This window comes from Helianthus annuus, chromosome 11 (genome assembly GCF_002127325.2).
Source record: "Helianthus annuus cultivar XRQ/B chromosome 11, HanXRQr2.0-SUNRISE, whole genome shotgun sequence".
Taxonomy (NCBI): domain Eukaryota; kingdom Viridiplantae; phylum Streptophyta; class Magnoliopsida; order Asterales; family Asteraceae; genus Helianthus; species Helianthus annuus.
Genome location: NC_035443.2, coordinates 71,939,526 through 72,011,614, shown reverse-complemented (window position 1 = coordinate 72,011,614; position 72,089 = coordinate 71,939,526). Strand labels below are relative to the sequence as shown.

Here is a 72,089-nt window from a genome sequence, read left to right as displayed (position 1 = left end):
TGGAGCGAAACTACCATGCCTATATATAGTGGTTCATTTGAGCGAAACCACATAGATTCTCTTGTATTCCATGCCGAAGTGCTGCCGGTGTGAAGAACTGCGTGTAATCGATTGTTAAATCAATACAATTAGCAGTTTTAGTGAATATTCAGCTGTTTCTACCTCCGTTTCTTGTTATTCCGCACCTGAAACGTAGTTGAACGCCTCTGAACGACTCAATCGGGTCAGAACACGATCCTACAAGTGGTATCAGAGCTCAGGAGGAGGAGTTCTGCAGAGATTAGCTGGATTTTATCATCATTTCTTGCTTCTACACCTTCTATCTTAAATTCAGAAAGTTTTAACGGTCAAAATTGGATTAAAATTTCACAGACTGTGCGTAATTGGACATAAACCAATCCTGGAAAGTTTCGGACCAAAATACAGATTAAAAATAGGTCAAATTACATACGGACTAGGTTTCGCTTATACGGACTTTGTGTAGTTTCGCTTATTTGAACACTTAGTTTCGCTCGTGTGTCACATAATTGATAGGTTCCGCTCCAAATTGTCTGATAGTTTCGCTCCAAAGGTCATATAGCAGTTTCGCTCTTATAAACATCAATAGTTTCGCTTTTTGGTAGATCAAGGTTTTGCTTATTCGGACAAACCCTATTTTCGCTTATTTGAACATTATAGTTTCGATCCAGAGGACATCAAGGGTTTCGCTCATTGTGCACTATCACTTGATTTCGCTTATTTGTCACTGATCTTAGAAAACGTGCTAAATCATCATGGATACCGAGTTCTATAATGCGTTTGCTACATCGTCTGGTCCATCTGCTGTTATTCAAGTTATGAGCATAGAAAACGAGACGGGAACCACCCAAAAACCCCCTAAATTGATGAATATCGAAGAATAATATGGGTGGAAAGATAGATTCGAGAACTGGGTTCAGGCAAACCATCTTAGATCATGGGAATGCATTCTGAAGAAATACGTCTTGCCTCGAACAGATTTACAGGTTTTAAAGGAGTTATCTGAGTTCACGGATCAAGAACGGGTTATGTACAAAGCTGAGAAAATGATGATCAGTCTGCTTCAGCAAGCCATCAAAGAGGACATATTCATTCTGCTACAGCAAGACAAAACTGCAAAGTCAATCTGGGATGCACTTAAAGTCAAATTTGAGGGTAGTGAGAATATGATTAAAAGCAAGAAGGCGTTGCTTAAAAAGGAGTTTGATTTGTTCAGCAGCTTACCGGGAGAAGACACAAAGAAGCTGATTGAACGTTATTGCCACCTTGTACGATCAATGTCGATGTTGAGTATTACTAAAGATCGTGAAGAGTGGGTAGACAAACTTGCTGATGCGTTACCGCAGAAAGAATGGGGAACATACTTGATGATTCTGAAAAACACAGGTGTGTACGATGGATTGACTATATCTCAGTTTATCGAAAAAATCGAGAGTCAGGATTTGGAACAGCAAAAGATCGCAAGGATGAATAGTCCGAGTGGTCAACAGGACGTGAAGATGTACTATAAAGGCAGTATTCCGGTTCCAGAATCTGAGAGAAGTCCTAAAATCCAAACTGCATTCAGTGCTGGAGATTCATCATAAAAGGCAGATCAGAGTTCAACCAAAAGAAGTGGATTTTCATCATTTCCAAGTGTCAATCCTAAAGAGTCAAATACAAGCTTTCAGTCTCAAAGCATTAAGACAGGAAATGGTTATGTGATTCAGTGCAATATCGCTCTAAATCTTCCAGAAGGTCAAAATTTCTCAGAAGACACTGCAAAAGACCACATGGCTCTACTTGGTTCGGTATTATTATCTTATGAGGGTCTAGTTGCTGGTAGGATCGGAAATCCTATGCTTACTAAGGAGGATTACAATCAAATAGACGCCGAAGAAATGGAATTAATGGATATCAAATGGTGTCTTGCTAGTGTTCTTAGACGTGCTGAAAAGTTCAAAACGATTACCGGGAGAAATGACTTTCTTGATGCTCATGTATCTACTTTGATAAATCTAAAGTTACGTGTTTTCGTTGCAGGGAGAAAGGCCATTTCAAACGGGAATGCAAGAATAGGGAAGCTAGTGGAGCTCAGAATCCGTTCGGAAAAGATGATTACTACCGGAAAGTCATTTATCAATAAGTTGGTCAATCACAAGACTCACAGACGGCTCATGGTAGGAAGATTGAGGATTCGAAGAGAGCATGTTTGGTGGATTTCAATTGGAGCAATTACATATCTCCTGATAGCAAAGCATGTTTAGTTGATCAAGATGATGAACAACTACCTGAAGGCTTCAGCTGGGATATGTTTATTGATGAAAAGGGTGATTTCAAAGCTTTCATTGCTAAAATCGTTAGAGAACCAGACATGTTTGCCACATGGATGAAATCTATTGGTGAGACAGTGAAAAGTGTGGAGGAACAGTCTGTTACATCTGACGAAAGTTCAGAAAGTGCTGATGAAAGTTCTCAGAGTGCTGATGAGAGTGTTCAGAATGATGTTACTTCAGAAAAAGAAGTTGTATTTGATCAAACACCGTCTGATTTTGGTGTATCAGATGCTGATTCTGAAAAATCTGTACATTTTGATCAATCACCAGTTGATAGCAGTAGTGATGATGAGGAAGAGAAACATATCAATATTGCTAAAACTCATCTTTCTCCTAAAAGTTTTCATTTCTATTTTGCAGATCGCATGGAAAAACTGAAGGAGAAACGAGCTGCTAAAGAATAACAACAAATGAAATCTGAAGATGTTGTTGAGAACGAGAGTGTTGAAAGTGTTGCTGAGAAAAATGTTGAGAATGAGCAGGTGAAAGAAGAAGAAAAAGTGATAGAAGTGGTGAAAACAATCGAAGTTGAGAAGATTGTTGAAGTCATCAAGCCTTGCACGAAGTGTTTGGAAGTTTGCAAGGGATGTGCAGCGAAAGACGAAATAATTGCTGAGTATGAAAAGAAAAAGGAGCAGTTACTGTTCAACCTAAACTATGTGAAAGAATCTTATGATGTCTTGAATAAAACAGTAACCGGTCTCCAAAAGACTAACTCAGAAAGGGAACAAGCACTAACGATGATGAATGCAGTCATGATGACAAAGCAGAAAGCTATCAACTTTTACATCGAAGAAAGTGCGAAATGGAAGCAAGAGTTGGAGACATAAAAGATTGAGAATGAGAGAATTAGACGTTTACTACAAAGTTATTCTAGTTCTGATTATCTCATTGATCGTATTTACCCAACTATTGCAGGAATGGAAGCTTTTCAAGACGAGAAGCCAAAGAAGAAGAAAGACTGTGGTAAGAAACCGACTGTTAGCTATAACAAGTGTCCGCCCCTGATTTGGGAAGGGTATTCTTGTGACAACTCGAACTTTAGACCTACTTTGTGTAACGATACGTGTTTATGAGAACTTTATTAATTAAATGATTATGTGATTATGCTATATGTGATGTGCATTATACATGTTTGAATGAACCCGAACCACACACCATAACCCGATCGCACAACACACACAACAATCGCACAAGCCTAAGTTGGGCCACATTGCTCGCACACGGTTCAAGGGCAGCCCAAGCAAGGGCCGGCCCATTCCTCTTATGCGTACAAACACCCTTAGGGACTTGTTTTTCTCATTTTTGTTACAAAATACCTTACACACACAAGAAACCCTAGTTCTTTCTCTCTCGCTCTCACGAACTCACGGCAGCCGGTTCTAGCACCTCGAAGACTTCTCGTTGTTGATCGGTTCACCCACCTTCAATCGGTTAGTGTTTGCTTATGCTTTCTTGATGAATGATGTTATGATATGCTTAGGTTAAACCGTTTAGAATTGCACATGCGATGATAGGCTAGGAACTGTGTGTGATGTTCTTGTGAATGATATGTGTTTAGGCTTGAGTAAAGGTAATCGGCTATACATGTATTTTATTCGAAATCCGAATGGTTTGGTTATTATACTCATGAAATCAGCTTGCATATGAATAAGGATTTGGTTGTGTTAATCGGAATTCATACTAGGATTAGTTCAGGATGCTAGAATTAATTCGACTAAATGTTGTGATGCTTGTTCATGTTATGAATAAATGATGATTAGGGTTTGTGGAATTACATGTTACAAAGCCGTTTGATCGATGATTGCTTGAAAAAGAAACTGTTGATTGATAGGATAAGTTTGGAAACCTTGTAACTGATTGACTATAGTAACAATATTGCTTGAATTATGGAAATAAGATAACTGTTTGGCATAATTTCGGATCACACAAGTCCAGTCGCACAACATGGTTACAATCACGCAAGTTTGCCCAGTCGCACAAGATGTCTACACGCACAAGCAGGTCAGTCGCACAAGAGGCCCTGATCGCACAAGGGCTATCCAGTCGCACAAGGACCAAGGATTTTGTAACTGGGCCATAGTCTTGGGCTGGGTAATGAAGCTGGACCGCACAAGTGTTATGATTTTTAACTATTGGGCCGGGTATTATAGTTGGGCTGGGCTAATCAAATCGTACAAGATTTTACCGGATCACACATGTCACTTAAATGTTTCTTGTTGGGCCGAGCAGGCTATTGGACTGTTTTTGTTATTGGGCCGGATGCAAGGCCGATCGCACAACCCATTGTGGATCGCACAAGTCGTGCGGATCGCACAATAGGTTGGGCCGCTATTTGTTGGGCTTTATCTTTGGACTATACAAATTAGACGTGGTGGGTACTTGAATGCTACTGTCAATGTGATAACATGAATTATGTGTTGCCATGATCTATACGTGCTTGCAATGTGTTAGCTTATGTGGTACATGCGTGCAATACTTGAAAACAAAACCTGACTTGTATGGTAACCCTGTTAGGACGTGGTTGACCACTTTAGTTCAAGAACCTCTTTTGTGTATCTGCCGAGCAAACCAAGGTGAGTTCACACAGCCAAGGCATGGGATTCCCGGGTTGGGAATTGGGTTGGAATGTTTGATATGGAATGATTACTCGTACTTACGCAATCACTAGACTATAGACCATCGTCCTCAGGATAGTCAGGACACTTACGTAAAACCTACGTAAATTAGTATCTACCATTGTCTCCCGGGTCGGGAGGACACTTACGTAAATCCTGCGTAACCTAACACCCACTACTGTCTTCCGGGTCGGAAGGACACTTACGTAAATCCTACGTAAACCCCACGCGTACCACTGTCCTCGGGGAAGGGCACTCACGTAAATCCTGCGTGACCTTGTACGTATTCCTGTTCTCGGATTAAGAAGAACACATGGTTGCAAATAGTCTAGTAACTACCATAATGGGAAGCCCCCATTATTAAGGATAAATGTGGGAATCCCCCACCAGTAGTATATACTTGCATGGGAAGCCCCCACTAGATGAACTTACGCATTACTGTTATGAACTTACTTTCTGTGAACTCGCTCAACTAGTTGTTGATTATCTGCTGCATGCCTTGCAGGACCTTAGGTACATTATGGAGCTTGCACAAGGAGGAGCAGGTCGTTGTGGGCAAATGGATCGTGATTACTTATGTCATTTCATACATTAATACTTATGATTGGGTTTTTACATTAATGCTTCCGCTATACTTAACTATGTTGGTTTTGATAAACACCTTTCGTATTGATGGATAACTTTTACTATATATTTACATGTTCAATATGATTGGTGGCTTGATCCTGGTCAGTCACGCTCCCAAGTGGTGGTACTCCGCGTGTGGGATTTTGGGGGTGTGACAGATTGGTATCAGAGCCATTGGTTATAGAGAACTCGGTTTTAATATGGGAAAACGTTTTTATTAAAACCAGACTATAACCAGAACAGTGCTCTCAACGATCCACAACGACGCTTCGCTCCACGTGCAAGACTCGACATCCTAGGTAATATGGTTTATGTTTATTACCTGTTTGCTAGAATCACATAGAACTTTGCTCGTATTACGCTTAGATACACATGACACTATTGCCTGAGAATACCTACGTGCTTACGCTTTTCTGTCATCGCCCTACTCGCGAACCATTCTCACTTACGCTACTTTTACTATGAAGATCATGTCTGGACGAATTAACATGACTCAAGCCCAGCTAGAGGCTCTCGTTCAAGCTCAAGTTGCTGCGGCACTTGCAGCTGCTCAAGCAGGTAGTATATCCTGTAGTCATAACTTACGCTAGGATCTTTAGATCCTACACTCCTAAACTAGCCCTTGTATTTAAACTTTGCCCTATTCGTACACAATAGGTCAACCAGCGCAGCAGCAAGTTTGCACCTTTAAGAACTTCATGGATTGTCGTCCAAGTACTTTCAGCGGCACAGAGGGGGCAGTGGGACTCCTCCACTGGTTTGAGAAGCTAGAGTCAGTGTTTGAAATGTGCGAATGCCCTGAGGCTCGCAGGGTGAAATACGCCACTGGCACGCTAGAAGGAATAGCACTAACTTGGTGGAACGCCCAAGTTCAGATCTTAGGGTTGGCAGCTGCTAACGCCACCCCATGGAACGATTTCAAGGAACTTATCAAACGTGAGTACTGCACAAGGGATGATATTCACAAGTTGGAGAATGAGTTTTATCACTTGAAGATGACGGGGTCAGAGATAGAAGCTTACACGAAGCGGTCGAATGAACTGGCCATCTTGTGCCCAACTATGGTAGACCCTCCGATCAAGCGCATCGAGTTGTACCTCAAGGGTCTAGCCTCAGAAATTCAGAGCCATGTTACATCGGCTAACCTCGACAATATCCAAGACATCCAGCGTCTTGCTCATCGCCTTACGGATCAGGCGGTGGAACAAAACAAGTTGCCCAAACGCATCAGTGCTACCACTTCAGCCGCTACTCCCACTACACCCAGTGACAACAAAAGAAAGTGGGATGGGGATTCTAGCAAAGGTTCAGCAACAGTTCAATCTCAAGCACAGCAGCAGAAGACTGACCATTACCAGAGTCCTAGTCAGCAATCATCTGGTGGTCATAGACAGAGAAGGTATCAAGGGTTTCACCCCAAGTGTCACAACTGCAACAGACATCACAGCGGCCAGTGCAACAAGGGTCGTTGTCAAAGATGTCTCAAGATGGGTCACGAGGCCAAAGACTGTAGAAGCCCACGGCCTGCAAATCAGAACCAGCAACCGCAACAACCAGCCCCACAGAACTCACAGCAGCAGCAGCCACAGCGTGGAAACCGGGGATGTTTCCAGTGTGGGGCTGAAGGACATTTCAAACGCGAGTGTCCTCAACTGAACCAGAACCAGAATCGCAACAACAATAACCAGGGCAACGGGAACAACAACAACGGGGGAAACAACAACAACAATGGCAACGAGGCAAGGGGCCGAGCTTTCGTGTTAGGACGAGGAGATGCAGTGAACGATCCCAACGTAGTTATGGGTAAGTTTCTCCTCGATGATATTTATGTTACTGTTTTATTTGATTCGGGTGCGGATACAAGTTATATTTCTGTGAAAGCCAGTAAATTGTTAAAACGTACATCAACACCCCTAAACACCAAACACGTCGTAGAACTAGCTAATGGTAAGAGTTTAGAAGCCACGCAGATAGTCAGGGGTTGTAGTATTGTCTTAGCCGGCCAGGCCTTCTCCATCGACCTTATTCCCATAGTCTTGGGAAGTTTTGATATCGTCATAGGGATGGATTGGTTATCCCAACATCAGGCAGAGATCATATGCAGTGAGAAGGTCATTCGTATTCCCCGTTCTAGTCAAGAACCTCTCGAAGTTCAAGGTGACAGGAGTGGTGCAGTGGTAGGCATCATCTCTTTCTTGAAGGCTCAGAAGTGCCTGCGGAAGGGTCACACCGCAATCTTGGCACTCGTTTCGGATGCATCAGTGAAGGAAAAGAAACTGGAGGATATTCCAGTTGTACGCGACTATCCTCAGGTGTTTCCTGAAGACTTACCTGGCTTACCGCCTCACCGTCAGGTCGAATTTCAAATCGAGCTCGCTCCAGGAGCAGCACCCATAGCTCGCGCACCATATCGTCTAGCTCCATCGGAATTGGAGGAACTGTCGAAGCAGCTACAAGAGCTCTTGGAAAAGGGCTTCATTCGTCCAAGCTCTTCGCCATGGGGAGCTCTAGTATTATTTGTGAAAAAGAAGGACGGTACGTTCAGAATGTGCATCGACTACCGTGAACTCAACATGGTGACGGTGAAGAACTGTTATCCTCTTCCACGCATAGACGACTTATTCGACCAGTTGCAAGGGTCGTGTTATTACTCCAAGATAGAATTGAGGTCTGGCTATCATCAGCTGAGAGTCCGGGATGAGGACGTCTCCAAAACCGCATTCAGAACTCGCTACGGCCACTACGAGTTTCTTGTCATGCCGTTCGGGTTAACGAACGCGCCTGCCGTATTTATGGACCTTATGAACAGGGTGTGCAAACCCTATCTTGACAAGTTTGTCATTGTCTTCATCGACGACATTCTGATCTACTCCAAGAGTCAGGAGGAACACGAGCAGCATCTACGCCTTATTATGGAACTTCTTCGAAAGGAACAGCTGTACGCTAAGTTTTCGAAATGTGACTTCTGGCTTCGTGAAGTCCACTTTCTAGGCCACGTAGTGAACAAGGATGGGATCCATGTCGATCCATCCAAGGTAGACTCGATCAGAAACTGGCCTGCGCCACGTACCCAACGGAAATACGCCAATTTTTGGGTTTGGCGGGTTACTACAGACGGTTTATTAAAGACTTTTCAAAGATTGCTCAGCCGCTTACACTACTGACACAGAAGGGTGTCACCTACCGTTGGGGAGACCCCCAGGAAACTGCTTTTCAGCACCTAAAGGATAGACTTTGCAGTGCACCTATCCTCTCTTTGCCAGAGGGCACAGACGATTTCGTAGTATATTGTGACGCATCCATCCAGGGTCTTGGATGTGTGTTGATGCAGCGCGACAAGGTTATTGCTTACGCTTCGCGCCAACTTAAGATTCACGAACGGAACTACACGACGCACGATTTAGAACTGGGAGCTGTTGTTTTCGCGCTTAAGATATGGCGACACTACCTGTACGGTACCAGGTGCACGATTTACACCGATCACAGGAGTCTCGAGCATATCCTTAAGCAGAAGGATTTGAACATGCGTCAACGAAGATGGGTTGAACTACTTAACGACTACGAATGCGCCGTCAAGTACCATCCAGGCAAGGCCAATGTGGTGGCTGACGCCCTCAGTCGGAAAGACACTTTACCTCAGCGCGTGCGAGCGCTACAGCTTACGATTCAGTCTAGCCTTCCTGCACAGATACGAGATGCTCAGGTAGAAGCATTGAAACCAGAAAACGTCAGGGCTGAAGCCCTACGCGGCTCACGACAGCGGTTAGAACAGAAGGCAGATGGCGCCTACTATGTAACGGGGCGTATTTGGGTCCCACTTTACGGCGGTCTACGCGAACTTGTAATGGATGAAGCTCACAAGTCTCGCTACTCAGTACATCCAGGGTCGGACAAGATGTACCACGACATTAGAACTACTTATTGGTGGCCTAGCATGAAGGCCCACATCGCTACTTATGTCGGCAAGTGCTTGACCTGTGCGAGAGTCAAGGTTGAATACCAGAAACCAGCAGGCCTACTTCAGCAACCCAAGATACCGCAATGGAAATGGGAAGAAATTTCCATGGATTTCGTTACGGGCTTACCCAGATCCCAGCGTGGGAATGATACCATATGGGTGATCATGGATCGACTCACCAAGTCTGCATACTTTCTGGCTATAAAGGAAACGGATAAGTTCTCCACTCTCGCAGACGTCTATCTTAAAGAAGTTGTTTCGAGGCACGGGGTGCCCACATCCATCATTTCGGATCGCGATGCACGATTCACGTCAGAACTATGGCAAGCGATGCACAAATCTTTCGGCTCACGGTTAGACATGAGCACAGCATATCACCCTCAGACGGATGGGCAGTCTGAGCGAACGATTCAAACTCTTGAAGACATGCTTCGGGCATGCGTTATCGATTTCGGCAACGGCTGGGAAAAGCACCTCCCTTTGGTGGAGTTCTCATACAATAACAGTTATCACACCAGTATACAAGCCGCACCATTCGAGGCATTGTACGGACGTAAATGCCGGTCACCTCTCGGTTGGGCAGAGGTGGGGGATAGTCAGATTACGGGTCCAGAGATTGTAGTGGACGCCACAGAAAAGATTGCACAGATAAGACAACGCATGGCGGCAGCATGCGACCGTCAGAAAGCCTACACGGACAAGCGTAGAAAGCCTTTGGAATTTCAGGTCGGGGACCGGGTTTTACTCAAAGTTTCACCCTGGAAGGGTGTGGTACGTTTTGGCAAACGGGGCAAACTGAATCCGCGGTACGTCGGACCATTCGAAATCATAGAAAAGATTGGTAAAGTAGCGTACAAGCTAAACCTACCAGCTGAACTCGGGGCAGTTCACAATGTTTTTCACGTGTCGAATCTGAAGATGTGCCTGTCAGATGAGACCCTTATCGTTCCTTTTAAGGAACTTACTATCGATGAGCGGTTGCAGTTCGTCGAGGAACCAGTAGAAATCACGGACCGGGATGTGAAGGTCCTCAAAAACAAGAGAATCCCTCTTGTTCGAGTATGTTGGAACTCCAAACGTGGACCAGAGTACACCTGGGAACGTGAAGACAGGATGACAGAAAAGTACCCACAGTTATTCGGAACCAATGCAACCACTACTGAGGCTGAAGCTACTACTGCGGAATTTCGGGATGAAATTCCAGATCAACGGGGGGAGGATGTGACACCCCAGGAAAACCAGTGAACAATACAACTTACCTAGCTTCCTCAGTGAGTGCGTACCAAATTTCGGGACGAAATTTCTTTTTAGTTGGGGATAATGTGACAACTCGAACTTTAGACCTACTTTGTGTAACGATACGTGTTTATGAGAACTTTATTAATTAAATGATTATGTGATTATGCTATAGGTGATGTGCATTATACATGTTTGAATGAACCCGAACCACACACCATAACCCGATCACACAACACACACAACAATCGCACAAGCCCAAGTTGGGCCACATTGCTCGCACACGGTTCAAGGGCAGCCCAAGCAAGGGCCGGCCCATTCCTCTTATGCGTACAAACACCCTTAGGGACTTGTTTTTCTCATTTTTGTTACAAAATACCTTACACACACAAGAAACCCTAGTTCTTTCTCTCTCGCTCTCACGAACTCACGGCAGCCGGTTCTAGCACCTCGAAGACTTCTCGTTGTTGATCGGTTCACCCACCTTCAATCGGTTAGTGTTTGCTTATGCTTTCTTGATGAATGATGTTATGATATGCTTAGGTTAAACCATTTAGAATTGCACATGCGATGATAGGCTAAGAACTGTGTGTGATGTTCTTGTGAATGATATGTGTTTAGGCTTGAGTAAAGGTAATCGGCTATACATGTATTTTATTCGAAATCCGAATGGTTTGGTAATTATACTCATGAAATCAGCTTGCATATGAATATGGATTTGGTTGTGTTAATCGGAATTCATACTAGGATTAGTTCAGGATGCTAGAATTAATTCGACTAAATGTTGTGATGCTTGTTCATGTTATGAATAAATGATGATTAGGGTTTGTGGAATTACATGTTACAAAGCCGTTTGATCGATGATTGCTTGAAAAAGAAACTGTTGATTGATAGGATAAGTTTGGAAACCTTGTAACTGATTGACTATAGTAACAATATTGCTTGAATTATGGAAATAAGATAACTGTTTGGCATAATTTCGGATCACACAAGTCCAGTCGCACAACATGGTTATAATCACGCAAGTTTGCCCAGTCGCACAAGATGTCTACACGCACAAGCAGGTCAGTCGCACAAGAGGCCCTGATCGCACAAGGGCTATCCAGTCGCACAAGGACCAAGGATTTTGTAACTGGGCCATAGTCTTGGGCTGGGTAATGAAGCTGGACCGCACAAGTGTTATGATTTTTAACTATTGGGCCGGGTATTATAGTTGGGCTGGGCTAATCAAATCGTACAAGATTTTACCGGATCGCACATGTCACTTAAATGTTTCTTGTTGGGCCGAGCAGGCTATTGAACTGTTTTTGTTATTGGGCCGGATGCAAGGCCGATCGCACAACCCATTGTGGATCGCACAGGTCGTGCGGATCGCACAATAGGTTGGGCCGCTATTTGTTGGGCTTTATCTTTGGACTATACAAATTAGACGTGGTGGGTACTTGAATGCTACTGTCAATGTGATAACATGAATTATGTGTTGCCATGATCTATACGTGCTTGCAATGTGTTAGCTTATGTGGTACATGCGTGCAATACTTGAAAACAAAACCTGACTTGTATGGTAACCCTGTTAGGACGTGGTTGACCACTTTAGTTCAAGAACCTCTTTTGTGTATCTGCCGAGCAAACCAAGGTGAGTTCACACAGCCAAGGCATGGGATTCCCGGGTTGGGAATTGGGTTGGAATGTTTGATATGGAATGATTACTCGTACTTACGCAATCACTAGACTATAGACCATCGTCCTCAGGATAGTCAGGACACTTACGTAAAACCTACGTAAATTAGTATCTACCATTGTCTCCCGGGTCGGGAGGACACTTACGTAAATCCTGCGTAACCTAACACCCACTACTGTCTTCCGGGTCGGAAGGACACTTACGTAAATCCTACGTAAACCCCACGCGTACCACTGTCCTCGGGGAAGGGCACTCACGTAAATCCTGCGTGACCTTGTACGTATTCCTGTTCTCGGATTAAGAAGAACACATGGTTGCAAATAGTCTAGTAAGTACCATAATGGGAAGCCCCCATTATTAAGGATAAATGTGGGAATCCCCCACCAGTAGTATATACTTGCATGGGAAGCCCCCACTAGATGAACTTACGCATTACTGTTATGAACTTACTTTCTGTGAACTCGCTCAACTAGTTGTTGATTATCTGCTGCATGCCTTGCAGGACCTTAGGTACATTATGGAGCTTGCACAAGGAGGAGCAGGTCGTTGTGGGCAAATGGATCGTGATTACTTATGTCATTTCATACATTAATACTTATGATTGGGTTTTTACATTAATGCTTCCGCTATACTTAACTATGTTGGTTTTGATAAACACCTTTCGTATTGATGGATAACTTTTACTATATATTTACATGTTCAATATGATTGGTGGCTTGATCCTGGTCAGTCACGCTCCCAAGTGGTGGTACTCCGTGTGTGGGATTTTGGGGGTGTGACAATTCTCCTAGAAAACCAAACGAGGAGCAACTTGAAAAAGCAGTCAATATAAAGCTAAAAACTGACACAACTGATGAACTACCAGAAAACATTGACATCATGTTTACCTCGTATGACACTGATCATGAGTCTGAGTTAATAAAAAAGGTGGTTGATCAGGTGTTGGATACTGATGAAGATGAGTCAAAGTCAGAGTCTGGAGGGTCAAATTCGTCAGTCAACAGTCAAAAGTCGTCGGTTAAACGGTCTTACAGTAAAGAGTTTTTATTATCAAAAGCAAATTTGGATGATGAAACATTTGAAGTCGCATACTCTTTAAATGATTCGGACAAATTATATTATGACAAAGAATTTCCAATAAGAAGTGTCAGATTTGAATTGATCAAAAAGGTTTTCAAAATAATAGAAATTAATATTTATGAAATAAAAGATTTAAATCTTACTGGAAAACCTAAAAAGTACACTTCAAGAGTTCAACAACGTCTAAACAAGAAAAAAAATTACAATTCTGGTTCTGGTTTCCAAAAGAAATCTAACCAAAATCGTAGCTACAAAAAGAAAGGCGTTGGTTTTATTTCACCAGAAAATCATAAAAATGTGAAAAATTCTAAAACAAAAACAGAATTTGTGTCAGGTGGAAGTTCAGAAGAGGAACAGAAGAAACCATTCTGGAGACAGTCAAATCAGGAGTTTCTTGCTGAGAAAAGGAAGAATGGATCTGAAGTGTCACATCCAAAGGAAACTCGTACCTGTTATAGATGCAATGAAGTTGGTCACATTGCATGGAACTGTCAGAAAAATGCTAAAACAAAACAGGGAGTTTCTAACAAGCTGAAAGAAAAAGTTGTTGATGATGAACCACCGATCGAAAAACTTAAAGTTTTTGAAAACTCAACTTATGAGGTCGGTGAGTGTTCTACAAAGAATTTTTTCAAACAGAAAGCTGAGAACAACCAAGTGTGGGTTGTTAAAAAGGTAAGTGAGAAAGTTGGCGATTAATCTGGTTTCACAAAGCCAGAGGAGCCACAAGGTGAGGTAAAAATTTCAGTGAATGATGACGAGTTTCCATCACTGAAGTTTGAAGAAGTTAAAATGTGACACCACACCTAGATAAGGATGCACCATACACAATTGATACCAACTTACCAGTAAACACTTACGTTATTGATACAAACGGTAATGTACAAAAGTTGGAAAATTAAAGGTACAGAGTTTGGTCAAACTACTATTAGCTGATCACGCAAAATTTCCACCAGGTAAGAAAGTTTGAGATACTTTATTTCACTAGTCACGCCTATCCGAGATAAACAACCCGCCCAAGACTAACCATCATTTCCTGTGACACATGCTTAAAAGACGTCAGATATTACACTGGTGAGTTTATGAATATACACAATTTACAATTCACATTATTTAATCATGACTTGTACCCGCCCATGTTATCATAACCCAACGTTACCACGTAACTTACATAGCCATACAGTTAATGCCCACTACACCACAGGTGTAGTACCGACAAATCCCGCCATAGCGGCACGTATAAGGGACCACAAATATCATGTGTATGTCATGCTCAGGTTATATACATGCGTACAACAGTCATGCCATATTATTACAGTTTAGGACAAGCATGTTCACATTTGAAAAGCATTCATAAAACTCACCTCTTGCTAGTAGCTAACCGTTGATACAATTGCTAGTATGATCAGGTACTATCTCAAGGTCCTGACACAAGTTACATAATCCTAAGTTAGGTAATGGTACACCTAACTAGTCATTATCATGGTTGGATATTGGTTAACCCTACCTTGTTTAAGCATGGTTGATCAGTCCATTTCTAACTAAGGTTAGGCTACCCAATACCCGCCCCTGACAATAACCCTAGTACCTAAAAATAATACTAACACTACTACCACTAATATATTATTACTAATAATAAAACTAATATTAACTACTAAAAATAAATAATAAATAACTAAACATAAACTTAAACGAGAGTATACCTCAAGACTATCTACGACACGTTGATGTAGAGTTTCCGTACTCCTGCTCCTACTCGTGCTCCAAAAACGACTACTAACAACACCCAACGGGGTATCGTATACGCGGGATTCTCAATACTAGAGCGTTCCTGTTAAAATTTTGGTGTATCTAAAATCCTGCAATTTAACTCCTATATATATGTGAAGCAAGCAGGCACCTCAATTCCTTTCTGGGCGGGACATTGACGTGCTTGCTAGCTAGCTTGACGTGCTAGCTAGCTAGCTTAGTTATATTAATTCAGCTGCTTCACTCGTTTTTCTTGTATAAATTTTAAAATATGACGTTTTATAAAACGACGAATATGTCATTAGAACGAGCATGCTTTTATCTACGTTTTAACCTAAGTTTCATTAAAAACGGAGTAAGGTAAATAAAATAATATATTTAATTATTAATATTAAACGGTCTCTTATAATAGCCAGGGCTTGTACAGATGTCTCATATTTCAACTAAATATTTCAACTAACCATTTTACTCGTTACTTAGTCGTTCAACAATGTATAAATTATAAATTTTAACTATAATTTTATTGGTTCACAAAACAGGATGTTACAACTCTCCCCACCTTATAGAAATTTCGTCCGCGAAATTTAACCAAAGAGATGTGGATACTTTTGTTTCATCTCGTCTTCTTTTTCCCATGTCTCTTCAGGTCCTCTCCTTGCATCCCATTTGACTCGTACTAGAGGAAACTCCCTGTTTCTTAATTTCTTTATGTGTCGATCTATGATCTGAATGGGGCGCTCTGTGAAGTTCAACTTGTCATTGATCTGGATCTCCTGCCCGGGTATCTTACGTAACTCGTCCGCTAGACACTTTCTTAAATTTGACACGTGAAACGTGTCATGAATTCCTTGTAATTCTGTTGGCAATTTTAACCTATATGCTACAGGACCAACTCTTTCGATTATTTCAAATGGTCCAATATAGCGCGGACTTAGTTTTCCTTTCTTCCTGAAACGAATGATACCTTTCCAAGGCGAGACCTTAAGTAATACCTTGTCGCCAACTTGAAATTCTAAGGGTCTTCTTCGTCTGTCGGCATAACTTTTCTGTCTATCCCTAGCAGTCTTCATTCTTTCTCGGATTTGTATGATTTTATTGGTAGTTTCTTCAATAATTTCGGGTCCAGCTAATGGATTTCTACCAATCTCAGTCCAACAAACTGGGGTACGACACTTCCTTCCATATAGTGCTTCAAACGGGTCGCCTTGATGCTTGCATGATAACTGTTATTGTATGCAAACTCTATTAGAGGTAAATGCTCATCCCAGTTTCCTCCAAAGTCTATCACACATGCCCTAAGCATGTCTTCCAGTGTTTGTATGGTTCTTTCACTTTGGCCATCTGTCTATGGGTGATAAGCCGTACTTAAATTTACTTTTGTTCCCAATTCCTTTTGGAAGCTTTGCCAAAATCTGGACGTAAAACGGCTATCTCTATCTGATATAATGGAGATAGGTACTCCATGACGGGTGACAATTTCTTTGACATAAATTCTTGCTAATTTATCCATTTTATAATCTTCTCGTATTTGCAAGAAATGAGCAGACTTAGTTAAACGATCTACTATAACCCAAATAGTATCGTGACCATTCTTAGTTCGTGGAAGTTTAGTAATGAAATCCATGGTTATCATCTCCCATTTCCATTCAGGGATCTCGGGTTGGATTAAACATCCTGCAGGCTTCTGATGTTCTGTTTTGACCTGTGAACACGTCATGCATTTTTCCACATATTCATTGATTGATTGCTTCATCCCTGGCCACCAATATTCATCTCGAATATTCTTGTACATCTTCGTACTGCCAGGATGCATTGTATACTTTGATCTATGTGCTTCTTCCATCACCATATCCCTGAGTCCTCCCACAATAGGTATCCAAATCCTATTGTGGAGTCTTAGTATTCCATCTTCTCCTTTAACAAGTAGTTCTTGTTTTCCCACCATCCTTTCTTTGTTAATCTGCTCAACTTTCAGGGCATGTGTCTATGCATCCTTAATTCGTTCTAGTAAACCTATTTTCACTTCAATTCTAGATGCACGTATTCTTAAAGGTTTAACTTTGTCCTTCCGACTAAGGGCATCTGCTACTACATTAGCTTTTCCTGGATGGTAATGAATTTCACAATCATAGTCATTCAACAACTCCATCCATCTCCTCTGTCTCATGTTCAACATCTTTTGCTTAAATATATACTTTAGGCTTTGGTGATCAGTGTAGATCACACACTTAGTTCCATATAAGTAATGCCTCCATATCTTGAGGGCAAATACTAATGCTCCGAGTTCTAGATCATGGGTGGTGTAATTTCTTTCATGTATCTTTAACTGTCGAGATGCATAGGCGATAACTTTGCCTCTTTGCATCAACACACACCCTAGTCCATAATGAGAAGCATCACAATATACTACAAAATCTTCGGTACCCTCGGGTAATGCAAGTACTGGGGCACTGGATAACTTTGTTTTCAAAAGATTAAAAGCTTCTTCTTGTTGGCTGCCCCAGACAAATGGGGTATTTTTCTGAGTCAGTGTCGTTAGAGGCATCGCTATCTTAGAGAAATCTTGAATGAACCTTCTATAATACCCTGCTAGCCCTAGGAAACGTCGAATTTTTGTGGGATTTCTTGGTGCCTCCCAATTCTTAACTACTTCAATCTTTGTAGGGTCCACTTGTATGCTTTTTTCATTAACAACATGCCCTAAAAATTGGACTTCCCTAGTCCAGAATTCACACTTACTGAACTTGGCATAAAGTTTTTCTTCTTTTAGTAACTTAAGAATGGCACGGAGATGACCCTCGTGTGTTTCTCTACTCTTATAGTAGATTAGGATATCATCTATGAAGACGATTACAAATTGATCCAAGTATGGTTTGCAGACTTGGTTCATAAGGTCCATGAAGGCAGCTGGTGCATTAGTGAGGCCGAAAGGCATCAATAGGAACTCGTAGTGACCATACGTTGTCCTAAAGGCAGTCTTGGGTATATCTTCTTCTCTAACCTTTAATTGATGATACCCAGATCTTAGATCTATCTTCGAGAAGTAGCTTGCGCCTTGTAATTGATCAAAAAGATCATCGATTCTTGGGAGTGGGTATCGATTCTTTATAGTGATCTTATTCAGGTCTCTATAATCAATACACATCCTCATTGAGCCATCTTTCTTCTTGACAAAGAGAATCGGCGCTCCCCATGGTGACGTGCTAGGACGTATGAATCCTTTGTCCAGTAACTCCTGGAGTTGGTTTCTCAACTCTTTCATTTCAGTCGGGGCAAGGCGGTACGGGGCTTTGACAATAGGGGTTGCTCCTGGGATCAAGTCGATTCTAAACTCAATTTGTCTGTCAGGTGGTAATCCGGGAAGATCTTCAGGGAATACTTCAGGGAATTCAGCCACTACTGCTACCTCTTCTAGTTTCTTTTCTTCCTTTGCCTCTAGTGCATATACTAGGTAAGCTAAATGACCCTTTTGAATACACTTGGATACTTTTATCATGGAAATAAAACTTATGGGTTTACTAGGTCTTTCCCCATCAATTGTTACAGTTCCCCCTTTTGGGTCCTTAATTTGAATTTGCTTCTTATCACACAATATTTGAGCTTGGTGACTAGATAACCAATCCATTCCTATTACTACGTCGAACTCTCCAAGTTTCAGTGGTAGTAAGTCTATGGATATAGGGGTCTTACTAATCTGGATGGTACAATCCTTTACCACACTCACAATTTCTTCTTCCCTCCCATCTGCTAGTTCTACTATAAATGGCTTATCTAGCTTACAAGGAGTCTGATTAATCAAAACTCTAAAGTGCTCAGATATAAAACTTCTATCAGCACCAGTATCAAATAGTATTTTAGCATAAAAGTTGTTAAGGAGAAATGTACCTGTTATGACATCAGGGTTCCTACGAGCCTCTTTAGTATTCAGAACAAAAGCTCTCCCTCTTGCTTTATTAGGTTCCTCATTCCTCTTAGGACAGCTATCACTATAGTGGCCCGTCTCTCTACATTTAAAACACTTACATGGCTCTCTACAATCACGATAGTTGTGTCCAGGTTTCTTACAGTTTCTACAGACTAACTGGTTACATGGACCGGAATGTCCTTTTCCACAAGTTGGGCACCTAGGTGGGGGTCCTCGTTGCCTCTTGAAATCTCTGTAATTGGGTTTCTTTTGTTCTTGGTAGTTTTCCCATTTCCTTTTCGGGATAGTTTCTGGGGTTTTCTTTTGTTGGATCTCAGTGGCGATAGTTGCCCCAGCCTCTACCGCATCATGATAGGTAGTTGGTTTGGTAGACTTGATAAACGTGCGATATTCTGTGGGGAGTCCCCACAGGAATCTTCGAATACGATTTTCTTCAGGGTTCACCAAGTAAGACACTATTCGAGACATTTCATTGAATTTGGTGACATATTCCCGGTATGTCTTATTCCCGAGTTCAAGATGCAAAAATTCCTTTTCTATTCTGTCAGTTTCGCTCGGTGGACAGAAGTAATTTGTAAACAGTTCTGAAAACTCCTTCCAACTCAGGCGATGTGCCAGATCATCACCTCTAGTTTGCTTTTGTATCCTCCACCAAAATAAGGCTTCGGATTTAAACAAATGAACAGCAAACCTAACTTTATTTCTTTCATGGCAATCACTGACGTCTAGAATGGCTTCTACCTCACTTAGCCATTCATATGCCTCAATAGCACCTTTCTTCCCGTCGAATGAAGGAGGATTACATGGAATGAAAGTCTTGTAATTACATTCTTTAGAGATTTCTGTTTCTATAGCTTTAGATACTTTCGTATCATCTACCTTCTTTTCCGGGCGAGGTTCTTCTCGTGGAGTTGGTGTAGGTGTAGGTGCAGTGCTTCCCTCAGATTGCCCTGATCATTCTGTATTCTGACGTTCACGTCCCTGTGCGTTGGCAAGGATTTGCGCAACTCGGACGGCAATCCGATCGATCATGTCATCTCCTAAGTTTACAGGTTCGCTATGACGAGCAGGATTAACTGATGGGTTAGGTTGACGATTGTTGTTAACCGAAGGTTCTGCCGACATTTTCTATATTTTTCATGAAAAATACTACTTCAATATTCTATTTATTAATGAGCACTTAGAATAATTAATTCACATAATACAATATTTTTCAAATGTAACATGTTGAAAATATAACTCTACTATGAACATTTTACTATAATTAAATTTATAAATTAATTAATCATAGTAAAGATTTTTAATATTGAAACTTAAAAGAATTAATGTTTAACTAAACATACTACTAACCTGCTCATGTGCTTTATGTGCGAGAGAAGATTGTGTATGATTTGTATGAAGGAGGTTGGCATCTATTTATATTAACAATGAACTACGCTATTGGCCGCCTTCAATTTTTTTTTTTTACTCTATGATACTTGATTGAGAAGAAATATTACTTACTCAAATAATACACAAGTATCATTATATATATGCACTTCATGTATACAACATATACGTATTACATTTTATCTTTTAGATTTTATTATTATTATTATTATTATTATTATTATTATTATTATTATTATTATTATTACTATTATTATTTTCTCCTAACGAGTAAAGAAGACAAGATTTACGAGTAATTATTGTTAAGGGGAGTGTGTACAAAGTGGTAACGAAATGAGGATTTATAGGTTGTAATTATTACTATGGGTATTTTCTAATGACTCTATATCCTTAGTAAGTTCATACCCGGATTTATCTATTATTCGTATTTCAAAGTCGGCCAGAGCATCCTAAAAATTACATAAGCTGGCGTGTTCTCTTAGGTTGAAGCCTAGGTATCCATACCAAATACCTAATTCGCTAAAACCTTTGGCTCTGATACCAACTGTGACACCACACCCAGATAAGGATGCACCTTACACAATTGATACCAACTTACCAGTAAACACTTACGTTATTGATACAAACGGTAATGTACAAAAGTTGGAAACTTAAAGGTACAGAGTTTGGTCAAACTACTATTAGCTGATCACGCAAAATTTCCACCAGATAAGAAAGTTTGAGATACTTTATTTCACTAGTCACGCCTATCCGAGATAAACAACCCGCCCAAGACTAACCATCATTTCCTGTGACACATGCTTAAAAGACGTCAGATATTACACTGGTGAGTTTATGAATATACACAATTTACAATTCACATTATTTAATCATGACTTGTACCCGCCCATGTTATCATAACCCAACGTTACCACGTAACTTACATAACCATACAGTTAATGCCCACTACACCACAGGTGTAGTACCGACAAATCCCGCCATAGCGGCACGTATAAGGGACCACAAATATCATGTGTATGTCATGCTCATGTTATATACATGCGTACAACAGTCATGCCATATTATTACAGTTTAGGACAAGCATGTTCACATTTGAAAAGCATTCATAAAACTCACCTCTTGCTAGTAGCTAACCGTTGATACAATTGCTAGTATGATCAGGTACTATCTCAAGGTCCTGACACAATTTACATAATCCTAAGTTAGGTAATGGTACACCTAACTAGTCATTATCATGGTTGGATATTGGTTAACCCTACCTTGTTTAAGCATGGTTGATCAGTCCATGCCTAACTAAGGTTAGGCTACCCAATACACGCCCCTGACAATAACCCTAGTACCTAAAAATAATACTAACACTACTACCACTAATATATTATTACTAATAATAAAACTAATATTAACTACTAAAAATAAATAATAAATAACTAAACATAAACTTAAACGAGAGTATACCTCAAGACTATCAACGGCACGTTGATGTAGAGTTTCCCTACTCCTGCTCCTACTCGTGCTCCAAAAACGACTACTAACAACACCCAACGGGGTATTGTATACGCGGGATTCTCAATACTAGAGCGTTCCCGTTAAAATTTTGGTGTATCTAAAATCCTACAATTTAACTCCTATATATATGTGAAGCAAGCAAGCACCTCAATTCCTTTCTGGGCGGGACATTGACGTGCTTGCTAGCTAGCTTGACGTGCTAGCTAGCTAGCTTAGTTATATTAATTCAGCTGCTTCACTCGTTTTTCTTGTATAACTTTTAAAATAGACGTTTTATAAAACGACGAATATGTCATTAGAACGAGCATCTTTTTATCTACGTTTTAACCTAAGTTTCATTAAAAATGAAGTAAGGTAAATAAAATAATATATTTAATTATTAATATTAAACGGTCTCTTATAATAGCCAGGGCTTGTACAGATGTCTCATATTTCAACTAAATATTTCAACTAAATATTTCAACTAACCATTTTACTCGTTACTTAGTCGTTCAACAATATATAAATTATAAATTTTAACTATAATTTTATTAGTTCACAAAACAGGATGTTACATAAAAAGAAAGTCGGTAAAACTGAAATCTCGAATCAGTTTTACAAAGAGAAAAATGAATTTGATGTCGAGAAAACATTCAACGGGAGTGTTAAAAAGATTTTTGGGAAAATGTTAAATGGGAAAGCAAAGGGGGTTAAGGATTTTTACGCAACTAAAAAGGCAACATACAACCCTACTGCGCAAGAAGTGAAAGCCATCAAGTCTGAAAAGACTTGGATGGAAGTCTGTTTCCCATAATAGTCTTAGGACTACGCCGGAGATCCCAAGTGTATATCGTGGATCAGGAATCGGCATCATTCATGTTTTAAGAGTTTGTATGAAAGTTGTTAAAATTGTTTGAATGATTACAGGTGAAAGGACTACGCCGGAGCTTCCAGATTGGTAAGTGCGAAGCATGAATCGGCATCTTTGTGATCAATCCTACAAGTGGTAAAATGGTGATGTAGACGTAACATTCCTACAACTGGTATTGCTTGATTATTCCTACAAGTGGTATTGTGTATTTTTACAAGTGGTATTATTTCGGATATACTCACAAGTGGTACAGAGGTTGCTTAATTGCAAAAAGTAAATCAGGAACATTAAGTTGTACTTGATTTACTAACATAATAACTGACAAAATGATGAACCATATCCCCGTAATTTACAAGTGATAAACCTTCAAAAGGTTAACACAAATTCATTTTCTGGAAAAATCATTTTGATTAAAACAAACTTAAGTGTTTTGAGATCTAAATGAGAAAATGGTTTGTGAAAGGGGGAGTTCTGATTGTTTATGCGCTAGTGGATGGTGAATTGATGTGATCCGACGTCAGTTGTCAAGTTTTTGTATAGTTTGTTTTGTGTTCTAGTGGGTCAAGAGCTTAGTAGTTTTTCAAATTTCTCTTTAATGTGTTTGCATTTTAGGGGGAGTAGAAAATTTTTCAGAAAATCCAAAAACATTAGAAAATTTGAAAAATATAAAAACATGATAAAACCTAAAAATGAGTTTTGCTGTGAAAAAAGAGGAAATGATAGTACATCAGTGGACTGTCACAACATGCTAAAGAATTGGAAAGATTAAAATGTGATAAACAATCTCACTGAGGATATGCCAGTAGGTTTTTATACACTTAGTAAATTGGGACGAGATATAAACCTAAATTCAAACTTGCGTGTTCTGTGGGTTAACAACAACTTGGATATATAGGTAACCCCTGAAATCTTGTTTGAAAGGTCCCTTATTCTGAGATACTAGGTCTTTATGCTCAGTGATATCTGGGGTATTATCCCGGGACTTCTACTGTATGGAAGTACTGACCTAGTCCCCGGATAATGCTTTCCGCAAATGCTTGAAACATAGCTTCACCCTCAGCAAGCTGACGAAACAATAAAATTGATAGTCGCTGCTGTTGTAATCAAAAGTTCCTCTAAAGGGGACACACCAAAAGTCGAAGTCGTCATCTCTTTGCGTATACGGAAGTATCGACCTGAGCTCTCACGGCCCTCGCATCTACCCCTGACAGATATCATTTGTGGTATACTCACCTGTAAGACTGAATATTGGGATCTGGATACGGGAGTATATTCAAGTAGTGGGACACGCGAATAAGTTTAAGTATCTAAGATATTAATATCGTATCTCGGATCAGTTGAACTTTGTATAAAAATTTAAGTGGATCAGTATACTGACAATCTAAGTGAATTGTTTAGAACTTAAAATGATATGAAGCTTAACGGTGTTGGTGATTTGTCTCATAAACTGATATGATCCTCTTACACAAACTCACAAAAAGATTGTCTGTAAATATTTCTTTACTGCATTTCATTTTGGTTATTTCTCAAAAATCCAAAAAGATTTTATGCCTGTTTTAGCATAAACTTTTGTAAAAGTCAAAAAGATTTTCGACAACTGATGATTGGAAAGCTGATTTTCAAAATTCCAAGTGCTAAACATGATGGCATTGTTGTGAGGGGGAGTGTGCTTTGAACGTGAAATATGTTTTTAAAATCATCAAGTGGTTCATCATGAGAGATGTGATCTGAAAGAGATTAGTTGTTGGTATATGTTTTTAAGAGGGAGTCGTCTGATTATTTCAGAGTGTTGATGCATTCGTTTATATGTAAATTGTTAAAATCTTATTTTTGGGTTAAGAATGTGCAGGAATGGCTAAGTTTCGATCTTTGAACATGAAGAGCCAGACAATGATTTTGATGCAGATGTTGCTGAAGAACAAAGAAATGCCAGCAAATTGAGAAGGGGAGTCTGTTGATGAAGATAGAGAGAGAAAAGCCCAGAGACTGATCAAGACTAAAGAAGTGAAAACACAGAATTGTCGTGACTCGATAGTCGACTCGTCAACATTTGAGGGGAGTCTGTTGGTGCACTACATCTGTCGACTTCGTCTTGTATCGAGTCCTACATTGTATTGTATAGATTAGGGCACGTATTACGAGAAAATAGGAAGTGTATGTGTATAAGATAGAGGTTTCGCTCATATGGTCTTAAACTGATAGTTTCGCTTATATGTACATGATAGGTTTCGCTTATATGGACATGTGTCCATTGGAGCGAAACTACCATGCCTATATATAGTGGTTCATTTGAGCGAAACCACATAGATTCTCTTGTATTCCATGCCGAAGTGCTGCCGGTGTGAAGAACTGCGTGTAATCGATTGTTAAATCAATACAATTAGCAGTTTTAGTGAAGATTCAGCTGTTTCTACCTCCGTTTCTTGTTATTCCGCACCTGAAACGTAGTTGAACGCCTCTGAACGACTCAATCGGGTCAGAACACGATCCTACAATCTTTTTCAGCCAATTTGATTTTTAAGTTCTTTTAAAAACTTCTCCATATTAACTTCATCATTTAACACTCTATCCCTAAGGTTTTCATTCACCTCTTTAATGTTAGCAAATGCTATGATGCATTTGTCTGAACACAGATTTTCAAGAACCTGAGATGATACCTTAGCTGCAGCCATCATGGCACAGTCACAAGCATGCTCTTTCTCATCAGTCACCTTCTCTTCCTTCTCACCATGTTTCTTTTCTTCTTCTTCTTCTTCTTCAGACCAGGGGTCAGACAGTGGTTCTATCAGGGGTTCTGAACTTTCTTCCAGCAGTATTTCACCAGCAACAACAGTAACCACTGCTTCAACAACTTCATCCACTGTTTCAGCACTTAGCTGTCCTTCTTCAGCATCCAGCTCTTCTAGTATTGACTCTAATGCCATAAAACAGTAATCATCATTAGTAGCATAGAGTGCAAAATTTTCATCACCTAGCTCCTCATGTAAGCTGCTCCAGTCAACAAAGCCTTGGGTGAAAAAGCTTTGCTGATCTGGTTGAACCACTGCTGGTGCAGCTTGTTGTGGTGCAACTGGTTGCACTTGAACCTGAGGGACAGGAGCTTGGACATATTGAATTTGTGGAACAGTGGTTTGAACATAATGCACAGGAAGAAGGGTTCCAGGGTTTGCATAATGAGCAGTGTTTACATGGGCAGCAGGGGTAAATTGGGCATAGCGCATAGTGCTTTGGTTGTTTGTGGTCTAGGGTTTGAGCTAGGATGAGTAATAACTGGACCGGTATTTTGACTCCTGCATTCCCTAGCAAAATGACCTAGCCTATTACACTTATAGCACTTAATTTTTTATTTATCCAGCCTCACTTTTAGATTCCCATGTAGCCCTGGGAATTTTCTCCCTGTCCTTTTGTAAAACTTGCTAGTTCTTACACTTAGCAAAGAAAGTTGATGCAAAATGTCCATTTCTTCTAAGTCAGTGGGATCAAAATGCTGTAAATCATTGAGTTCAAAACACAGATTGTCAGAGATCTGGCTTTCTCCATTTGCTGTAAAAGCAAAATTTGATGAGTGAGGATCAGAGTTGAAATTACCACTAGCAGTTATGTCAATAAAATGATCATAACTCTGATCCTTACTACTGCCAGACTCTTCCTGAACCAGAAGAGCTGTGTTGCCAAATGTGTAATCATCTGCAACTTTGCCAGACTCTTGTAACTTCTTTTTCTGGTTTTAACTCCCTTTCATAGGTCAGGAGTCTACCATGAAGTTGGGTTAGTGTCAGATCTTTAAACTCAACAGAATTTCTGGTCACCAATGCAATTATATCCCATTTTTCAGGTAATGATCTAAGAAACCTGCTATTTTGTGTTGATTTTTCAAACTCAACATTAACAAGTCTTAGCTCACTGAGACAACTGAATTTCTCAAACTGTTCGGTTAATGTTTCACCCTTAACATGACAAAATGTTTCATATTGCTGATTCAGAATTTCCCTGTTATTTTCAATTACTTCTTCAGTTCCCCAAAATTCTTCCTTAAGTGCATCCCATAATTCCTTGGCATTGTTACAATGTAACAGCCCAGCATAAATTTCATTGGGTAATGCAGATGCAATGATGCTAAATGCCTTGGCATCCAGTTCAAATTTTTGAAAATCAGTTTCAGTATAGTTTTCAGGTTTCTTAGGTTCGAACTTATCTGTATCCTCAACACTTGGCACCATTGGAACATGTGGTCCAAAGATAACCGACTTCCAACATCCGGTATTCTGTTGAGCAAGGATCTGACCCATCCTTCTCTGCCAGATATTGTACTCGTTGCGCTTCAACATGGGTGGTTTGAAGAGTGAACCGATGCTATTGTTAGCATCTTGTGATTGTGACGTCATCTTGGTTGTTTTACAGACACTAATTAATCAACTTTGTTCCCGATTAAACCTTGCTCTGTTTTTTCAACGAAACGAACAATTAATAAGTATCAATTATTGTGAGCTGAACTATTTACGTCAAAATGATGGTTAGATCAAATTTGACTGTCCAAGCTCTGATACCAATTGTTAGGATCTGAGTTTGTTATGACTGTGTTTTTGTTTGAGAATTTAAGAAGATGAATGTGTAATTGCAGCGGAATATAAATGGAAACAAACTTTTACACACAATCAAATAGGAGAATTGCTTTCAACACACATGTTTGAACATTGAACCGAATGATTAAATTTATTTCAATATTCAATTACAAATTTGCATGCATGTATTACAAACTCCCCCTCAGCCTGAGCTCACAAAGTTGTTCGTACAAGATGACAAGTGGTGAAGAGCTAATAGAACAGTACAGGGTACTGTTCTATTTATAAGCACAAGCAAACCACTGAAGCTCATGGCTGACGTCACCATGAAAGTGACATCTAACCTCCTAACAACCTCTAACTACTGATCTAATACAACTACTGCTCACTAACTACTGATTACAATACATTACAATAGAAATAAACTAAACTACTGCTTTCTCCTTCCACTGTTGTGATTCTAGCAGTACTTTATATCTTAAGCAATGCTTGACCCATATTTGTAGATTGAGCAACCGGACTTTAGTCTTCATCAGTCTTTAGGCTAGATCAGATGTTGTAAGGCAGCAGTTGATGTAAAGGATCAGTGGATGGAGGTCATCAGTTGTTAGAACCACTTTCAAGGGAGAGAATGAAATACAAACATCTGCTTATTCTGGATCCACTGCTCTGATCCAGTTTTGGCTTTAATCAACTGTTCCTTTGTAGGGTTCAATCCCAATAGTAATTAACCGAATAACGCAACCATATGACCAAACGAACCGACATCCAAGATGTTTTCAAACAAATTTTTTTAATGTTCTCTATGCTTTAACTTCATTTTAGAGCCTTGAAATGGGGTTAACGGGGCTTAAAACATCAAAATCTAAGTTTTAAGCTTGCAGGGACTAAAATTGACAATTTGTCAAACTTCCCTCGCGGGACGCGTAGGATGAGGGCTCATATTACGCGGGGCGCGACAGACCTTCAGACCAGAAACATTGAATCTGGCTTCAGCAGCTGATTTCATGCAATTTTACCATGGTTTTAGCTTACCATTTGCTTGTTTTTGAGTTCCCATTGTATTAGAAACAATGTGCCACACGTGTATGGCTTAGATCAAGCTTTGATTCTTGCAAAAAAACACTTGTAATCATCTTGTGAACTCAAGACTTCCTATAAATACCCACTAAGTTCAACCTTCATTCCTTGCTCAAATTGATTTAATCTGCTCTAAGTTGATGCTAAGGCTTCATACCTGAGTATTTTAGATCAATTCTTCCTAGCTTGGACCTTTTGTAAGCTTCTTTCATGCTTGTTTATGCTTTTCAAGCATGAAAGTCAAACAACGTTTAACTTTCTGCTTTGACCATGAATTGGTCAACACAAAGTTCGTTTGAACATTGCAACGTGAGCTTAATCACGATGGTTATAGTCCCTTGTGACTATACCTACTGATTACCACGTCGATTAGTCGAAGTGACGAGTCAAAGTTTCGGTCAAAATACGTGTTTATGCGTATTTTGTGACGAAACTATTTTCGGGTATCAAAACACTTTGTTTTGATATCAAACTTGTTTTCTAACTTAGTTAAACATGTTTTAACATGTTTAACTCATCACTTCTGTCTAGTGCTTGTTTAAGGTCGTGAGTCAAGCAGTCTTAACAATCGCTTAGACTTTCGAACCCGACCCGTTTGGTCGATCGTTAGGATCCGACCAAGCATATTTTGTGACCATAGTTGTATAGGGAATAACCTCCCGAGGTTATACCTTATGGTCGCTTAGTTTAATTAGTTGTATGATAGGTAGTTTATATGCCTTGGGAAAATGACCAAAATGCCCTTTTCATGCATAATTCGATTTTAAGCATATGTAACTTAATGTTTGTCACTTAAACTAATTATGCAACATATTTAAACATGTTAGGGCATATAATACTTCTCATAGGACTAGTTAGGCACCTCGAACGCGCATTCGCGCGAACGACGCGTTAAAGTAGCATAAGCTACCTTAATGGGTCGTAACGGGTCGTAAGCACTTAGGATAGGTTCCGATTTAGAATGTAGGCTTTGTTAAATCATATCACATAAGTTCCAATACTCATTTGGTTTACGAGACCTCATTCTACCCGATCCTCTGATTTAGGTGTCGATTTATTAACTAGCGATCCGATTACTAGGTACCACTTGATTTCCTTGGTTTTCCTGAGCATTGTTAGTTCATTAGATCAAGAATACTTTGCAATTCAATGTGAGTACATAGTTTCCCCTATTTTACTGTTTTCGATTGTTTTGGGGTGATTCATATGTGTTAAACGATTTCGATGCGTTAAACAATGATTTCAAAAACGAATACTATGGTTTATATTAAACATAACGATTTCGATAATGTGAACGAACTTGTTGGGACGTATTTACATAACGAATAACATTCATTAACGATGATCAAGCCGACCAGTACTAGGTCATGGTACCATAGGATCTGACAAATCCCGTTATCGGACTGCCACCATGGTCATGTATGGGGGTTATGTAGGTAACGACTGAACCTGATGATTGTAACTTACCCTTTGGTGGTATGTTAATACGAGTTGAACGATGGACGAGTTATGAAGGTTTGAATGTATTCCGCGAGACGACCAAAAGTAGTTTTCACAATTAAAACGAGAACGATTTGAACGATTGAACGATTTTGAACGATTGAACGATTTTGAATGATTGAAACAAATTGAATGATTTGAACGATTTAAACAAGTTAAACGAATTGAACGAACGATTGGTTTTTGTTTTGTGATTAGATAACGGGACGGGTTTAATGTGATAAAAGCATGGTAGATACGCCGCTGGTACTTCTTATATATAAGTGCTTTTATCATATTACATTCCGTGGCGTTATTTAGTTCACTTGGACGAACGATTTTAAATGATACACGCAACAATGTTTACTAAAGGATATAAACCATACGAGTTTTAATACGAGAACGATTTACAATTTGGTTTACATAAACAAAGGTTTTGGGTTAAGATTCATGGCATCGAGGTTTCATAAACTATAACCAACTTGTTTGATTTGGTTAATCATATTACAATACAAATATTTTACAAAACAAGGTTTTTCTAATATCGATTAATGAAGTTGTACGAGTTATTTCAACATATAAATGAGCCATGAATCTGACACTCTCACAAAACCTATGTGCTCGCCGGCATTTTTATGTTGACTTTATTTTCACGTATGTTTCAGGTGGTGTTGAATGATGTTGATTGCGACTAGGATGCATGCTCACTTAGGACCGGACGAGGCCTTAGTGACTTAATAACGATGATAGTCGATATGTGAACTTGTTTGTTGTAACTTTAAGACAATGTAAATATTTAACAACTAAATAAAACGAAACTTTTTGATCCATGGTTGTGAAACAATAATTCTGTCGCTCCACTCCCCGACGTTTCCACCGCAGTTTCGTTGTTTACGCGGTTGGGGTGTGACAATTAAGCCTTCTCCCAAGCTCCTCCTTGGCTTCAACTTCCTTCCAAATGCAGATTTTTTAGAGAAAAACTTCAATCCAAGACCCAATTCCCCTGCAAATGAGCTGATACCTCGTATTTAACATATTGTCTGTTTGGAATGATCATGCCACCTTTTGGCACGATCGTGCTTGGTCAGTGTCAGGTTCGCTTTTTGTCTGTCGTTCTTGTTTGTTGCCATTTCCGGAAAAAAATCTCGCTCAAAAGTTCCCGAGGTGGCACGATTGTGCCATGGTTTGGCATGATCGTGCAGGTCAGTGTTTCACCGGTAATCATCAATGCGTGCTTGTGAACTGACTGCTAGTGGGATGGTTTTGGTCGGACACGATCGTTCCTGGGGCTGGCATGATCGTGCCAGTCGGTAATTTTCTTGATCTGGCTGGTGTTATGTTGGTGCTTGAGATGGTGCTGGTGTCAGAAAGTCAGGCATGCTCATGCTTGTGGTTAGCATGATCGTGCCATGTCTGGCCTATGCTTCCTTCAAAGGATTAAAGGCTTATCAAATGGACGTGAAAAGTGCATTTCTTCATGGTGTGGTTGAAGAAGAGGTGCATGTCGAACAACCTCTAGGTTTTGAAGATCCTATTCATCCTGATCGGGTTTGGTTGCTCAACAAAGCTCTATACGGATTACATCAAGCACCGAGAGCTTGGTATGCAACCTTATCTAACTATCTGCTGGAGAATGGTTTTCACCAGGGTCTTATCGATTGCACTCTTTTCATCAAAGAAAAAGATGGAGATCTTCTGTTGGTTCAGGTATACGTAGATGATATTATTTTTGGTTCAACTAACGATGTTTTGTGTAGGGACTTCGAGCATGTTATGTAGGAGATATTTAAGATGAGCGCCATGGGGGAAATGAACTTCTTTTCGGGCCTACAAGTTCAACAAACGGAGTCTGGGATATTCATCCATCAGACTTAATATGTCAATGACATCTTGAACCGGTTTCAGATGTCTGAAGCGAAGCCTATTGGTACCCCACTTCGCAGAATCACGGGATTACTCCGGACTTGAAGGGTGAAAGCGTTAACTCTTCACTTTACCGCGCAATGATCGGATCTCTTATGTATCTCACAGCCTCGAGGCCCGACATAATGTATCCTACGTGCCTGCTCGCCCGATATCAAGCCAACCCGAAGGCCTCCCATCTAGCGGCTGTAAAAAGGATTTTCCGCTATGCTATTTGAAGGGTTGTCCGGACACCGGTCTCTTGTACCCTAGGGATGATAGCTTCGACTTGATCGCGTTCAGTGATTCTGATTTTGGTGGCTGCAAAATCAACGGCAAATCCAGAACGGTTGAATGTCAGTTTTTAGGAAATCGCCTGGTCACATGGCAGTGCAAGAAGCAGACTTGTGTCGCTACATCAACTTGTGAATTCCTATCTACTCCTACTTTCGTTGATCATTTTGCTGCCTTACAGATCACTAGAAATCCTGTGCAGCATTCAAAGACCAAACACATCAAGATCAAATATCACTTCATACGTGATTGTTTTGATAAAAGACTTATCGATGTTGTTAAGGTCCACACCGACAACGTGCCGACCTTTTTACCAAAGCTTTTGATAAATCACGATCTGACTTTTTACTTATGGTAAACGGCATTAAGGTCAAGCAAGAGTAAAACCAACATTGGAAAATCGTTTTTGTAAATATCTATTTGTATTTTTAAATTTATCGTACTTTTTGCATTTTAGGGGGAGTAATTTCCAAACGAAAAATACAAAAACATTGAAAATTTTCCAAAAATACAAAAACATCGAAAAAATTCAAAAACACAAAAACAATAGAAAAACAAAAATGAGTTTCCTGGTGAGCAAAAGAGAAAATGATAGTACATCAGTGGTCTGTTGAAACCTCTTTGAACATAAAATGAAAAACGATAAGCAGCTCTATATAAGATGTATCGGTAGGCTCACAATCATTTTAAAGTGTGTATGGTGATATAAACCTAAATCGACTGAAGACCGTGTGGGAACCGCTCATTGGCATATGGTCTTGGTACCGAAATTTTGTTTGATAGATTGCCGAGGTTCTGAGATATGTGGTCTTTATGATGTTTATCATCTAGGTATCATGGTTGATTCTTTTACCGAAAACAACGGGGACACAAGTCTAGAACTTCCATGATACCATACATACATGTACATACTATACATACATGTATATAATACATGATGCATAGGACCGTCAATAAGTGATAAAAATATCATAGTCACCCCCGAATAAGTGATTCTAAATCACATCTATCATCCGAGAGTCAAGTTTGTGTCTTTGTCGATACGATGGTACTAACCTATTCATGGACTTGCTCTCGTGCCCTGCAGAATATCAAGTTCCCCATTAATAAGTGATTTTATCACATAGGGCTTGTATTCATCCTCGAATAAGTGAGTATCTCACATCATATACGTTGAAAACATATGATAAATGGTATACTCACCAGTAAGATAAACTCTCGTGCATAACTTGATACAGGAATGTGTCGTGTGTGGATGAACACCGATCGCTAAGTATAAATCATACCTTAATCGTATCCCCTAACCGCGAGTACATCTGATAAGTTGAGCTTAAGTGGACAACAATACTGATAATCGTTATAGAATGCTTATCTAAATGTTAACTAATTGAACAACAAGAGCGTTTTGGCATGACCGTACACTTATATGATTCTCTTACTTTCGAAACTCGCAAAAAGAATGTCAGTAAATATTTATTTACATTTCTCTGTTTCTGCATCTCTGTATATATTTATTTACTGTTTTCCGTCTTTACATTTGAAATATTCAAAAAATACTAAAAAGATTTTAGTTGTGTTTTAATATAAACTTTATAAAAACCAAAAAGATTTTATTTCTATGTTATTTTTGATTGCCCGATGTTGGAACTCGAGTCTTTTCCACCTGAAACCTGACTGGATCCTAAAACAATTGCATCTTCATAAACGGTTGAAGTTAACAATTTTTGATAGTTAAAATCTAAAATTGATCAGTTTTTCTAAACCTTCAAACTGCTGTCGGTTAATAGTTGATTGAGAGTTGGTCACATGTGTGCCCTTTGTTTATACTGACTATATTCCAAGCGGTTGTTCTCATTACGCGTTTAGTTCTATTGCGTATGCAGATGCGGCATCCGAACCAACTAAATGCGAAGAGAACGCGTTAGATGACAAGCTTTGGAATGAAGACACGACATTGATGCAATCAAAGGATCAAGATGATCGAGTTGCTGCTGACCACTCATCAACACCACAAGCATCTGAAGATTTGAAGATCAACGTCTCACGAGCAACGTTCAAGGGGGAGTTTGCTGATACACTCCCTGTTTGTGACACACGAAGACTTTGAAGATCCGACAACGTGAAGAACGAGCAGCATCCAAGGGGGAGTTTGTTGATGCATATTGTGTGGATGCGACTTGTTGGTGCAGTCATCTGTCGACTACGTCTTAATATCGAGTCTCAGTCTCGTTGCGGATCCGATCGGGCATGACATCACGAGTGACATCACCTAGGTGACATCACAAGTGATGTCATGATAAAAAATATGATATTGGCCGTTTATTATTTTCATCAAGTCTTGAAAGTTCATTAAAGACAAAATAATGGTTGGCCCAATGATAAGCCACCATTATGTGGCCCAATGAGTGTTCACCTTTTATAGGACCAATGGGGTTTATCGGTGTAAAAGGCCAAGTCAAAGTAAGAGTTTGTGTGAAGACAAAATTGGATCGCGTATTCGGCAGCTTGTCAGATCGCTTTTAAGGAGAGCATGTGGAACCGCCTTTATGGCATCTTGTTGGAATCGCTCTTTTGATTATTGTTGGAACCGCCTTTGTGGCATGTATCTATGGGCGGTTCATAGCTAGTATAAATAGGTAGTTTGTCATTTCTTTTGTAACGTGGTTCAGATTTGCTACCGAGGTGCTGCCGGTATTTCCTCTAACTGTAAACATTGTAAAATCAATATACAAGAGGATTAAAGTGTGATACAAGCTGTGTATATGTCCGTTTCTTTGTTTCCGCCGCTGAAACGGATTTGAGCTCTTCCGAACGACTCGTTTAGGTCGAAATCCGATCCTACAATTGGTATCAGAGCCAAGGAGGAGGAGATCTCGCATATACAGCTCGTTTCTCATCAATTTTCTGCTTCTACACCTTTCTTTTTCGAAAAACGCAACTTTTTACGGTCAAAATTGCTTAAAATTTACATATTGTGTGCGGAATCATGTTTTAACAAAACCTGGAAAGTTTCAGACTTTAATTCGGATTAAATTTGGTTAAAATTGAATTTTTGCTTAAAAAGCGGTTCGTGTTTGCTGACGTCACTTCTGGAACCGCTCGTAATACATGCCTTAAAAGCGGGTGCCGTATAAGCGGTTCAATCTACTTCCAAATAAGCGGGTGCCATATATCTGGAACCGCTCGAAAATTCTGTCATGAACCGCTCAAAATACTCTGCATGACTCGCTCATAATGATGTTTCTGAATCGCTCATAGGAATGTTCTAGAACCGCTCAAAAGTGTAAAGTGTGAACCGCTCATTTGACCTTACCTGGATCGCTCATAGGAATTATTCACGTGGTTCACTTGCATGACAAACTTAACATGACTCGCTTTTATAACATAGCTTCTATGACAACAATCATGGGTCGCCTTTTGTGTTAGTCAAATACTCTTTGCACCGCCCCACTATTGTAGTCGGTCCAATCTCCACTATTGTAGTGTATCTTATTCTTTGTGCACCGTCCCACTACACTTTAAGAATCATTTAGTTCTTTGTTGCATGTTGTCCATCTGTTACTATGCTTTAAATGTTGCCGCCCAACAATTATGCCACCACCCCCATTAACCAATCATAAAATCATATATACAGAATTCATTAAATTCACCGCCCACTGCACTTTTAATTAGTCTTATCGGCCCATTATGCTTTAATACCTGCCGCCCACTTGCCTTCTTAAATAACTTGCCCACTGGCACCGCCCATTTTTCACATTAAGCATGCACCGCCCCACTCACATTAAAAAATAGTTGTTGTTGTTATTCTAGCATCGCCCCATTAACAAAAGTCACCCAACAGGCCCAATGAATTTTTTTTCACTATATAGGTAAAGCCCATCATCGTTGGTTTATTAAGTAGTTAACCAGCTCAATCATAAAAAATAGTTTTGAATTGATATATGTGATTTGAAATTGTTGTCGTCGTTTGAAAGCTTTTCAGTTCGTCAGTGTGTTCAGGTCGCATGAAATAGTTTGGAAGGTCACATTCGCTTGAACATCGGTTCTAGTTAGTACAATTTGGAGTTCAAAGGTTTCAAAGGGTCAAGTCGTTTGAATTCGATTCGGGTCATTTCAGTCTGTACAGTTTGTCAATATTCAGTCCGCACAAAACATTCACCGGTTTGAGTATCAGGTCATTTCTGTTAATCGATAATTGTTAAACTGATCGTGTTTTGTTTGTTTGTGTTACATCAGGTATTGCCCGAAGTATTATCTGATTCTTGAAGCATGGATTCGGAGTTTTACAACGCGTTCGCTACAACTCCTGCTAGCCCGACCGACATTGCTAAGAACATGACAATGGAGAATGAAACCGGAACGATGCAAAAACCCCCGAAATTGATGGGGATTGAAGATTATCACGGATGGAAGAAACGTTTCGAGAATTGGGTGCAGGCGAATCATCTAAAAGCCTGGGAAAGCATCGAAACTGAATATGAGAGGCCAAAGAATTCAGTGGGTCTTGATAAAATCATTTCAGAGCTTACGGATCAAGAGAAAGAGAGTTATAAAGGAGAGAAAATGATGATCAACTTGTTACAGCAAGCAGTAAAGGAAGATATATTTGTGTTGCTTCAACATGATGACAGTGCGTATTCTATCTGGGAAGCTCTTAAGAAGAAGTTTGAGGGTAGTACTGAGATGTTACAGAGTAAAGCAGCTTTACTAAAGAAAGAGTTTGAATTGTTTACTTGCATGCCTGGTGAAACAACAAAGACTCTTATTGAAAGATACTGTCATCTCGTACGCACTATGACATTATTAAAGATTACAAAAACTCCAGCTGAATGGGTTGAAAAGCTTGCTGATGCGTTACCGCAAAAGGAATGGGGCACATATCTGATGATATTGAAGAATTCCGGACAGTTTAGCAGGCTATCGATTGCACAGTTTATAGAGAAGTTGGAGGCACAGGATCTAGAGCAGCAGAAAATAGCCAGAATGAACAGTTCTACTCATCAGCAGGATATCAAATTGTACTATAAAGGAAATGTTCAAACTGCTGAAGCCAGTCCAAAGATACAAACCGCTTTTAGTGCTGGAAATCAATCTGAACCAAGCAGTCAAGGATCTGTAAACACTAGTGGGTTTTCAACGGTGAATCCTCCAAGTGCTCAAAATACATCAGTCGGAAATGGGCATCTGTTACAATGCAATGTGGCTCTACATCTTCAAAACGGACAGAATTATTCTGAAGAAGTTGTAAAGAGTCATATGGGATTGCTGGTCACTGCATTGGAAGCTTATGAAGGGTTGATTGCCGGAAGAATTGGCAATCCAATGCTGACAAAAGAAGACTATGACCAGATTGATGCAGAGGAGCTAGAATTGATGGACATCAAGTGGGCCTTGGCGAGTGTTTTGAGGAGAGCTGAAAAGTTTAGATTGGTTACAGGGAGAAATGATTTCTTGGATGCAAACCTTTCTAACTTAGGATTTGATAAATCTAAAGTTGTTTGCTTTCGTTGCAGGGAGAAAGGCCACTTTAAAAGAGAGTGCAAGAATCAGCAGCCAAGAGGAGAAAAGGAATCGTCTGGGAAAGATGATTATTATAGGAAGACCATTTATCAGCAAATCACTCATCAACCGCATCAACAAAGAGAACCTCAAACCGCACATGGAAGAATGATCGAGGATGCAAACAAGAAAGCTTATTTTGGTATTGCTGATCAAGATGATGAGAAAATGGCTGAAGGATTTAGCTGGGACAAATATATCCCAGCTGATTCAAATGTTAAAGCGTTCATTGCACACATTATTCAAAAGCCAGAAATGCTGAAGGAATGGATGGAAGTGTTATCTGATGAAGAGAAGAGTGAAGATGAAAGATCTGTTTCTTCCGTAAATAGTTCATCAGAAACAAGTGATAGTGATGAAGAAATTGAACAGATTAATATTGGAAAAACTCACTTATCTTCTGATAGCTTTGAATTTTATTTTGCAGAAAAACTGAAGAAACTGAAAGAGAAGAAAGCTGCAAAGGAGATAAAAGAAGTCAAAGTGATTGAGAAGATTGTGGAGGTTGAAAAAAGAGTTGAAGTCGAGAAGATCGTTGAAGTCACAAAACCCTGTCTTAAATGTTTAGAGTCGTGTAAACAATGTATAGAGAAAGACGAGAGGTTTAGCGAGCTAGAAAAGCTGAAAGAACAGTTGTTGTTTGATGTAAAAAACTTGAAAAAGTCGTATGATGTTTTGAATAGGAATGTGAATGGTCTGGAGACGACTAACTCAGAAAGAGAGAAAGCTTTGAAGATGTTGAATGCTACCATGATGACAAAGCAGAAAGAGATTAACATGTACATCGAAGAATGTGCAAAGTTGAAGAAAGCGTTAGAGAATGAAGCAGCTGAGAATGAAAGAATCCGAAGATTGCTGCAAAGTTACAAAGGTTGTGACTATGTAATGGATAGAATTTATCCAACGGTTGAAGGTTTCGAGGTGTTTAAAGATGAAGAAACAAGATCAAAGAAGAAAACGGATACTGGTAAGAAACAGGGTGTCTGTTATAATAGGTGTCCGCCTCCGATTTGGGAAGGGTATTCGCCTAGAAAACCTAACGAGGAAGAACTAAAATAGGCAGTCAATATTAAACTAGAATCCGAGATAACCGATGTTTTACCGGACAATATTGACATCACGTTCACAACGTCCGACACAGATCATGAGTCCGAACTGATAAAACGAGTGGTCGATCAGGTGTTGGATAAGGATGAGGAGTCAGAGTCAAAGTCCGAGTCCGAAAGTTCGTGTCAGTCAGTCAGGAGTTCGAGTTCGTCCGAAAAGAGTTCGAATTCATCGGGAAAACGGGTTTATAGTAAAGAATTTTTGCTATCAAAATCTAATTTGAATGATGAAACGTTTGAAGTTGCATATACTTTGAATGGTTCTGACAATTTATATTTTGATAAAGAGTTTCCAATAAGAGGTGTTAAACCAGAAATGATTAAAAAGGTTTTCAAACTAACAGAAATCAATATTTCTGAAATAAAAGATGAAAATCTTATTGTAAAACCTAAATTTTACACCTCAAGAGTTCAACAACGTCTAAACAAGAAAAAAGGTTACAATTCTGGTTCGGGTTTTCAAAAGAAACCAAACCAAAATCGTAGCTACAAAAAGAAAGGACTTGGTTTTACTCCACCAGAAAACTATAAAAATGGAAAATTTTCTAAAAATAAAAAATTTGTTTCAGGAACAAGCTCGGAAGAGGAAGCAAAAAGTCCATTCTGGAAACAATCTAATCAAGAATTTCTAGCCGAGAAGAGAAAGAATGGAGCTTACGTGAAGAAAGAAACCAGAACCTGTTTCCGATGCAATGAAGCCGGTCACATTGCATGGAACTGTCCAAAAGCGACGAATACAAAACAGGGAGTTTCTAGAAAATTGAAACAAGTTGTTGTTGATAAAACCGAACCACCAACTGAAAAGTTTAAAGTTTTCAAAAATTCAACATTTGAAGTTGGTGAATGTTCGAAGAGATTTTACAGGCGAAGTGTGAAACTTGACAACCAAAAATGGGTTGTTAAGAAATCTGAGGTAAAATCTGGCGATGAATCTGATTCCACAAAATCAGAGGAGCCACAGTTTGATGAGAGTGATGAAAACTCAGTTCCTTCAATGGATGACGAGAACTTTCCACCATTGAAGACTGAGAATTTTAAAAGAAAAGTTGGAAAGACTGAAGTCTCATATCAGAATTATTCTGAAAAGGATAATTTTGATGTTGAGAAAGCTTTTAACGGGAATGTAAAGAAAATTTTCAGTAAAATGGTTGATGGGAAAGTGAAAGGGGTAAAAGACTTCTATGCTAAAAAGACAGCAACATACACCCCAACTAAATCCGAATTGAAATTACCCAAGGCTGGTCAGGCTTGGGTGGACATTTTCTTTGCTTGAAAAACCTGACTTGCCGGAGATCCCAAGTTTGTAATCGTGGATCAGGAATCGGCATCTTTCATGTTAATTAGGATGATTGGAAAGTGTTTGTAATTGTTAAAATTTTACAGGATTAGAGGACTACGCCGGAGCTTCCAGGTTGGTAAGTGCGAAGCAGGAATCGGCATCCTGATTGGTAAAATGGTGATGTAGACGTAACATTCCTACAAGTGGTTATTTTTACAATTGGGTTAGAGATTGCTTGATTGCAAATGGTAAATCAGGGACATTAAGTTGTACTTGATTTACTACATATGGGTAAAAGATAGACAAGATGATGAACCACATCCCCGTACTTAAAAATGATAAACCTACAAGTGGTTTTTATCAACACAAACTTATTTTCCGGAAAAATCATTTCGATTGAAACAAACTTAAGTGTTTTGAAATCCAAATGAGAAAATGGTTTGTTGATAGGGGGAGTTCAGATTGTTTATGCCTAGTGAATGGCGATTTGATGTGATTCAGTGTTAGTTGTCAAGTTTCTGTATAGTTTGTTTTACTTTTTATGTTTCTAGTAGGTAAAAATTTAGAAGTTTTCAAATTTTCTTTAAAATGTGCTTGCATTTTAGGGGGAGTAGGGAAATTTCTGAAAATCCAAAAACATTTGAAAATTTGAAAAAGCCAAAAACATGATAAAATTCAAAAATGAGTTTTGTTGCGAAAAAGAGGAAATGATAGTACATCAGTGGACTATCACGGCACGCTAAAGAAATGTAAAGTTAAAAAGTGTTAAACGATATTACTGCGGATGTGTCAGTAGATTTTCGCACATTTAGTAAATTGAAACGAGATATAAACCTAAATCAAACTTGCTTAATTTGTGGGTAACTATTCTTGGATATATGGGTAACCCCCGAAATCTTGTTTGAAAGGTCCCGTATTCTGAGATACTAGGTCTTTATACTCAGTGATATCTGGGGTATTATCCCGGGACTTCTGCTGTATGGAAGTACTGACCTAGTCCCCGGATAATACTTTCTGCTAAAGCTTTGAAACATAAGCTTCGCCCTCAGCATGCTGATGAAACAATAAAATTGATAGTCGCTGTTGTTGAAATGCAAAAAGATCCTCTAAAGGGGACCCACCAAAAGTCGAGCCGTCATCTCTCTGCTGAACGGAAGTTCTGACCTGAGCTCTCACGGTTTCGCATTTAACCCCTTTACAGATATCATCTGTGGTATACTCACCTGTAAGACTGAATATTTGGGATCTGGATACGGGAGTATATTCAAGTGGAGTGATACACAATTAAGCTTAAGTCTCTAAAACATTAATATCGTATCTCGAATCGATTGAAATTTGTGTTGAAAATTTAAGTGGACAAACATACTGACAATCTAGGTAAATTGTTTAAAACTGAGAATGTTTAAAGCTTAACGGTGTTGGTGATTTGTCTCAAAACTGATATGATCCTCTTGCACGAATTCACAAAAATATTGTTTGTAAATATTTCATTTCTGCATTTCAGTTTCTCTTTCAGAAAAATTCAAAAACATTTTTGGTGTGTTTTAGCATAAATTTTTGAAAATTCAAAAAGATTTTCGACAACTGATGTTGAATAGCTGATTTTCAAAATTCCGAGTGCTAAACATGATGAGCAATGCTTGAGAGGGAGTGTTTGTATGAAATAAAATGTTTTTCATAATCTAACCTTTTCAAGTGGTTCATCACAATCTGTGTATGTTTTGAATGAGAATCTAAATTGGTGTAAGTTCATATGTTTGATAAATATATGTGAAAGAAATTTACTCTGAGGTAGAGTTTTTGCAGGAAAGCCAGACGTCGATCCTGAAGATGTTGCTGAAGATTAAAGGAATGCCAGCAAATCGAGAGGGGGAGTCTGAAGATAGAGAGAGAGAGGGGGAGTCTGAAGATAGAGAGAGAGAAGTCTAAAGACTGTGAGAAAGACTGAAGTCGTTGAAGACTCGACACTTAAGACTCGTCAACATCTGAGGGGGAGTCTGTTGGTGCAGTCATCTGTCGACTACGTCTTAATATCGAGTCTCAGTCTCGTTGCGGATCCGATCGGGCATGACATCACGAGTGACATCACCTAGGTGACATCACAAGTGATGTCATGATAAAAAATATGATATTGGCCGTTTATTATTTTCATCAAGTCTTGAAAGTTCATTAAAGACAAAATAATGGTTGGCCCAATGATAAGCCACCATTATGTGGCCCAATGAGTGTTCACCTTTTATAGGACCAATGGGGTTTATCGGTGTAAAAGGCCAAGTCAAAGTAAGAGTTTGTGTGAAGACAAAATTGGATCGCGTATTCGGCAGCTTGTCAGATCGCTTTTAAGGAGAGCATGTGGAACCGCCTTTATGGCATCTTGTTGGAATCGCTCTTTTGATTATTGTTGGAACCGCCTTTGTGGCATGTATCTATGGGCGGTTCATAGCTAGTATAAATAGGTAGTTTGTCATTTCTTTTGTAACGTGGTTCAGATTTGCTACCGAGGTGCTGCCGGTATTTCCTCTAACTGTAACATTGTAAAATCAATATACAAGAGGATTAAAGTGTGATACAAGCTGTGTATATGTCCGTTTCTTTGTTTCCGCCGCTGAAACGGATTTGAGCTCTTCCGAACGACTCGTTTAGGTCGAAATCCGATCCTACACGACTCGGTTCGGTTCAAGACCGAAGCCAACGACATTCCTCCGTCGGTTCGACTCAGCCTACAAGATGGAAGTGACGAAGACACAATTCGATACGAGAATGACATCATCATCATGACATCATGATGATGATGATGTCATGTCTTTTAGTCACATGCAAGTTTGTCTCTGTTTTGCATAAATATGAATTGCCATGCATGGCACATCCACGAAAGACTTTGAATCAAGAATGGTCCTCACGAAGAACCATAATTGACAAAGAGTTCATGTGAAATACCCATCTTTCGTGGGTCATGGCTGTTCATAGGAAGATCTCACGAATAACCCACAGTATTTCATGGGTTTGGGTCCTCCGTGGGCTTTTTTATGGGCCCAGTGTAACATCTCGTGTTACGAAAGTCAAAGTACAAGTCAAAGTCAAAGTCAAAGGAAGAAAAGATTGCTAATTGCGATCTGTCACTCCTTGCTTAACTATTGATTGTACATCAATGACTTGAAATCGAGTCTGTTATTTAATTGTGTTAGTTGTATTATGTGGAGTATCTATTAATAATTGAGGTTTAATAGATGTTTTATCGCTTATTCGCTTTATCGCATCGCAATCGCGCTCACAACTTAAATTATAGGTTCTGTATATTGTTTTACGTGTGTGTGCTACTTATATGTTATTTGTGCATGTTTACTTTATGTTTGAGGTGACTAATCGAAACGCAATCGCAACTCTATCGCAACGCAATCGAATCGTAAACGCTAAACGCAAGTTAATTATGATGATTGTATGTTAGATATAGGGCTTGTGCGTGATTATTATCAATCCATCGCATCGCTTAATCGAAACTCGGTTAAACGCATCGCAACACTCAACACGCAAAGCTAAACGCCGAAACTCAAACCATCGGACCACTTCGATCGAATGGCCAATTGATCGAGTGGCCATCCGATCGAGTGGCCATCCGATCGAGTGGCCATCCGATCGAAGTGCTATCCGATCGAGATGCCATCTGACACTTGCACCCTTACACTCCACTTTCCCTTTTTGGCAACCTATAAATACCCCCTGTCACATCACAAGGAGCTCTTTCTCGTCCGACCAGCGCTCCAGACCCTTCTTTCTCATGATTTCTCGCGATTCTTGTAAGTTTTCAACCTAAATCTTATACTTCTATGATCTACACACACTTCTTCATCATTTTCACCTTCGAATCTTAACCTTTAACCGTGAAATCAGTAGATTTGAGGTGTTCTAGGGTGATGTCATCATGGAGTTCTTATGAACTTCAAGTTTTGACCTCATTCCACCAAGAATAACTCAGATCTGAAGGATTTCCACAAGATTTAACAATGATTTTGTATAGATCTAAACATTTTCAAAGTTAAAAGGATTGAAAGAAGCTTTTCCAACTTTCTTTCAACTCTTTTACACTCAATGCACTCAAAACCGATGGAATCGGAGCTCATTCAGATCTTCTCCTCATTTCTTAGTGAAGCATCGGTCTGAGATCTGGTTTCTATTAAAGAGACAACGATTTCGGGTTAAACATGAACAACCGTCACGAACCAGTAGACTGAGCGGATTTGGGTGATTCCTGTTCGATCGGGCGACTTGGGACTTGACCAGGTTCCGTTGTTTAGTACGTTGTCTTACTATCTCGAGCAAACCGCAAAACTTTTCAAAATAATCAAGTTCAAAACGATCAGATTCGTTGGGACGGATTGCCGTCCGATCGGATTGCCATCCGATCGAACTGCAATCCGATCAGATTGCACTTGGTTCCACACTTAAACAGTCTTCTTCAAACTTTCAAAGATCTGAATGTCGAACGGATTGCCGTGCGATCGGATTGCTATCTGATCGAACGACCATCCAATCAGTTGACATTTGGACTTCAACACTTAACCGTTTTCAAAATTTTCAAAGAACATTAGTTTCTAACGGATTGCCATCCAATCGGATTGCTATCCGATCGAATGACAATCCTGCTGTGAATTTGTTCTCACTAAGTGTCCTGCCAATCGGATCGCTATCCGATCGAACGACCGTTCGATCAATCGACCTGAAGAGTAGAGATACTTCTCTGTTTTCAAAATGCTACAACGAAAACTTCAAAGCCATCATACACAAACACATCCTTCTCAAACGAATATCAATCCGACCGAATGGCCATCCTATCGGATGACCATCCAAACAGATTGACATCCGATCGACTGGCATCCGATCGGATTGCCATCCGATCGGATTCCCATCTGACACTCCACCACTTTGCACCATTTAACTCGCCGTTCTTCGCTTATGCTATCGTTAACTGTTCAGGCTAATCTCTCAGCGCTCCCTTCAATCCAAGACAGTGTTTATTAACTTAAACGTTATCTGTGAGTATACTCGAACCCTTTTTGCTTTACGCACTTTTGGGTGTTACATACGTTACTTATTCAAATCACAATCGACACATAACGCAACACTATTTATACGCTGACTGTTATTGCATGTTACGTGTTATTCGACGAATGCTTGTATGTTGTGTTAACACAGTGATTGTTGCTTGACACCTTAGCAACGATAGTACTATAGTTTGGACTCAGCACCTATCGTGGACAGGGGTTGTTAAGGGCTTTACTTCACATGTCCTAGTGGGGATATGTGTTGCGCATTCTACAACTCACAGTCAAGTCTATGCATATTTCTCTGTCAATAACCTACTAGCTTTCACTCTACTACATGTTACGTGCTAGTTATGTGTAAACTATTTTCGAACTCTATTATAGTATCAAACTTGTATGCTCACCTTTACACCATGTGTATTAACCTTTATTTTAACGTATGTGGCAGGTGCTTAAGATGCTAGGAATGTTGTGCTTTGGTGAATCAAGCTAGGGGTCTAGTTATGTCACGCTTAAATCTGAGTTGTCGGAACAGTGTTTGTTTTTTAGACAATTATTTGTAATAACTGTTTTATTTGGATATGTTGTGGTATGGGACATGGTGTTTAAATATCTGGTAATTAATAGTTGTTATGGATACTCATGGACAATCTGTTTTGCTCAGTGCCATACCCCGATGTTTCCGCCATCGGTTGGGGTGTGACACCCAGCTCAATCCTTCGTAAGGAGCTGGTATCTTTGCCTATTTAAACAGAACTTGCAGAATAGATAAAGAAGAGAGTACACAGTAGAGTTGAGAGAAATTTCTTGTATTATCTTTTGTAACCAAAACTCTACTGGATTAATACATGAAGCTTTAATCGTTGAATCTTTTTCTTGTATTTGTGTTCTTTGTCTTGGTTTACATACCCGCTTGGATTCCGCACTTGTAGGTGTGTCATGAACAAGGAAGTAGGTTAACTTGATCCTCCAAGTGGACCTACAAAGGGAGTATGGTGGTGGTTTATTCAAATGCGTGTTTATATGTATATAGGTAGGGGTGTTCTTTGGGTTATTTATTCTTTGGTTTTATCAGGTCAGTTCTTTTCGGTTTTCGGACGGGAAATATTTATTCGAAACCCCATCCAAACAAAGCTCAGGTTAATCGATTTTGGCTTAATCGGGTTCGGGTTAATCGGGTCGGTTTTATTCGGTTATTAGGTTGGGCTAGCAGATTTATATTAAGTGTTTGATTTCTCCATTGCCATAGCAACCATTAATAAAATCTGAATTTAAGCTCAATCTAATTGAACCCATAATTATCAGGTGTATAAGAGAATAGTGGAGGTTTCACTTGTTTGAATTTTGAAGACAAACTTAATCTGTCATATTATCCAACCTTCGTTTCTATACTCAAACTTAGTCTGTTGTATGATATACAAACCTTCATTTCCATAGTCTGTTCTAATTACGAGGACATGTATAGGCTGACACTGCATTAAAAAAGCTTAGTCTATTCATAGTTTCTCCTTTTCCATAGCAACAAATATTGTTTTATTAGAAGAGTTTTAGTTTGTTGTATTCATTTCATTCATTCAATTCATTTAGTCTGTTTAACTAGCCATTCACAACACTAATCTGATTATAAAAATAATTGGATTTGGAAGAAAAGATTATACGAATTGAACCTGTGGAGTTGTAATCATTGTTACTAGTGTGCCTCGTGGAGACGTGAGTCATGGCGTGGTTAAAAGTATTAAAAAATCGGAATACCACTAATAAGTTTTTCAGGTCACCCAAATAAACAAAATTCCAACCCGAAAAACGAATCCATTTAAACTAATTCTGGTATAAGGTTATTCGGTTACAGGTTGTTCGGGCTTCCTCTAGTTCGGTTTCGGGCCGGGTTTCGGATTTCGGTTAAAAAGAACACCCCCATATATGTGTGTCTGAACTGTTATTATATATGTGTGTATTTTAATATACATTTAATAAAGTATTATATTTAACTTTTATTCAAGGTACTTTGGTCACTTCAGAAAAAGTAACTAAGAAAATATAAGAGAGTTAATAGTTTGGACTCAAAGAGTTATAAAATGAAAACATAGGTACTCAAACAGCTAAACATTTTGATTTTGTACTTAACTAGTTAAAAACACCAAAACTAAAAGACTCAAAAAGGAATTCGCTTTCTATATAATATGGTAAATAAAAATTATATAAATAAATACAAAGGCCCAATTAGGTTCGCATGCTCACTTAAACTCGATATATGAAATAAGCCTCCTAGTGTACGCTTGACTCGATTCAAGTTTTTAATAAGCGTTGTTTACACATATCTAAATTTACCATTGCATTATCTCTATTTCTAAAATTATATTAAAAATCACTACTTTTTTTCTCTTCATTTAAGTTAAATATGATATGAAAAATAAGAGAAATATGAGAAGTGTGTACTCTTTCATTTATCAATCACACACACACACATACACACACACACACACACACACATATATATATATATATATACAAGTGATGTAGTTAAAATGTAACTGATGTAGTCAAAATATAACTGAAACTTAACAACTTAGGAGGAGAATTAGGAGGGAATATATTTGTATTTATAACACTCCCTCTCAGATATATATTATTATTTATTATACACAGTTAATAACATACTTCAGGATGATATTAAATAGATACTTCAGGACCTATATAATGAACTGCTACTACTTGATCAGTTGTACTGCCTCATTAAAAACCTTACTAAGAAAAACCCATTGGGACAAAACTTAGTTAAGGGAAAAGAGTACAATGTGTATAATTCTCCCCCTGAATTCAACAAACATCTTTTAATCTACGGAGACCGATCTTGTGTGATAGTTGCTCGAAACTGTTTCTTGGTAAAGATTTTGTGAATAGGTCAGCTAAATTTTCACTTGACTTTATTTGACAAACATCAATTTCCCCTTCTTTCTGCAAGTCATTGTTGAGAAGAATTTTGGGGAAATATGCTTTGTTCGATCACCCTTGAAGTAACCTTCTTTTATTTGAGCTATGCAAGCAGCATTGTCTTCATAAATAATCGTCGGCTCCTTCTTGATCTGTTCTAATCCACATGCTTCATGTATGTGAGTAATCATTGATCTCAACCACACGCATTCTCAACCAGCTTCATATAGTGCAATTAGTTCGGCATGATTTGATGACGTTACTGTAAGTGTTTGCTTAGTTGACTTCCAAGAAATTGCTGTGCCACCATATGTGAATACATAACCTGTTTGAGATTTTGCTTTATGTGGATCTGATAGATATCCAGCATCAGCTTACCCAACAGCTGGGACTTTTGATCTTTCTGGTAGAAAAGACCTAAGTCTTATCTCCCGCAAATATATCGGAATATGTGTTTTATTCCATTCCAGTGTCTACGTGTTGGGTTTGAACTATATCTTGCTAGTACATGTACTGAGAATGCAATATCAGATCTCGTGTTATTTGCAAGATACATAAGGGCACCGATCGCACTTAAGTATGGTAGTTCTGAACCAAGTACTTTTTCACCTTCTTCTTGAGGGCAGTAAGGATCCTTTTGAGGATCTAGCGGTCGGACAACCATGGGTATGCTAAACGGATGAGCTTTGTCCATATTAAAACGTACTAACATCTTCTGGATGTAGTTTGACTGATGGACGAATGTACCGTTTCGTAAATGCTCAAACTGCAGGCCGAGACATAATTTTGTTGTGCCAAGGTCTTTCATCTCAAATTCTCTCTTTAATATATTAGTAGGTTTTTCTATCTCTTTAGGAGCTCCGATGATGTTTATGTGACAACTCGTATCTCAAACCTCTCTTTGTACTTAGTGTAACTTGTTTGAACCTTATGTGATATGTGAACTTAGTTGAATAATGGAATGTTATGTTTGATATTGTGTTATGGGAATGTATTTACATAAATGAACCGATCACACAACACAACCCGATCGCACAAGTCAGTTGGGCCGCACAACTCGTTCCTTGTCATACACATCCCTCGGCCCAATCTTGCACTCCTTGTATCCGAAACCAATGGGCAGCCCAATTAAGGGTTCGGCCCACTCCCTTTTATACGCATACAAGCACTCATGTGTGGGGTTGCTTCTCATTTGTTACAAAACACAACACACACACACAAACCCTATTCTCTCCTTCTCTCCTCTCGAAGCCGACGGCAACACACCCTTCTCCACTGAAGCTTTTGTGTTCGGATCAATCCTTGTTCTCATCTATAACCGGTTAGTATTTTAATGTTGCATGATGTTGTAATATATATATATATATATATATATATATATATATACTTTACATGATGATTTAGGGGTGATATATGATTGGTAGTGATGTAAATTGTTAATGTTTGATGTTATTGAATCGGCTCTCATGTATGTTTGAAAGTGTTCATAGGAGTCGGATTTGTATGATGATGATCTAGAACTGAATGTGTGTAAATCGGCTACCATGAAAGTGTATTCGGATATTGCTAGTTAGGATGCAGGTTAGTAATCGAGACCTTGAATCTATTAAACTATTATGCATGGTTGATGTGATGATTTTAGTTAGGGTTCATATGAATAAATTGATAAAACCTTGTTTTGATCGATTATTGGGTGGATAGAAACTATTGATTTGTGTTGATTGATAAATCGTAATTATGGAAATAGAGTAACCGATTGATTGTTGACTAAATCGGATAATGGAAACAATGTAACTGATAGCATGAATTACGGGAATTAGTTAACCAATCGCACAAGCTTGTCGGTCGCACAAGATCAGATCACACAAGATTTGATCTAATCGCACAACACAATCGCACAAGCAAGGTACAATCACACTAAGCACCGTGTACAATCAGTTTATGCATGATCACACAAGACCTTGTGGATCGCACAAGACAGTGCCGATCGCACAAGGCTTGGGCCACACACAAACCACTTGGACTCTTTATACAGTTGGGCCTTAAAGCCCAAAAACCCGGTCACACAAGTCATCCGGATCGCACAAGTCCATCCGGACCGCACAAGATTTGTTAACTGCTAAATGTTTGGGCCGCACAAGTCTTTGGATTGTATTATTATTTTGGGCCGGGTTTGGATCAGATCGCATAACCCATCGTGGATCGCACAAGCTATGCTGATCGCACAATAGGTTGGGCCGGTTGACTTTGGGCTCTATTATTGGATCGCACAAGATGATTGGGCTCGTATAAGTTCAACAGCCCAATCATCCGAGTCGCACAATGTGGGTATCATGGGTGATTTTGACTGTTAACGTGTTCTACATGTTTGCCATGATCAATATGTGTTCATAACCTGTTAGCTTATGTACAATACTTGAGCGTAGACCTGACCTTGTATGGTAACCATGTTAGGACGTGGTTGACCTCTTATAGCTCAACTAACCTTTCTGTGTATCTGCCGAGCAAACCAAGGTGAGTTCACACTCTTTCCAAGGCATGGGATTCCCAGGGGTTGGGAATGGGATTGAATAACTACTCGAACTATCATTACTATTGAACTACTTACTACTGTCCTCGGATTAAAGGGCACGTACGTAAAACCTACGTACACGATCATAAGACCATCAACTCTATCACTTTAAGTCCCTCATTTATCGACTTAATCGCTGAGGCCTATGGCGAGCGGGTCATTAGTTAATAGTGCTATTAGGTCTAACAAACCTCACACCGTGCCAGTCGGACGGGCGTGTACTAATGGACTATGGGCAAAGGGTCAATGCTGATAGACATTGACTTAGGGAACCTCTTACATTTTCGTAGCAGTCGATACGCGTGGTCTAGTAACAAATGGGAAGCCCCCACTAATCTTCGCAAACATGTCTGGGAGACCGTGATACTAATTAACACGATACATGGGTTACAAACGAACATACGACTTACGAAACGAATGCTATAACTAAACAACCCACTGTGAACTCGCTTAACTTTGTTGTTGATTCGTTGCTACATGCCTTGCAGGTCGTTAGGTACTCATGGAGCTTGCACAGGGAGGCGCGGTCGTTGTGGGACATGGCTGTGTGTGCCACGCTAAATACATTACTATATTCCATACTTAATACTTACATTGGGTTTTACAATTATGCTTCCGCTAAACACTTACTATGCTTTGTTTTGAACACCTTTCATATTGTTTGGTTGAATTACATTATTACTTATTATGTTCAATATGATTGGTGGCTTGATCCTGGTCAGTCACGCCTCCAAGCGGTGATACTCCGCGTGTGGATTTTGGGGGTGTGACAGTTTATATCATCAACGTAGACTGCTACTATAGTGAATTTTGAGAGTGATCTTTTTATAAAAACACATGGACTGGTTACATCAGACTTGTATCCTTCTTTTTCGAGATATTCACTGAGCCGATTGTACCACATGCGGCCAGATTGTTTAAGACCATATAAAGATCTTTTTAGCTTTTATAGCACACATGTCTTGAGGTATTGATTTTAATGCTTCAGGCATTTTTAAACCTTTAGGCATTTTCATGTAGATGTCATTTTCAAGTGTCCCGTACAAGTATGCAGTGACGACATCCATAAGTCTCATTTGAAGTCCTTTTAAGATTGCAAGGCCAATTAGAAATCTAAGGGTTATCGCATCCACTACAGGGGAATACGTTTCCTCATAATCAGCTCCTGGGATTTGGGAAAACCCTTGTGCTACAAGACGTGCCTTATATCGTACAATCTCATTCTTTTCATTTCTTTTTATAGCAAAAACCAATTTATAACCTACTGGTTTGACGTCTATTTTATAATATATAATAGACAGGGAGTTAAAACCAATGTAAATGCCCAGTCTTCTCTGTGGTCCCATAATGGTACGTTGTGGTGGCGATATCGGTACATATACCGCACAACCAAATATTTTGAGGTGGGACAGATTTGGTTCTCTCCCGGAGACCAGTTGTAATGGGGAGTATTCATGGTCGGCAGTTGGTCTTAATCGGATTAGTGCAGCAGTATGTAGAATAGCATGTCCCCTGCCGAAGATGGCAATTTGCATCTCATCAGGAGAGGTCTAGCGATTATTTGTAATCGTTTAATTAATGATTCAGCTAAACCATTTTGTGTATGAACATGAGCTACCCTTTATCCCAATCGACATACAATAATCGTTATAAGCTTGGGATGTGAATTCTCCTGCATTATCCACTCGTATGGTTTTAATTGGATTTTCAGGGAAATGAGCTCTCAACTGTATGATTTGCGCTAATAGCTGAGCAAACGCTACATTTCGAGTAGCTAAAAGACTCACGTGTGACCATCGCGATGAGGCATCAATTAATACTAAGAAATAACGAAATGGACCACAAGGAGGATGTATAGGCCCATAGATGTCCCATTGGATTCTTTCCAAAAATGAGGGGTTTTCTTGTGTCAATTTAGTTGGTGAGGGCCGAGTAATGAGTTTGCCTAGAGAGCATGCCGCACATGATAAATTTTTTGATTGTAAGACTTTTAAATTCTTAAGAGGGTGCCCATTTTGTGTTTTTAATTATTTGCCTCATCATTATGTTACCTGGGTGACCTAGTCGGTCATGCCATATTGTGAATGTGTCTTTATCTAGTAACATATGGTTACTCACCACCATGTATGCTTCAATAGGAGTAATATATGTACAATATAATCCAGAGGATAAAGCTTTTAGCTTTTCTACAATGGTATCTTTGCCATTTTCATTTGAAGTAATTTGTAAGTATTCAATATTATTTTCGGATGTTGTTTTGAGGTGGTAACCATTTTGTCGAATACTTTCAAAACAAAGTAAATTTCGTCTTGATTTACTATAGTATAATGCATCATTTATAATTAGTTTAGTACCCGATGGTAATATGATGCTTGCTCTTCCAGAGCCTTCTATAAGATCACATACACCAGAAATAGTACCAACAGGTGTCTCTGCAGGAGACAACTCAGAGAAAAATTTCTTATGTTTGAGAATAGTGTTGGTAGTACCACTATCTACGAGACATTCATCACCAATGATAGCTTTATTGGAGCTTGTAAACATATTTCCTCTGGAAATAATAAAATAAATTAATATAACGAACATAAAATACCATAAGATTTTAAATGAAATCATAACAATAGTTCAAACATAAAATACCATAAGAGTTTAAACAAGATCCAAACAAAGAAGAAAAACCATAGTCTTAAAAAACATCACATAAAGTTCAACGATAGGATGTCAGTAATTTTCAATGAAGTAAGCGTTGGATCGTCGTGTGACCCGAACGAGTCAATCAGAAGAGTTTAACATCAATATCAAAGGCGGAATCAATGATATCGACGTGAATACAGCTAGATTCCTCTTAATTATCTTCCTTTTATTGATTTCAAAGCTTTTACAGATCGTTTGACAAACGGGCAGCACCTCGGCTCTGAAATCGGAACGTTACAAATGAATCAGCACTTTAAGTATTTATAGTGTGATTAGTTTCGCACGGAATTAGTTCAAACAAAATTACCTTTCATGCGGAATTACATTCCAAACGAAATTACCTAATTTCGTGTGGAATTACCCCTGAAGTAAATTCGTGGGGTGAAATCACTAATTTCGCAGGAAGTCACTAATTTCGTATGAAATGACATAAAGATCATTTCATGCGAAATTACCCTCAAATAATTGATTTCTCGTTTTCCGTGCCCTGATCTATCTTAACAAATACATGACTCGATACAAGACAAAGTTAAGAGACATTTATGCACCAACAGACACCCCCTTGGATGTTGACAAAGTCTTCGGGATCGAGTCTTCAGTCTTGATCAGTCTTATCTATCTTTCCAAATTGATTTGACTCTGTAAAGCATCCTTTAATCTTCTATCTTCAAACTCCCCTTTGAATGTTGATCCAGAATCTAGACTCCCCCTTTCGAAGACTCCCCCTCTCGATAAGCTGGTACTTGAATTCTGGCTCAAACTTTACAAAAACTATACCATGGGGATTTCACTCTACTGCCTTCACACTTTTCAAACCTGTAACCTGCTTCTCAAAAATCGACTTTTTAAAAAATATACCATGGGGATTTCACTCATTTAAAATTCTCTTGATATTTATCAGTTTTTTCAAAAATCCACTTAAGTCTCCAGGTCCAAGTTAATGACCCTGGGAACTCAATTTGTCTACCAAGTCCAATTTAATGACCTTGGTTGACCTGAGACAAAAACAAAACTGATTTTTGTTCAACATTTTTCTGAAAGTTACAAGTTTCAAATTAATGAACTTGATTTGACTTTTCATCTTTCAGGTTATCATGATTAGCTCCAAACTCATCTTCCAGCTAGAATCTTCCCGCATTTGCTTCTGACTGAGAATCTAACAATCAGCTTTCTACTTTGGTATGTCGGAAAATAAAGCAGAAATGTAAAATCTTTTTGGATTTTTAATAAAGATTCTAAACTAGAAATGAATTGCAGAAATGAAATGCAGTAAAAGTAAACTATTTACAAACATATTTTTAGTGAGCTTGTTAGGGAATCATATCAGTTATCGACAAGTTACTAGTACCGTTAAGCTTGATAACATACTAAGCATTAAACAATTCACATCGATTGTCAATATGCTGATCCACTTTAAATTTTCATACAAATTTAAATCTGTTCAGGATACGAATTAGGTGAATTAAAGACTTAGCTCATACGCGTGTACCACCTCAGTATATACTTGCGTATCCAGAACTCAATATTCAGTCTTACAGGTGAGTATACCTAGATGATATCTGTAAAGGGTTAAATGCGAAATCGTGAGAGCTCAGGTCAGAACTTCCGTTCGTGCAAAGAGATGACCGTTCGACTTTAGGTGTGTTCCCTTTAGAGAATCTTTTCTTCAACAGCACATGATTAGCATTTTGCAATGTTTCATCATTTTTATGCTGAGGGCGACGCTTTTATTTCAAGCAAGCAGAAAGTATTATACAGGGACTAGGCCATTGCTTCCGCAAAATCAGAAGTCCCAGGATAATACCCCAGATATCACTACGTATAAAGACCTAGTATCTCAGAAAAATGGATCTTTCAAACAATATTTCGGGGGTTACCCATATATCCAAGAGATGTTCCCCACGTAGTAAGCAAGTAATGATTTTATCTTTATATCCCAAACAAATTTACTAAGTGTACAAAAACCTATTGACACATCATCAGCGAGACTGTTTAACGCTTTATTCATTACAAATCTTTAGCGTATTGTAACTGTCTAACTGATGTACTATCATTTTCCCTTTTTACACAAGCTCTTTTTCAATTTTGAATTGTTTTTGGATTTTAGAAATATCTCATGTATGAATATTCCCTCAGGCAGTTGATCAACTTGAAGTCCCAAGAAGAATTTCATCTCACCCATCGATGACATTTCAAATTTCTGCTTCATAACTTTTTCAAACTCTTTGCACAAATTTTCATTTGTTGACCCAAATATGATATCATCTACGTATATCTGAACTATCAGAAGATGTCCGTCGACCTCTTTGGTGAAGAGAGTGGCATCCACTTTTCCACGGATGAAGCTATTGGCTAGCAGGTGTTGAGACAATGTCTCGTACCAAGCTCTCGGGGCCTGGTGTAAACCATACAACGCTTTATTCAATAAATAGACCTTGTCTTTGTGGATTGGGTCAGTGAAGCCAGGTGGTTGTCCGACGTATACCTCCTATTTTACCTTCCCATAGAGAAAAGCCGATTTAACATCTAACTGAAAAACTTTAAATCCTTTCCACGACGCAAATGCTAGAAAGATTCTAATCGCTTCAAGTCTAGCAACAGGAGCATACACTTCTGCGAAATCTATACCCTCCTGCTGACTGAAACCCTGGACTACGAATCGAGCTTTGTTACGAATAATAACCCCTCTATCGTCTCTTTTACACTTAAATACCCACTTTGTGTTTATCTTCCTGTGACCATCAGGCAAATCTACTAACTTCCACACTCCTACCTTCTCAAACTGACTTAACTCTTCTTGCATAGCATTGACCCAAGAATCTTCAGTTAGCGCCTCTTTGTATGTTCACGGTTCGATCTGCGAAATAAAACACCTTAGTGAAAACTCAGTTTGTAAAGGAGCAACTGTAGAATAAAAACAAGTAAGGCCTTGGTCAATTTGTCATCTAGTGCGAATGCCTGATTGCAATTCTCTGATAATCAACTCTTCTGGATGGTATGAAAGAGTTCTTGGCATAACCTCGCCTGGAACATCTACCTCGCCTTCCAAATTTGTGACATTCTGGTTTACATTGTGTTCACCGACTGGATTTGTTCACTACAACAAAAATGGCTTTTTAGGACCTTTTATGTGGGACGCTTGTAAAAGAGAGTCCTAAAAAACTATTTAATAGGACTAATGAACTTTTGAGGTCCTTTTATAATATACTCTACTAAACCGGTGTCCTAAAAAACTATTTAATAGGATGGATGATTTTTTGGGGTCATATTATCATATAATTTAATAGGACACTTAAAATGTAGATCCTAATAAAGGACTTTATAAGGCATTTAATTGTTAGTGTCCCATTATGTGGTACTGTATTAGGACACTTGATTATCTGGGGTCCTATCATAACATAATTTAATATGACACGTTGTAGTTAAGTCATAAATGTTCAGTGTTATAGGACCCTTTCGAGTCGAAGTCATATTAGAACTTAACTTAATAGGACACTTGACACTTGGGTTTTATAACTTTAAATTTTATAGGACGCTTAATTATTGTGATGTTATTAAATAAACAATTTTTAATTTTGAAACAAACTCATCACGAAATCTAAACGTGTTAAATGAAAGTAAAATAATAACAAATTTATTAAATTTCTTATAATGGTAATCGTAAATATATCTAACTCCCTTTTGATTAGTTTTCAAAAATATTATTTTCTGTAAACTAATTTTATTTTTTATATTTTCTATAAAGAGTTAAATGCCATTTTAGTCCTTGTGGTTTGGGCCATTTTGTCAGTTTAGTCCAAAGGTTTCATTTTTAACCTGTGGGTCCAAAAAGGTTTCACAGTTGCCATTTTAGTCCACTTGGATAACTTCATCCATTTTTTATGTTAACGAGAAGGCCAATTCGGTCATTTAGTATGTAATTCTATTAACTAAAAGGGCAATTCAGCCATATAAAATGACCGAATTGGCCTTCTCGTTAACAGAAAAAATGAATGAAGTTAACCCAGTTGACTAAAATGGCAACTGTGAAACCTTTTTGGACCCACAGGTTAAAAATGAAACCTTTGGACTAAACTGGCAAAATGGTCCAAACCATAGGGACTAAAATGGCATTTAACTCTTCTATAAATTAATTTTATCGTTTTATAGTATACTTAAACTATTTAATTTTATGAATTAAACATTTTATTCTTCGATAAAACTTTATTTTTCCATCATGTGCCACTTAGACTAGAAGGTATGGAGGCCGGCTGATGCCCGGCTAGGCCCGGCGCCGGACCCCCACACCGCCCCCCTGGGGCTCGGCTCGTCTAACCCGGCAGCCCACAGCCGGGGTTGCTGCTGCTCTCTCCTCCTTCCTTCTCTCACATATACCTATACATACATACATATATATACACAAAGTGGTTCATCCCCCACCCCCTAGGTCCATCCTCTCCAAGCCACTCCTACGTGACGCCTACGTGACGGCTCATCCCCTCCAAGCCCATCCTCTCCATACCCTTTAGTCTTATAAATTAAGAATGAAAATTTTCACCGCTCTAACTTCCTGCCCCAAATTCCTTTCCTCTGTCAAATTTGAAATTTTTCAACCCTACCCGGCTATCCCTACATTCTCCTTACTCTGTTGTTTATCGTTTCTGATCCTCCCCAAATGATAGATTTATCATCCCGCTTTTGTTCTCTACCACATTTAACGACGGCATCATCTCAGCGGTAGTGGCTCAGCGATGACATTTTGGTAATTTATCATATTTTTTTCTACAACTATAATTAGGTTTCGAATATGAATCTCTATGTTCGTGCATTTTAACACAGGCCTCGTTCTTATTTATTAGGGTACTTCATTTGTGGCCAAGGATTCAAGTATTGAAGCAACTGAAAATCTAACATTTGAAACTTCTAAAGTTTAACTAAAAACTTTGATGTACTATTTCAGGTCTTGAGAGGGATCCACCTGAAGTAGTAGTGGATATCAGGTATATATTTTTCTATAAATGGCTATTGAACAACAAAATATAGGTTTTATATAGTATGTTGAGTGAATGCCTACCAAGTGTTTGATCAAATGTCTGAGTGAGTGTTAAAAACACAGTGGTCTCCACAATTTAACAAAGACAATGGCGGCATATGTAGTTGTTGTTTGCTTAAAACAGTGATACAAATAGCTTATAGATTAGATGACGCAATAGGGTATGTTTCATAAAATGGTATACTAATTGTTATTGTCAATGTTACCCATGTATGTAGACACATGGTTTGATAGTGTATGTTTCTCTTTGAATTGATTCATCAAGTCACTTGCATACACCATGGAAGAAGTGTAGAAGGATTATATATATATTTTAAAGGGGGGGGGGTTGAGTGATTATATATATATAGTAAACTTGTATGGGCCACCGATGTTAGGAGGTCATTGGATTTTTAAACTTCAACCTAATATAGTTCTTTGTTTAATGTATGTGGATATATATGTAATTATTTCTTTTGTGTTTAATATCCTATAAGATGCAATGAATAAAGAGTGAATGCTCAATTGTGAAATAGTCTAAAGTTTATTGTTTTTGGATTTGATTAATTAGCATGTATGGATTTATATGCAGGTCTGATGAGAAGTTTGTGATAGATTTGAATTAAAGGGTTATCAGGTATTAAAGATGAATTTAACTATATTTTTATATAATTTAAAAAGGTTATAGAACCTATGTTGTCAAAGATGCAAGGTGCAGGCGAGCCGCATCGGCCTCGCCCGGAGCCTAGGTGCAAGGCGCAAAAAAAAGCTTGGGCATTTTTAAGAAAAGCGCACATAGAGAAAAATATATATATAAAAAATACATTATGCTTTGAAAATAAATAAGATTCCACATATAAAGTAATAAAAAAACTGTTATATATGCCATTTAAGATCATGTAGCTAATAGTTAGTAGCAAAAGTTTAGCACTTATACACACATGGTGATACCAAATAGCGATAAGGTAGTTAATATCGAATAGCGACAAATAGCGATAAGGTACCTATATGCTACATAGCGAATAGTGATAAATAGCGGATTGTTTTTTTATAAATAGCGATACATCAGAATTAAAAAAAATGATATGTATATTATATCAAAATATCCACGTATATATGCTACTTTACATGTATATTTAACAAAAACCAAAAATCCAGCTATTTAATAGGTATATTTTGCTATTTATATTAGAAAAAAATAAAAATAAAATAAATCGTCGCTAGTATCGCTATCTATCGCTACAACACTAATAGCGAGCCTAGACCTATACGCTACGTAGCGCGCTATAGCGATCGCTACGCTCGCTATTGACAACTATGCCATGAATACCATATCTATGTATTACAAACTATGATGCTATCATTCCTATCCAAGATTTGCAGGGATGTGGAATCGATTATGAAACCATGGGGTGGTTCAGAGGGAAAATTAATTGGTTTATTGGTTCATTGTTCAGAAAAAAAAACGTCTGAGGCGTCTGTATTGAGGTGCGTCTCGAGGCAAGACGGGGAAATCGTTTTTGAGGCGGCGCATCGCTGGTTAATTATGTTGTAAATCACATGAAAACCCCCTGGATCATTTTGTCTTTTTAAATGTTTCTAGTTATATTGTCTCAAATAATTCCACTCTCTATAGTCGCATACCCCAATAGTATTGACAAAAGAGATCACTCTTGCAGTGTCATTCTTGATTCATTTGAGCTTTGTTAATTAGTTTCACTGGTATAATCGTTGTTTTTGTTCATCACCGGTTCATGAGGTTTGTCTAATTCTTTGGTGCTTGATTAATCTATATTAATACTACTTTTGTTATTGCTTTTGCCAAACTGTTAAGTAATAGCACAAAAAAATTCTTATACAAAAAATTTTGTTTTTGAGTGCAGATGGATTCCAAGATTTTGAAGAACTAGAGGTATGCAAGGAAGCACATGAAATAGAGTGGGAAAATTTCTATAGAAGAATATATGTTTTCAGGTCAGTTGTTATTTTTTTAGTTTTTGTTATCAACTAGAACTTTTAGGGGTGTTCTTGGGTTTCTTGTTTTTTAGCTTGGCTTAATCGGGTATTTTCAATTTGAAAATGTAACTAATACTTGAACTAATTTATCGTAGTTTAAGTCTTTTTTTCTTTATGGGTTTCGTTATACTTAAAAGACAAGCATTGAAACTTAAATATAATATTTCATACACTTGAATGGAACCGAAGATGCAACGGGTGAACCGATTACCCGTTTCTTAAAATCCGACCTACTTGAACCGACTTACTCAAATCTTAAACGGGTCAGTGGGTTTATTAAGGCATCCGTTGTTTTTGACGGACCTAATAACATTAATTTAATCACCAGGCTTTTAAATTTGGTGTAGATTTAATATGATGTCATTCGTGGATATCTTTTTGTGTCAAACTTTACCTTTCCTTTTTATAAAAAAACGATAGGTTTTAATGTTTACTTATTTTCGCCAAAACATGTTTTGACCGTAATCAATATGACCATTCATTTTGACCTGACACTGGTTGCTTGATCTTTGTTCTCTTGATCTAGTCTTGAAAGATGCAAACTTTCATTGTTTCACATAAGTACATTTTTCTGTTCAACTTTTTAACACTTTACCTCATATTTCTATATCAAGTTACTAATTTTCTTGTGTTTTTACAGACTTTGACAGCTCTAGCAACTTCCTTTCATGCGCTACAACCTTTGACAGATTCTATATCTCGGTTAAGTGACTATTAATGATTTTTTTTACAAAATACCATAGACTTAATATCTATATGATGTTAAAAACATGGTCTTCTTTTTTCAGCTTTGTATGGGTTAAGTTACTAAGTGACATAAAATTCCAGCCAAAACCATGAGTAGAAATGGTCAGAAGAGGTGGCCATAGTTCCAACATTTGATGGTAGAAATGTTTAACAGAGCCTTTCTTGAGGAACACTGAACTTGTATCTTTACCAGAATCATACCATCTGACAGACATCAACAAAGCTTGGAGGCTCTGATGTGGAGAGCTATCAAACAACTATCACTTGAAGATCAAGACGAGTAGAATATTCTCTTTATTATTAGGATGTTATATGTTGATGTTATATAATAACTATTAGGATGTTATATGTTGATGGTCTATTTATAAAATTGGTTTTATAATCTTATTTGGGATATTAGGACCATTTTCTTGATATTAAAGTAGCTATAACGTTATATCATAAGGGTCCTATAAATTAATTTTTAAGTAAGCTTGTATGTGTATCAAAAGATTAAAAGTAGGTAATCACATATTAGAACATTGTCAAAGTGTCCTAATATGTTCTTTTTAGGACGCTATTTAAGTTGTCTATAGACATTATGCGACCACAAAATTGGTTTCATAATCTTATTTGGTATATTAGGACCCTTTTCTTGGTACTAAATTAGCTATAATATTACATCATAAGGGTCCTATTAATTAATTTCTAAGGACGCCTGAAAGTATCAAAAGATTAAACGTATGTAAACACATGTTAGAACTTCGTAAAAGTGTCCTAATATGTTTTTATTAGGACCCTATTTTGGTTGTTCAAAGACATATTACGCGACCATCAAATTGGTTTCATAATCTTATTTGAGATATTAGGACGCTTTTTTAGTTCTGGGACTTATTACGACCCCTTTACATGAAACGCTTTTACCGTTGGTCCTATTAAATGAAAGGTCCTATAAAATAGCATTTTAGGACGCTTTTGCTCGTACTAAAATCCCAGTTTTCTTGTAGTGGTTTGACTTGAAATCTGGATCTGCTCCCCCTCAGAATCTGAATCACCACAATCAAATACTGTCATATTATCAGATTCTAAATTCTCATTGACTGTCGTCTGATTATCAAGAGCATTTTCTTGTTCTGAAGATTGTTGAATATCATCATGTTCACCAGCATTGCTTGGACCGGCTTCATCATCATTTGAAGTTTGCCGTTGACGTCTAGAATACTCAGTTGGAAATCTCTCTTGCGATGACTCATACTCTCTCAGAATATCTAACTCATCAAAGAACTCCGTTTCTTCCTTTGTTTCTTCTTCCATGTCAAACGAATCCCATAGAGTATCGTAGTTGAATCACCATGAGTTGCATGGATTCTGCGGTGGCATTGTGTAACCTTGACATTCAACATTATAAGCTTCAATAATCCGCTTCAAGCTTGGGACAAAGACTCGTTTCAGTGGACTTGAGTAACCCACGAAAATCCCTTCGATGCTCTTTGGACCAAACTTACCAAAAGGCTCTAGAACTGTGCAGGGAGACCCAAACGGTTCTAAATACATCAGATTCGGCTTGCGGTTGTTGATCAGCTCGAAGCATGTTTTGTTGAATTTCTTTACAGTGAGAACCCGGTTAAGTGTATAGCAAGCGGCTGACACTGCTTCTGTCCAAAAATTGACTAGTAGCTTTGAATCAACAAGCATCGTCCTGGCCGTTTCGATTAGCGTCCTATTCTTTCGTTCTGCTACTCCATTTTGTTGTGGAGTGTAAGGAGCACTAAATTCTTGCAATATACCTCTCTCATCAAAATATTCTTCCATCTTGTTGTTCTTAAACTCTGTACCATTGTCACTCCTGATTCTTCTGATTCGAGTCTCGTACAAGTTCTCAATTTTTCTAAATAACACCATCAAACTTTCAAACGTCTCATCTTTTGACTTCAGAAATGATACCCACGAAAATCTGGAGTAATCATCAGTTACTACAAGACAATAGAGATCACCAGTTATACTTTTGACGTTCACTGGACCAAAAAGATCCATATGAAGTCTCTCTAAAGGTCTTGAGACTGAGTTGACTTTCTTTTGAGGATGTGATTTCTTCTTCTGCTTGCCTTTGATGTAGCTAATGCACTCCCCTTCCAGATGGAAACTTTTCAAATGAACACCAGTTACTAAGTCATTGTGCACCAGGTGATTCATTTTTCGCAGGTGAATATGGCCCATCTTTCGATGCCACAACTTCGATTCTTTTTCCGTTGCTCTTGACATGAAGCAATGAGCTTGACCCGTGGTTGTAGTAGCTATGCTCATGTCCAACACGTACAGACCATTGACTCTAGGTGCTCTCATGATAATCCACTCTTCGGGAACAACAAATCCTGGTTTCAAGATCAAACATTCTTTATCTGTGAAGAGCGTTGTATACATTCTATCACAAATTTGAGAAATACTCAGCAAATTGTTCTCCAGCTCGGCAATGTAGTTCACTCTTTCAAATGTGACAATACCATTAGATAGAGTTCCTTCACCAACTATTCGACCACCTTGATTTCCTGCAAAAACCACATAACCTCCATTAAACCCTCTAACATCGTATAGCAGGGTCTTCTTCCCCGTCATGTGCCGAGAAGCTCCACTATCCATAATCTAACGTGAAACGGATCTTGGAAGCTCCTGCACAAATCACAAACACTTAGTTAGATTTTGATGCCACCGAAGCCTCTTTTGACTCAGGTAGCTGGAAATCAATGACAGTTCTTTTGGTGATCAATGGTGGAAAATTTTTGTCATTCATTTTTAAGCTTTCTTCAGATCCAACCTCAACCTCTTTGTATAAAAAAAACTCATCTTTTTGAGATTGACCAGATGGTTGATCTTTCTTTTGAACATCTTTCTTTTCAGAATTTAGCATTTCTTTCTCAAGTTTCTCATAGAAATCCAAAGGAACATTCATCTTTTCCGGTGTGGTAGAAGATGATTGTTTTTCCGACTTTGAAACCTTTGGTTTTGAAAAACTTGTTTTCTTTTCAACAACTTTTGGCTTCGGTGTTTGTTGAGATGATGCAACCCGTGTTTAAAACTTGTCATTTTTAGTTACCACATTTTTTACAGATTCAGTTTTGATTTTGGTGTTGTCATTTTTCAAAACTTTTTTCTCAACAATCATTGGAGCTTTGCCTTTTGCATCAACTTTCTTTTTCTTACTCTCAACAACTTCAGACTTAGGCTTTAAGTTGGTACACTTTCGTGCAATATGTCCAACTTGATTACATTTGAAGCATGTTCGAGTATCAACTACCCGACTTGCACCTTCAGTCTGAGGCTGTGAGGCCTTCTTCTCAAAGAACTCTTGATTTGATTTTGAGAAAATTTCAGATTCTTGTTCAGAAAGTGAACTAGAACTTGAACTTTTCACAAAAACCTTTTTCTCAGCAAACCTTCTATTTTGAACATTCTTTTTCTGATATTTCTTACCTCCCTGATAACCACCCGACCATCTATTTTGATTGTTGTTATAAAAACGTGGTGGTACAACATGTTTTTTATAGTAAGATTTATCTTTTTCAAAATTCAATTGTCTCTCTGAATGTTTTAAACCTTCAATTTCCGACACATCAATCTCAATCAACTTGAACACATTTCTCAATTTTCCAAGATTCACATTCTCTAGAGGAAAATCACGATCCGAATACAACTTATCAGATCATGCCATCTTGTACATCACAAGATTAGGTTCTTCACTTAAGTTGTTTTTGGATTTTGATTTTGGAATGTATTTATCCAAAAAGCATTCATCTTCCTCAATAGCGTCACTTTCAGACTTTAAAACATTTTCAACCATGCTTTTCACAACTTCAGATTGGACACTATCTTCATCGGAAGATGAAGTGAATGTGACATCAATTGTGTCTGGAAGTTTCACTTCATTTTCTTCTTCATCATTAACCAACCCTGATTTTTTCTTTGAAAAATTGTTTAACACTGGTGGTGGAACCTGATGATAACCAACCCCGGTTCCATCGGAGTATACATCTTCGCCTGCTTTGTTCTTCCCAATTGGTCTAGGAACGATATGTTGAAGAACAAAACTTGTGGAGTTGTAACTGTTCAGTTTCAACTGGATGCGTTCATTTTCAATTTTGACTTCTTGAAATTGAAGCTTCAACTTAGCAATCTCATCCAGTTGTTGGTTGATTAATTCTTCTTTCACTCTAAGAACTCCTGACAATTGCATATTTTCTTTGCTTGTCTTACCATTTCTCTCATCAGAATCTTTAACCGTTCGTTTTAGCTTCTCAAAATTTTCTAAGAGTTGACGATTTTCATGAATTAGTTTTTCATTTTTTTTCCTAATTCTTTCTACGTCATTTTTATCTTTTTCAATTTTCTCAGTTAATTCTTTTAATCGTTCATTTGAAGCTTTTAGCATTTTGTCACGGTTTAAAATCTAATCTTCAACGTCTCTGACTCTTTTTGTCAGTTCTATGGTCTTTTCACCGTTGAGGTAAGCAAGTGTACTACAAACCTTGCAGTTTTTCATGCAATTTTTGCAGTTACTCTCAGTTTTAGCTTTCTTACCTGACTCATTGATTGCATCATTCTGACTGACCTTGCTTTTAGACTCAGTTCCAGAACCAGAAACTAGCTCTAGCTCTTTTGCAGCAAGAACTTTGTCAGCCATCTTCTTCAAGTTTTCAGCAGTAAATTCTTGTGACGTATCAATAATCCCGTTATCAACTTTCTTTAACTGCATCTCTTTCACTTTTTCTTTTTCTTCTTTTTTTTCTTTTTCTTTTTCATCTGCTTCTCCTCCTCCCCACCACATTCTCTGATTTCCTTCTTCATAATCAACAATTTCTTGGATAACAGTTTCAATACTAATTGAATCTGGATCAACAGTAATGTTTCCGTTGGGATCAAGATAACATTCTCTATCAGCATCCCATCTCTTCGCTCTTTTAGCTTCTTTGTATGTATCGTAGATTCTGGTCATCCTGAATTGAGCTAACATCCTTCTGTTGACGTATTTTTCTTCTGCTGTTCTGTCGTCTTTGAAAGGAACAAGCTTTGACACAAACGCATAGCCTACTGCATCCTCTTCTGGTAGCAGTTCACTCCAATCAAAACCGTCGTCGTCACGAATAACAACAAGAATTCTTGATTTTTCTTTGGGGGCATCTTCAAGCTGCTTCATTCTGGGAGGTTCTGATTTGTTCTGATGATAAATTGCTCTTTTGTAGTAATCTTCACAAAATGGATTTGCAGTATCATCAGCAGGTGCGTTTCAACATTCACGCTGGAAATGTCCCTTTTGTTTACACCTGAAGCAAGTGACTTTTGATTTATCAAAGCCAAGTTTTGTGGAAGGTCCGCTAATAGAATGTCTGCCAGTAATCTCCATGAATCTCTGGGCTCTTCGGACTGCACTAGCCATGCACCACCTGATATCGATCAACTCCATTTCTTCTGGATCAATCTGATCATAGTCCTCCTTGGGGAGGTTAGTGTTTCCAATCTTGCCCGCCACAAGACTCTCGTATGATTCTAGCACAGAAGCTAAGAACACCATCTGCTGCTTTGCGGATTCTTCCCTGAAATTTTGAGCATTCTTTAGATGCACAGCAATGTTGCATTGAAACAAATTCTTTGAAGCAGATTGGCTTGAAGTTGTTGACGAAGAACCACTATGAAAACCACTGTTTGAACTTTCTTGATTTGACGAGTTAGAACCTTCTGATGAGAAAGCTGTTTTAGGAGACACATTCTTCAGGATCATACTTCCTCTATAGTATAGCTCCACATTCTGCTGATATGAGGAATGATTGACTTTGTTTGATTTCTTGATCTCCAGCTCATGACTCTCCAGTCTTTCAATCAATAGATCAACCGTCAGATCCTCCGACTTTATTGTGTTCTTCAACATCAAAGCAAAGTCTTGCCAGTCTTTCTCATCAGGCAGCGAATCAAACAGTTTGTCAACTAACTCTTCTTGAGAATAAATGATTCCATGTCTTGCCAGCTCCAACTTCAAATGCCCAAATCTTTCAATCATCTTAGAAACAGATTCGTTTTTCAAACAGCCAAATAAATCAAACTCTTTTCTTAACAACTTCTTTTTGTTTTTAACTATCTTAGCACTACCCACACATTTCACTCTCAATTTTTCCCATAGATCTTTCGCATTTGTGTACTCAATCAACGATATTATGTCGTCTCTCACCGACTGATGAAGCAATGCAATGCACTTTTGTTCAGTAACAAAACCCTCTACATTATCAGTGCCTTCTAAATTTTCATAATCCGATCTTCCGATATTGTAACCATTCTTCAAACTCTTCCAGCTTGGATACGCAAACGCTTTTAGCCACTCTTCAAACCTTTTAGCCCATCTATTGTATTCTTCAATCGCCATTAGTTTGGGAGGTTTGTTGTACGTCCCATAAGCACACTCCACACTCAAAGCATCAGATAGCGTTTTCTTCGTACTCGGATTTGAAACGTTCTCATTTGTGTTGTTTGATGTATCATCTCCGGTGTTTCCCGTGAAAGCAAACATGTCACCGAAAGGATTCATTAACTCATCAATCTTCACGTATCTTAAACAATCAACAAACACTTGGAAAATTTTTTATTCTTAACAAACATAGTTTCAAACGAAATTAGTTCACGCGAAATTATGAACTCAAGCGAAATAACAGCTTTCAAACGAAATCAGATTTCAAGCCTTTCACACGAAATAGCTTTCAAACGAAATTACTACTTCACACGAAATACCCACTCAAACGAAATTAGGTATTTCAAGCGAAATTACCAAGCGGAATCTAATTTCATGCGGAATTAGCTTAGTTTCAAACGAAATTAAGCTGATTTGGTGCGAAATTAGTAATTTCGTATGAAATTTTCAAACGAAAATAGATTTCGTGTGAAATTGTCAACACTTTCAAGCGAAATTAGACAAAAAGTGTAATTCCGTGCGAAATTACAATGACAATTTCGAACGAAATTATGATGACATCAGCAATTTCGGTCTCCAATTTGTCAAATTGATCCGGATTTTGGTCGAATTTTGGTCCAATTCTTTCAAGGATTCATTCAAAACAGTGTTTTACGTGATATATGTGAAATTCAGCTCATTTTATCCGTTAAATCTTGTTTAATTTTGAAAAGAAGGAGTAGAAGTGATGAAAACAAGCTGAATTGTATAAACTCTTCTTCCTGAGCTCTGATACCACTTGTTGGATCGTCGTGTGACCCGAACGAGTCAATCAGAAGAGTTTAACATCAATATCAAAGGCGGAATCAATGATATCGACGTGAATACAGCTAGATTCCTCTTAATTATCTTCCTTTTATTGATTTCAAAGCTTTTACAGATCGTTTGACAAACGGGCAGCACCTCGGCTCTGAAATCGGAACGTTACAAATGAATCAGCACTTCAAGTATTTATAGTGTGAGTAATTTCGCACGGAATTAGTTCAAACGAAATTACCTTTCATGCGGAATTACATTCCAAACGAAATTACCTAATTTCGTGTGGAATTACCCCTGAAGTAATCTCGTGTGAAATCACTAATTTCGCATGAAGTCACTAATTTCGTATGAAATGACATAAAGATCATTTCATGCGAAATTACCCTCAAATACTTGATTTCTCGTTTTCCGTGCCATGATCTATCTTAACAAATACATGACTCGATACAAGACAAAGTTAACAGACATTTATGCACCAACAGTAAGATGCGTCCAGATGAGTGTCTGATAGTGGTGTAGGAGATGACAGATTAGGTGCATTCTCAATCAGATTTGTCTCAACATTTTTCATTGTTTCTTTCATCATCTGTTGATAAGCTTCAACGAGATGTTTGGGGGTGCGACATGTACGGACTAATGATTTGACATTCCACATTTATAACATATATTTTTTTTTGGCTCCCGCTAGTTCTCCCTCTAGGAGGTCGTCCCGTGTTCTGTCGACTCAATTCGCCACTACTAGATTTTGAATTTTGAGATTCTCGTCGCCATGTGTTGCTCCGTCCACGGCCACGGTCGCGACCGCGACCGCCACCTCTCCCACGTCCGATTTGATAATTTGCCGCATTGGCTTCTAGCAATGGGCTTGCACCAACGGGTCGCGCTTGATGATTTTGTAGTAGGAGCTTGTTGTTTTGCTTCGCGACCAACAAACATGATATTAATTTAGAATATTTTGTAAATTTACGTTCCCTGTACTGCTGCGACAGGAGCATGTTTGATGCACGGAACGTTGAGAAAGTTTTCTCAAGCATGTCTTCGTCGGTTATTTTTTCACCACATAATTTAAGCTCAGAGGTGATGCGGAAAAGCGCAGAGTTGTCCTCGCTAACACTTTTATAATCTTGTAGCCTCAAATGAAGCCATTCATAGCGAGCTTTAGGGAGCAAGACCAGCTTCTGGTGGTCAAATCTTTCTTTGATATTTTTCCACAACTCGTGAAGATGGCGACGAAGGAATATCATGGCCTTAGCCTTATCTTGAGCAGAGGTTTGATTCTCATCACTGATTATCGCCCCTAGATTATTTGCTGTCAGATGAATTTTCGCATCAAGAGTCCATGGGAGGTAGTTATTTCCCGAGATGTCAAGTGCGGCGAATTCGAGTTTTGATAAGTTCGACATTTTATCTACAAATGAAAGAAACATGGATTTAAAATCGAGCCGCAATATAAAATATATATTATAGGAGAACTTCAGGTTCTCTATAGGTACAACTGCGGGTTCTATACTTTACGCCGTTTTAATAATGGAGTAAGAATTTAGAAACTTTTGTATGATTTCATATCGTAAAAAGAAATTGTGTTTTCATAATTTAATTAAATATATTTAAATATAAGAAAATATATTGAACTTTGAATGTTGTTTCTTATCAGTATTTTGTTTTTATTACTTGTTATTATTTAACATAGAAGAGTGTATTAATAAGTAAAATTTCGTTTGTATATATTGTTTTTTTTCTTTCGTTTATTTTTTTTATTATTATTTCTAAGCAAACTAGTTAGTATTGAAAATATTATTTTAAAATTGAGATCGACGGAATACAGTGGTTGAAGGAATTTATATAATATTATATGTAGGTTGAAAAGTACACTATAAGTGGAAGAAAGAGAATATAGAGATAGGTATGAGGAGTTGGTTGTAGGAGGTTTTTTAAAATATGAGATAAATTTTAAAAAGTTGTGATTTTTAGTTAAATTATAGGGTTAAAGATGATGGAGTGGATGAGAATGCTCTAACAGCTGTATCCCATTCAATGTTTGCAATTAAGAGAGAGGTATGATCACGTATTCAATACAGCTGTTCCAGCGACGGTTAAGCAAAAAAAAAAAAAAAAAAACTGTTCCAGACTCCAAAAAACGCCATTCCTCTCGCCGTTGACTACCGGCCGTTTTGTCCGGCCACTGAACCGGCGAAGGCTATCTTTCCGACCGCCAATCCGGAGAACGTGTTCGGCCACAAGTACTTCTCTCGCGATCACCACCGTAACCTTGTTGTGTCGATTCGCCGTCGTCCAGATTTAGAGCGGCGTCTAGCAAAATCGCCGGCCGGTTCATTTTTCCAACAGAACCAGACGTGATGCATAGGGGTCGGTCCGCCGGTGAGTATAATCGTCGGCCGAAGAAAAGTTTCATGTCAGAATGTGATTGTCTTATGTGATTTTTTTTAGTTGTTTACGGCGGCAGTGACCGCTAGATTCTCTAAATTTGTATTGGTAAGAGCGAATCAAAGGAAATACATATTCATATTTTGTTCAAAAAATCCAGAACGAAAGTTGTGAAAGAGAAAAAAATCGTGTTCTGGGTATTAAAAAAATAGATAAATGAGAGTAATTATGTTATTCGAAAGGAAATCTGAAACCCACTTCTGAAAACTGTTGAAAAAGTATCCTTTCAGTTCTTGAAAACACAGTTTTAGTTTTCACGGTAGAAGCGTATTAAAAAAAAAAACTTTTTTTGGTTACTACTTAGTAAAATAAAAAATTGGGATTCATCATTTGGATATACAAATCACATGTAATAAAAAAAAATAACATGGAAATATATTCATCACAGTGCAAAGATGTTGATGATGTGTACCCGGATTATATTGAACAGAAGATTGTGAATGATAGCGACTTGTGGATGATTTCAGATTGCGGATTAATGCCTAGTGGAGAGCAAGGGTGCTAATAACGTGATATGAAAAATAAGAGAAATATGAGAAGTGTGTACTCTTTCATTTATCAATCACATATATATATATATATATATATATATACAAGTGATGTAGTCAAAATGTAACTGATGTAGTCAAAATATAACTTAAACTTAACAACTAAGGAGGAGAATTAGGAGGGAATATATATGTATTTATAACAAAATAATATTTTTTATACCTTTATCATTACCTTTTATCTCTTCTTCACTCATAAACATTTTAAAAAAAATTAATAGGGGTGAATGGTGTTTCTGTATGTTTAGAGATGAACGATAATGTTTTCTCTCTCACCCGCCTAAACCATTTATTATATTAAAAAAAATAATAAAGATCAACAATAATAAGATATAAATAAAATCAGTTCCAATATAGGATTAGGATCATGAGTGAACAACTTTTTGAGAGTGAACTAAGTGAACTAATCTTGACCCTTGATTAGTTTTTAGATTAAAAGGGTAAGATTGACATTAGCTAAGTACTTTTAATTAGAATCCCTTAATTTTCTTCTCTCTTAACTCTCTCTCTCTCTCTCTCTCTCTCATTTTTAATTATTAATTATAAGAGATTGAATGGCTAATTTTTTTTTTATATAAATTGTTATGTTCTTTTTAAAATTAAATATTAAACCTAATTAAACTGATTTTTAACATATGTGTATACAGG

At 38.3% G+C, this 72,089-nt stretch overlaps 1 long non-coding RNA gene and 1 pseudogene across 4 annotated transcripts; one reads left to right on the top strand and one right to left on the bottom strand.

Annotated features, from left to right (window-relative positions):
• Positions 1 to 15,866: 15,866 nt before the first annotated feature.
• On the bottom strand, positions 15,867 to 20,332 carry LOC110888395 (annotated as a pseudogene).
• A 37,582-nt stretch (positions 20,333 to 57,914) lies between these two features.
• LOC110890475 lies at positions 57,915 to 61,618 on the top strand. Of its 4 annotated transcripts, XR_002564514.2 has the most exons (8): positions 57,915 to 58,190; positions 58,288 to 58,428; positions 59,053 to 59,097; positions 59,918 to 60,011; positions 60,097 to 60,219; positions 60,344 to 60,434; positions 61,117 to 61,178; positions 61,265 to 61,618. It is a non-coding gene; the product is annotated as an uncharacterized LOC110890475 (long non-coding RNA). The 4 variants fall into 4 exon arrangements; XR_002564512.2 differs by having other exon boundaries at positions 57,917 to 58,190; positions 59,918 to 60,219; XR_002564513.2 differs by having other exon boundaries at positions 57,918 to 58,190; positions 58,389 to 58,428; positions 59,918 to 60,219; positions 61,265 to 61,617.
• The last annotated feature ends 10,471 nt before the right edge of the window (positions 61,619 to 72,089 follow it).